At 54.2% G+C, this 69,690-nt stretch overlaps 1 protein-coding gene across 3 annotated transcripts; it reads right to left on the bottom strand.

Annotated features, from left to right (window-relative positions):
• Nucleotides 1–16,735: 16,735 nt before the first annotated feature.
• NFAM1 (NFAT activating protein with ITAM motif 1) lies at nt 16,736–68,422 on the bottom strand. Of its 3 annotated transcripts, none has more exons than XM_033233749.1 (6): nt 68,216–68,371; nt 46,563–46,892; nt 44,585–44,697; nt 32,638–32,736; nt 21,075–21,164; nt 16,736–18,982 (listed from the first exon to the last, which is right to left on the bottom strand). In XM_033233749.1, exons 1-6 carry the CDS (start codon nt 68,337–68,339, stop codon nt 18,923–18,925), a joined length of 816 nt encoding a protein of 271 aa, XP_033089640.1. In that variant the 5' UTR covers nt 68,340–68,371; the 3' UTR covers nt 16,736–18,922. The 3 variants fall into 3 exon arrangements, with proteins under 3 accessions (XP_033089640.1, XP_033089642.1, XP_033089641.1); XM_033233751.1 differs by lacking the exon at nt 68,216–68,371 and adding an exon at nt 51,512–51,535; XM_033233750.1 differs by lacking the exon at nt 32,638–32,736 and having other exon boundaries at nt 68,216–68,422.
• Between the last annotated feature and the right edge of the window lie 1,268 nt (nt 68,423–69,690).

The following is a 69,690-nucleotide window of genomic DNA, read 5'->3' as shown; positions in this document are numbered from 1 at the left end:
CTCAGGGAACAGGACTAGCGCCTGCCCTGGGCCTCCCCTGGCAGGTCTACTCTCCTTGCAGCCGGCCAGCCTTGGCATTGCGGTGGCCAGGCTGTGCCAGGCCTCTCTATTCACGAGGCCTGCTGGTTTCTTTTACTTTGTTTCTGTGAACGGCAAATGGGGTGTGGAGCCCAGGACTCGGGCCAGGGAAGAGGAAAGAAAAGTTTCTGCCATCTGGATGCCTGACCTGGCTGAGCCGCTCCTGTTTTTCTGGGGAAATCCTACCCATCTTTTATTCGTTCTGCCTCCCATCCATCCAGAAGACATTTGGGTCCTGCCTTCATGGCACTTACAATCAATAGAGGGAGCTAAACATTGACCAATCAATGGCATAAAAGTGTCCATGGAGGGGGTGGTCCCATGCTATGAGAGTCCATCATAGTGGAATCATCAAGTCAGGGAGGTCAGGGAAGGCTTCCAGGAGGAGGTGACATTGGTGCTGGGGCCCAAAGGATGAGGAGTGTTAATTGTTCTGACTCACTGTCATCCTTGCAGAGTCCCTCTCTGATATCGTCCTAAGGTCGCCTCCCCTCCCCATACCCTGGTCCCCTTCTTGACTTTCTGTTGTTCATCTATGTCCCTGCCTTTGTCTGGAAGCCCTATGAGGGCAGAGGCCAGGCCTGTCTTAGTCACTGCTGAATTGTGCGTGCCTAGCACTTAGTAGGTGTGCCGGACCACCTGTGGTGGTCTACACTGCCTATTTGTGACTATTTGTTGATCAAAAGAATAAACAACATGTGCAAAAGGCCCTGTAGTGGGAGAAATCCCAGGACAGGAGGATGTGGGAGTAGGAACAGGGCCAAAGGGACAGAAGGTGATGGGAGATGAAGCTGAGCCTCCCCAAGAACCTCCCTAGAAATGCGGGTATCTCCTCCAGCCAAGGGAAAACCTTCTGCCCTTGTCCTGTGGCAGATTCTGTGGCAGGCTGTCTTCCTTCCCCTAGAGGAGAGAGTGTGGCATAAATACGCTGCCCCACCCGAAGCGCTCCAGGCACAGCACCCCTGGGCACAAAGCAGGTGGGCACTAGCACCCTCTGCCCAGTACTCTCTGCCACCAGCTTCCCTCCTGCGTTCATTCTCTCACCCAGTACTGCGGGGTCACCTGGAGCCACAGAGAGGCAGTGGGATTCGCCCCCAGCAGATCCAAGGGTCTCAATCCAGGGCTTCCCTGCATCCCAGCCCCAGGTCTCACCTGCACTACCCCCATGGCTAGCACCCTTTCTCCTCACTGAGGCGGAGGTAGAAGGAGAAGAGGAGTCAGGACAAATGGGGTTTGAGTCCCCCGGTCTTATTACCAGCGTGGGACGGGTGCCAAATTGGCCTCTCCGCCCCTCAGCTTCCTCACAAGTGAGGTGGAGACTCCTCAGGCTTCCCCGGGGCCAGGGACAGAGTGAGTGCTTGGTAATCCCGTCTAAAAGACTCAAAATGAGCCCCCTCTGGTCTCGCTCTGTCGCCCCAAATCCCTCTCCCGCTTCAGCTGCAGCTTCTGCAGCTCCCGAGGAAGGGGGCACCCGAATTCCAGCCGCTGAGGCTGGAGTTTGGAGTTCGCCCAAGGAGCTTCTGCCCTGGGGGGCGACTGAGACCCGACAGGTGGGTCCCGTCCCCGCCCCAGATGTGCGCCTCGCCCCTCGGAGGCGCGGCTCCGCCTACGCCCAGACCCATCCTCCCAGCCAGCCCGCTCAGCGCGCTCTGGCAAACTTTCCGCGTCCAGAACCCGCCCGCGTCTACACCTGCTCGCGGTTCAACCGCAAGCGCACGTCTACAAGGTCTCACCTGCCCCTGGGTTGCTGGAGGGTGCCTCGGTCACGGGTCCGCGTCTCCACAGGCTCAGCAGCTGCGAGTCCCCGGGACTGCCGACCTCAGCCTTGGGGATCCGTCTTGACCACCCCCAGATTCGGAGGCGCCCCGGCCGGACCACCTGTGCTGGTCTACACCTCCTCGGCAACCCCGGGTCACCGGAGATGCTTCGGCTCGAGGGCCCCACCTGCACCACCCATGGCTCTCGAGACCCTTCAGAGCGCGGACCCGGCCGAGAACCCGCGGAGCCGCTGCGCGTGGCCGGTGCCCGCGGTCGCCCCCCGGTCCCGTCCGCGGCGAAACTGCCGGGGCTGCTTACCTGGCCCGCGCCCTCACGCTCCGGTCCGGGCTGCGCCGCCGCCTCTCTCACACATTTTGCGATATCGTCGATCGCGAAAGAAAATGTTATAAATCCTCCTGCGGCCACGTGGCTGTCCCTCACCCGCTTCTCCCTTTCCCTGGCCCTCAGGACAAAACGGCCCCGCGGCCGGCCGCTGGCCACGGGGCTCCAGGCGGGCGACTCTGGCCGCGGCGGGGCGTGGTCTGGGGCGGGGAGGGCGGGGCGTGGTCGGGGCAGGGGCGGGGCGCGCCAGTTCCGGCCGCCCTCCCCGGGGAAATCGGGCCTGAGACTAGGGCTCCTGTTCCAGCTCTTGATTGGTCGGTCGGCCAGCAATACTGACGTCTGATTGGCTGAGACAAAGAAGGGACTAAGGCCGTGGGGATGGGGGGTTGTGGATTTCATTCTCTGCCTTTTCGCTCTGGCGGCGGCCGCTGCTCTTTCGGACCTTTCTGAACTCTGCGGCCTTTTCCTCTCTGCTTCCGTGCTCCCTATCATAACGCTACCTGCATTTCCTTGTCCTTCTCTACCAAACAGTACCTGGAGATAGGGACATGGGGTTTGTGCTGCTCACCACTGTCTCCCCAGGGCCTGGCACACAGTACGGGCTCAAAATGCGTTAGTGGAATGAATTAGTGGAAAACATGCATACAGGTGTTTAGAGCTATCTTTAATGTTGGCAACATCCCTACGAGATGATATTACTATTCTCTCCCATCCCTACAAGATGATATTACTATTCCCTCCCAAGGATGAGGAAACCGAGGAATGAATGGCTGAACTGATGCTGGGACATGCTTACATCGCTGGATCTCAGATCCTCTACACAGCAATGCCCTGTGCAGTGTCAGAGCTCAGTTTCCCGTTTATCAAGTGTTGTATTAGAGCACAAGATAGGTTAGAAGATGGATTATTACTGCCAGGCCCTGTGGCTCACGCCTATAATCCCAGCACTTGGGGAGGCCAGGGCGGGAGGAGCACTTGCGCCCAGGGGTTCGAGACCAGCCTGGGCAACATGGCGAAACCCTGTCTCTACAAAAAACAATTGAAATGTTTTCTGGGCGTGGTGGTGTGCACCTGTAGTCCCAGCTACTTGGCAGGCTGAGGTGGGAGGATCACTTGAGCCCAAGAGTTGGAGGCTGCAGTGTTATGATTGTACCACTTGCACTCCAGCCTGAGTGACAGAAAAAAAAAAAAAAATCTCTACTAAAAATACAAAAATTAGCCGGTCATGTTGGTGGGCGCCTGTAGTCCCAGCTACTCGGGAGGCTGAGGCAGGAGAATGGCGTGAACCTGGGAGGCGGAGCTTGCAGTGAGCTGAGTTGGTGCCACTGAACTCCAGCCTGGGCGAGAGAGCGAGACTCCCATCTCAAAAAAAAAAAAAAAAAAAAAAAAAGTTGTTATTTCGGCATGCCACGGTGGCTCACGCCTGTAATCCCAGCACTTTGGGAAGCCGAAGTGGGTGGATGACCTGAGGTCAGGAGTTCGAGACTAGCTCGGCCAACATGGTGAAACCCCATCTCTACTAAAAAATACAAAAATTAACTGAGCATGCTGGTGGGCACCTGTAATCTCAGCTACTCAAGAGGCTGGGGCAGGAGAATCACTTGAACCCAGGAGGCAGAGGTTGTAGTGAGCTGAGATCATGCCACTGGCACTCCAGCCTGGGCAACAAGAGCGAAACTGTCTCAAAAAAAAAAAGTGTCATTTCCATGAACATGCTTGAGCATGCTATACCCAACACTGTGCTTGGCAGTATGAATGACACAGCCTCTGCTTCCATGTTAAATTCCTGGTAACCTGCTGGGCTCTTTCCCTTCCTGGGAATCCACCCCCTGACCCCCCACTGCACCCCTATCACAGGGGAAGTTGGAAGCACTCTGCTCAACCCAGGCTGCATTGCCCACTCTTGACAGTTTGGGACATTTGGGGTGGATTTTCCTGTGGAAGGATCTTGAAGCAGACTGACTTGCCAGCTGCTGTTCTCTGACGGGAAGGGGGTCCTTGAGATGGCCCCCCAATAAGGTCCTTTTGATTGAGAGATGATGTATGAAATGGGATGGGGGAGAGGGCTTCCTCTGACAAAGGAAGGTGTAGAAGCTTCTCCTGGAGTTGGGCAGGGAAGGGTTAATCAACTAGGAAAATGCTGTCTGAGAGCCTGTCTCCCATAGGCAGCCAGATTGAGGCATGAAGAGGAGGAGCTGGCTTGATGGTGTGGTGAATGAGTTCTCCCTGCATCTGTCTTTACATGGCCTTCTTACAGGGACATCAGTCATTAGATTTAGGCCCCATCCTAATCCAGTATGACCTCATCTTAAGATGATTACATCTGTAAAGACCCTATTTCCCAATCAGGTTGCATTCACAGGTATCGGCGGTCAGGACTTCAACATATCTTTCTGGGGACACAATTCAACAAGGCTCAGTGAAGAAAGAACATTTTGATTAGAAGGGAACAGCAAGAGCAGAGGCCCCAGGGCTGCCCGAGGTGGATGCCCCTGTCCCTGCCCACTGTTCTCTTGGGATTCCACAGATCCTGGTGCCTGGCAGCTGTGGAAACAGAGATGGGAGGCAGCTGACCCTCGGGACATCAGGCCTTCTCAGCCAACCCTGCCCAGCCTGGTGCCAGAGGAGGGCCCCTGCTCCCTCTTCCTCCCTGGTCCTCACTCCCACCCACATCGCAAGATGGACAAGGACAATAAAAGCTGTTTCATAAGCAGCTGGTGATTAATTGCCAAGTTAATTAAAGAGGCAGTAATTGCAGTCTGATTTCAGAGGAAGGAGTGATGTCTTCGACAGGGGTGGGTGGTCAGCTTAGGTCTCCCTGACAAGGCAGAACCAGAAGACAGAAAGGATTTGAAAAGCCAGGAAGGAAAAACAGGCACACTTATTTTTTATTTATTTTTTAAATGGTGTCTCGCTCTGTCTCTCAGGCTGGAGTGTAGTGGTGGCTCAATCTTGGCCCACTGCAACCTCCACTTCCTAGGTTCAAGTGATTCTCCTGCCTCAGCCTCCCAAGTAGCTGGGACTACAGGTGCATGCCACCACATGCCACCAATTTTTTTTTTGTTTTGATGGAGTCTCACTCTGTTGCCAGGCTGGAGTGCAGTGGCACGATCTCTGCTCACTGCAACCTCTGCCTCCTGGGTTCAAGCAATTCTCCTGCCCCAGCCTCCCTAGTAGCTGGGACTACAGGCGTGCACCACCACACCCAGCTACTTTTTGTATTTTTAGTAGAAACAGGGTTTCACCATGTTGGCCAGGCTGGTCTCGTGCTCCTGACCCCAGGTGATCCTCCTGCCTTGGCCTCCCAAAGTGCTGGGACCACAGGCATGAGCCACTGCATCCATCCAAAGCACCCTCTTTCTACAGGTACAACTGTTGGCTGGGCGCAGTGGCTCACGCCTGTAATCCCAGCACTCTTGGCGGCCGAGGCGGGTGGATCACCTGAGCTCAGGAGTTCGAGACCAGCCTGGCCAACATGGTGAAACCCTGTCTCTACTAAAAATACAAAAATTATCCAGGTATGGTGGCATGCATCTGTAGTCCCAGCTGCGTGAGAGGCTGAGGCAAGAGAATCGCTTGAACCTGGGAGGCGGCGGTTGCAGTGAGCCAAGATCGCACCATTGCACTCCAGTCTGGGCGACAGAGGAAGACTCCATCTCAAAAAAAAAAAAAAAAAAAGGGAGTGCTTCAATCATAGCTGCAATATTTCATTTGACAGAGTCAGATGGGGGACTTAGATGCTTAAGCTTATCTTTGTACTTTTCTATGTCTTTGAAATATTTCATTAACATCCACGCACATACAAAAATGGCAGGGGAGAGGTTAAGTGTTTCTAAATTCTAGTTTGGGATTTATAAATGGTTTCAAATACCAGTGTGCCTTACTTTACACAATGGAGAGGGTCTTAAAATTCTGTGTAAATTGAATCTCGTTGGCCCACCCAGTACATCTTAACACCACTGATGCTCTAGCTTCGTTTCTGATTGATTTTCCCTGGCAGAGGTACCAAATTCTTTGCTTTAAGTGTCAGGCTCTCTCTGTCAAGTAGTTAATGACCTATAAAGCACTTAAAACGTACTGGAGGAGATGCGATTTGGAGGCACCCTGCAGTGTATCCTCTCTTATTGTCGGTAATCACCCCTCATTTATTTGCTCTTATTGGTTTGGAATTTGCTATCAGGTTTTCCTAAAGCTGAGCCCACCAAGAATGGTCCAATTCTATGCGGGCCTAGATGGGTGCCTGGATTGGAACCTAGGGGCAGTGGGCAGCCAGTGTGGCCTCTTTCCTTACGAGCCCTTCGGCTTGGGTGCCCTGGTCATCTCTTGGCCACACATTCAGCGGCTCTGCCACTTGCCAGCTGAGTGACCTTGAGCATTCAGTGACCCCCTCCAAGCCTCGCTTTCCTCCTCCACACTGCCCCAGAGCTGGTGCCTGCCCCTGGGCAACTGGAAAATGATTCCAGCCTGGTGAGATCAGTGCTGAGAGTCGGAGAAGAGGCCCAAGGTCAGGGTGAGCACGGAGGTCATGACCGAGGCAAGCTCCAGGGTCAGAGGTCATAGGAAGCATCCCCAACGAGCACCAAATAGGGTGGGCCACTGACCGGGGGGCAGGAGAGCCTCTCAGAGAGGGGTCCAGCCTGGGAGGCAGAATAGGCTCTTCTAGGGGGAAAGTGTCTTCAGTTTCTTTCTTTCTTTCTTTCTTTTTTTCCTTGAGATGGAGTCTTGCTCTGTCGCCCAGGCTGGAGTGCAGTGGCATGATCTTGGCTCATTGCAACCGCCATCTCCCAGGTTCAAGCAATTCTCCTGCCTCAGCCTCCTGAGTAGCTGGAACTACAGGCATGCACCACCACACCCAGCTAATTTTTGTATTTTTAGTAGAGAAAGGTTTCGTCATGTTGGCCAGGCTCGTCTCAAACTCCTGATCTCAGGTGATCCACCTGCCCTCAGCCTCCCAAAGTGCTGGGATTACAGGTGTAAGCCACCACACCTGGCCTGTGTCTTCATTTTCTATGGCTGCTGTAACTAATCACCACAAACCTGGTGACTTAAAACAATACATGTTAGCCCTATTGAGAAGCCGGGAGAAAAAAGAAAGAAAAAAATTTTATTTTAAAAACCCACAACACAACACACAATTTATTTTCTTACAGTTCTCAAGACCAGAAATTCAGGATCAGTTTCAACAGGCAGAAACCAGGGTGTTCACAGGGCCATATTCCCTCCAGAGGCTTTGAGGAGTATCTGTTTCCCTGCCCTCTCCTGCCTCTGGGGCTCCATTCCCCGGCTGTGGCGTCTTCAAAACCAGTGGCGTAGCATCTTCAGACCTCTTTCTCTGCTTCCATCATCACACCACCTTCTGCCTTTGGTCTGTAATCTCCCTCTGCACCCCTCTTATAAGGGCATTTGTGATTGTAATGATCCAGGATAATCTCCTCATCTCCAGATCCTTAATCACATCTGCAGCACCTTTGCAATATAAGGTAACATTCACAGGTTCCAGGGATTAGGATGTGGACATCTTGGCGAGCGTGGGATTCTTCAGCCTACCACAGAAGGCCACCAACCAAAGTGGTTCAGATCATGGATTCTGAAGCCACTGCTGGGGTCTGAATCTCAACTGCACCATCTGCCAGCTAGGTGACCTTGGGCGAGTTGTTATAGCTCTCTGAGGCTCAGTTTCCTCACCTGCGAAATGGGATCAGTGCCTACTTACCACCACAGATAAAAACTCAATAGGCATTTAACTGTCAGACAGGTAGAGGGAGTTTCATGTGCCAGAGCCTGGACCTTGAAAGAGGCCCCAGCAGGGCCCTCTGTAGGAGGAAGGGAGGAAGGGCAGGAAGGGGGACGGGCAGGGCAGGTGGAGGAAGAAGCTGAACCATGTCCCAGGGAAGTGTGTGTGTGCTCTGTCCTAAGGGTAATGAACAGGGGACAACTGAAGGTGTTTAAGTAGAGCAAATTTTTTTTGGTTTATTTTTGGTTTGTGTTATTGAAATGTAATTCACATATTATAAAATTTACCCTTTTAAAGTGTACACTTCGATGAATTTTAGCATATTCTCGAGGCTGTCTAACCATCACTGCTGTTGCATTCCAGAACATTTCCATTACCTCATGAAAAATCCCCATACTCATTAGCAGTTTTTTGGGTTTTTTGTTTGTTTTTTTGAGACGGAGTCTTGCTCTGTCGCCCAGGCTGGAGTGCAGTGGCCGATCTCTGCTCACTGCAAGCCCCGCCTCCCGGGTTCACACCATTCTCCTGCCTCAGCCTCCCGAGTAGCTGGGACGACAGGGACCTGCCACCCGCGCCCGGCTAATGTTTTGTATTTTTAGTAGCAATGGGGTTTCACCGTGGTCTCGATCTCCTGACCTTGTGATCCACCCACCTCAGCCTCCCAAAGTGCTGGGATTACAGGCACGAGCCACTGCGCCGGTCCCTGCCCGGCTAATTTTTTGTATTTTTAGTAGAGACGGAGTTTCACTGTGTTAGCCAGGATGGTCTCTATCTCCTGACCTCATGATCCGCCCACCTTGGCCTCCCAAAGTGTTGGGATTACAGGCGTGAGCCACCGTGCCCGGCCAGCAGTTTTTTTTTTTTTCTAGACGGAGTCTCACTCTGTCGCCCAGAATGGAGAGCAGTGGCACCGTGTCGGCTCACTGCAACCTCAGTCTCCTGGATTCAAGCAATTCTCCTGCCTCAGCCTCCTGAGTAGCTGGGATTACAGGCGCCCACCACCACGCCCAGCTAAGTTTTATATTTGTAGTAGAGATAGGGTTTCACCATGTTGGCCAGGCTGGTCTCAAACTCCTGACCTCTGGTGATCCACCCACCTCGGCCTCCCAAAGTGCTAGGATTACGGGCGAGAGCCATTGTGCCTGGCCGTCTGGCTAATCTGTATTTTTAGTAGAGATAGGGTTTCACTGTGTTGGCCAGGCGTGGGCCACTGCGCCTGGCCCTCATTAGCAGTTCTAAAGCTCTCTGCAATCTTGAACTCCAGGCTTGAACCCAGGAAGAAGGCAGGGGTGTCTTGAGCACCACAATGACCATCTATATTTCTGGAACTGGTCACTTGGCTGTGGGTCCTACCCTTATCCCTAAGACTCAGCTGCACAGACTTGTCCCAATGGGTCGGGAAGGACAGCAGCTCGCCTGGCTCCACGCCCGTCACATGACATGCCAGGGTTCCCCACCCGTAAGGGGCAGGAGATTGTGGGGCTGCTGGAGGAAGCTGCGAGGGCATTTGAGGCTGAGTGCTGGCTAAGCAGCAATGGCTCATGCCGGTAATCCCAGAACTTGGGAGGCCAAGGTGGCAGGATCGCCTGAGCTCAGGTGTTTGCAAACAGCCTGGGCAACATGGCAAAACCCAGTCTTTATGAAAAATACAAAAAATTAGCCAGATGTGATGGTGTGCACCTGTATCCCAGCTACTCGGGAGACTGAGGCAGAGGACCACTTGAGCCCAGGAGGTTGAGGCTGCAGTGAGCTGTAATCGCACCACCGCACTCCAGCCCAGATGACAGTGAGATCCTGTCTCAAAAAACAAACAAACAGGCCGGGCGCGGTGGCTCAAGCCTGTAATCCCAGCACTTTGGGAGGCCGAGACGGGCGGATCACGAGGTCAGGAGATCGAGACCATCCTGGCTAACACGGTGAAACCCCGTCTCTACTAAAAATACAAAAAATTAGCCGGGCGAGGTGGCGGGCGCCTGTAGTCCCAGCTACTCGGGAGGCTGAGGCAGGAGAATGGCGTGAACCCGGGAGGCGGAGCTTGCAGTGAGCTGAGATCCGGCCACTGCACTCCAGCTTGGGTGACAGAGCAAGACTCCGTCTCAAAAAAAAAAAAAAAAAAAAAAAAACAAACAAACAAAAAACGACCAAAAAAAACATTAAAAATTATTTTTGGAAAACCATCCAATCAGTTAGAGAAAGAGAAAAAAGGAGCTTCCCCAGTGCTCCCCACACACCTCTGTCATCCACCCCTGGCCCGGCTCAGTTCTGCTGGGTACTTGGGGGAGTCCCAGGCCCCGAATGGTGAGAGCCATGTGGCCTAGCCTAGAGGCAGCTGCGGCAGGAGGGAGGCCATCTGGTGAGGCAAGAGGTAGCGGTCAGGACATTGCTGAGTCCGCTGAGGCATCCCCTGGCAGGCACAAGGGCTTCTGGGATCAATTAGCAGAACCACCCTAACAGGGCTCATGGCCCCTGACGCAGGCACGTGTCCTCGGAGCCTCTTGACAGCCTTGGCAGCCAGGAATCCAAGGGAGATGGGGGAGGGGAATGCTGGCCTTTCCCCTGTGCCTGGCCTCGCCTCCAACAGCTCAGCACAGAGCCTCCCCAGCTCTCCCCATTAGGCAGAGGCTGTTGGCCTTCCAGAGCCTGCACTTTTCATTGCCTTGCTTCTCCTGGTGGTGTGGGTGCAGCAACAGTCTGTCTCAATTTTCACATACGTAAAATGGGTCACATACTAATTAAAGATCACTTCCTGGAAATCAAAAAGAAAAATTCTCCCTTTTCACTAAGAACAGGTGTTGAATCACCAGGGAAGGAAAAGACTCCTTTATGTTTTGAACAAACAGCTCCTAAGCCCCTACTGTGAGTCAGGCAAAGACAAAGAGAGACCAATGAGGTGTTTGCCATGCTTGGGAAACTCGGGAATTCTGGGGGGAGATGGATGTGTGTGAATTGATTCAGTTTGAAGAGGTCAAAGAAATAAGAGGATCGAGTAAACTGCTTGGTGTGGGAGGGGGCTTTAAGGAAGACTTCAGGGTGGAGGTAGCATTTTTTTTTTTTTTTTTTTTTTTTTTTTTTTTTTTGAGACGGAGTCTCGCTCTGTCGCCCAGGCTGGAGTGCAGTGGCCGGATCTCAGCTCACGGCAAGCTCCGCCTCCCGGGTTCACGCCATTCTCCTGCCTCAGCCTCCCAAGTAGCTGGGACTACAGGCGCCCGCTACCTCGCCGGGCTAGTTTTTGTATTTTTTTTAGTAGAGACGGGGTTTCACCGTGTTAGCCAGGATGGTCTCGATCTCCTGACCTCGTGATCCGCCCGTCTCGGCCTCCCAAAGTGCTGGGATTACAGGCTTGAGCCACCGCGCCCGGCAGCATTTTTATTTTTATTTTTTGAGACTGAGTCTTACCCTGTGGCTGATATCGTGGTGTGTGCCACCACACCCGGCTAATTTTTGTATTTTTAGTAGAGATGGGGTTTTGCCATGTTGGCTAGGCTGGTCTCAAACTCCTGACCTCAGGTGATCCACCTGCCTTGGCCTCCCAAAGTGGTGGGATTGTAGGCGTGAACCACTGTGCCTGGTTGGAGGTAGCATTTGAGCAGGAATTCCTCAGGCAAATAATAGGGTTCAGGGCCTCAGGGCAGGGAGAATGGTAGGAGCCCAGGCTCAGAAGTGGGGAGCTCAGCATCTTGGGGAACAGCAGACATGGATGGAAGCATGAATGGAGCTGGGGTGACTTTGGGCCAGCAGGAGTCAGTCAGAAATGAGCTAGTAGACTCCATGAAGATAGGACTGTCCATTACTTATTCCAGCCACAGCACTGGGCATGACACATAGTTGGAGCAACAAATGTTGTTTAAAAAAATGAAGGGATGGCCAGCATGGTGGCTCACACCTATAATCCCAGCAATTTGGGAGGCTGAGGCAGGCGAATCACTTGAGGTCAGGAGTTTGAGACCATCCTGGCCAACGTGGTGAAACCCTGTCTATGCTAAAAATACAAAAAATTAGCCAGGCGTGGTGGCACACACCTGTGATCCCAGCTACTTGGGAAGCTGTGGAGCCGAGGCAGGAGAATTGCTTGAACCTGGGAGGCAGAGGTTGCAGTGAGAGGCAGAGGTTGCAATGAGCCAAGATTGTGCCACTGCACTCCAGCCTGTGTGATAGGAGAGAAACCCTGTCTCAAAAAAAAAAAAAAAAAGCTGAGAGTGGTAGCTCACACCTGTAATCCCAGCATTTTGGGAGGCCAAGGTAGGTGGATCTCTTGAAGTCAGGAGTTTGAGACCAGCCTGGCCAATATGGTGAAACTCCATCTCTACTAAAAATACACAAAAAATTAGCTGGGTGTGGTGGCATGTGCCTGTAGTCCTAGCTACTCCAGAGGCTGGGGCAGAAGAACTGCTTGAACCCAGGAGGTGGAGATTGCAGTGTGCCTAGATCATACCACTGAACTCCAGCTGGGCCTCACAGACAGACTCCATCTCAAAAAAAAAAAAAAAAAAAAAAAAAAAAACGAGTGAAGGAGTGGTAAGAACCCTGAATGTGAGATGAAGGGGTTGAGCCCTGATCCTGTGGACAGTGGAAACCACTGTGAAGTTTGGTATAGGGTGTAAGGTAGGGGTCATGTAGAGGTTTGGCTCTCCCAGCACCAATTATTGAAAAGACTGTTACCCATTGAATGATGACGCCACCTTTGTTGGAAAGAATTGACCATTACCATAAGGTATGGCCGGCTTTTGAGAGAGGAATGATGTGGTCAGATATGTGCTATATAAAGATCAGGTGAGCCTTGTTTGGACTGGGAATGGCTAGGAGGAGGAGGGGTTGGAGGGAGGCTCTTATGGGTGGACTTGATGGCAGTGGGACAGAAGGGGCATCTGAGAAGAGACATCCCTGGATCAGCCCATGGCAGGGAGCAAGGTACAGGGCTATGTCCCAAGCCAAGGCCAGGATCTGGCCCACTTGGGCCTGTGGAGCTCACTGGGGGATGGAGATGGGGCAGGCAAGGGAGAGACAGAGAAAATGCCCCCACTCCTCAGCCCCTCAAGGTCCTCACAGTGGTAAAATAAAACCCACTCCAGATACAGCCATTTGCAAAGTCAGTTTTCAGGTAATGAGAGGATTGTAAAGGCAAAACAATGCCAATTACAGCAGCATTATCCGGGATTATAAAGCTTCTAAGAGGCGGCTCACACCTCCAGGCATGCTGTGCCTGGGAATTTCCAGGGTAGACTTGGAATCAGAGCATCCAGGCTGCCAGGATCCAGGCCTCAGAGCGGGTGTGGGCTGCCGGGGAGGCCCAATCCCTGGGGCTCTATGGACCTGCCTCCATTTCCCCAAGGAGATAGAATACCGGGAGGCAGGAGGACCCCCCAACGTACACACACACACACACACACGCACACACACAATTCTGCGAAATTGGATATGAGGAATGTGAGGCTGCCAGTGCAACTCTGAAGGAAGTCTGTCCTTCCATGGGCTTCCCTAGTCCTGGGGCCACCACATCCCTCCATGACTCTTTCTGCCTCCTCCATCACCTCCCCCATCCGGCCTCGGGGACAGCAGGACTGCACACACACCAAAGCAGCCCAGCATTGCTTCTCCTGGGCTGTGTGACCTGCAGCCAGTCAGCTTTTCTCTGAGTGGTAGCTTCTGCTTCAGTAAAATGGAGAGATCACCCCCGCCCACCATCACAGACTTATTTTCAGGATTAAATGAAATATTCTAGACAAAGAGTCTGAGGAATAGAAACCAGCCCAACCTCAGCGCCTGGCGATTTGGTGGTGACTGTTAGAACAGTGAACTTCTACACACTGGGCCCAGGAATCCCTCCTCATTTCCCATAGAGAAAGTTTTGCAGACGTGTGTGTGCACAAGGATATTCCCTGCAGCCCCTTATGTGAGGTTGAAAAAATCATAAACAACTGAAAAGGCCTTCGATAGGGGCGTGATTAAATTACGATCCATCTGTCCTGCAGGATCCTTTGCTGTAATTGGAGTCTGGCAGCTCCTGCGTGCTGTCTCCGGCAGATCCCACCACGTGGGGCTGCATCAGCAAAGCAAGTGCAAACAACACCTACAGAATGAATCCGTCGCTGCTGTTCGGAAGCCCACACGGCACTCCAGATTTTACATGTTCACAGGTAGGCACCTAGATGCCATAAAAGCAGCGACGAAGAAAACACTCCCAAATGACCCAATCGGTTACTGCTGGGGAGGGGATGGGTATGGAGGCTGGGAGGTGGCAGGTGCATCAGAGGGAGTTTCACTTTGCCGTAGTTTTAATGTTTCACTGCAACATATGCCTCTGTCACCCACATATGTCACCTCCAGACACACACAAAACACACGCGAACACCAAGTGCAGAGAGTCTGGCTTGACCCTTCTCAGTCAAGGCTGAGGCCATCATTCTGACCACAGGTCAGGGAAGGGAGACTGGGGAAGCCCCTCAGGTGGACAAATGACATCCCCTAGCATTGCGAGGAACAGAGTGACGCCACTCAGCCTGGCTGGACTGAGCCAACGGCCCACCTCTCCTGCAGAAGCTGTCTGCCAAGAAAACTATTGAGCTACATAAAAATCCATCCCTGAAATCCCAGAGGCATCTTTAGAATGGAGCATGGCCTTTAAATTAGAATGTGCTTTAAAAAAAAAAAAGAAGAAGAAGAAGAAAAAGGAAAAGCAGGTTTTGCCCGTAACTTGAGTTCTTTGAGTTCAGGTTTGTGAGAGTGGGTGGCAAGAGCACTGCCTACCCTGGCCGAGGCCACCAGGCTCAGGTCCTGCAATATTGGCTGAAAGGGAACCCCAGCCCCACTGGGTTTAGCGTAGCACTGGCACATGTTCCCATGGAAACTCTGCTGCCAGAATCCTCTGGAAATGTTTGCTGAGGAGGGGCCACCGCTTACCACACCCACTTCAAGTTCTGAACTGGTGGTAGAGGCTGGGCACAGACTGACCTCCAGAAGAAGTCCATGGGCCCTCTGCTAGGGTGGCACCAGACTTCCCTGGTCCTACAGGACAGCCAGTGGCCTTCTAGCTTGGTTCTGGGCCTCTGCCTGCAAACACACATGGCAAGGAGGGCTTCAGCAGGCTCGCAGAACAGAGTGGCAAGGCCCCTGCTCCCAGAGGCTGGTTTCCCAGGATGATTTTCTCAAGCAAGTGCTGATGGAGCAGAAGCCACGTGGTGGGGGCAGGGCAGGGGGTGTTGGAGGCTGAAACCCACTAAAGGGGTCAATTTCCTAGAGGCGGCAGGGAAGCCTAGGGGGGCCAGACATGGCTGAGATGTTTCTGCAGAGGGGAGGTTGGGAAGACCTAGGAAGGCAGGGCAGGCTGGGCCCAGAGAGATGGCGGGAAATCCCACTAGGCCAGGGGCCAGTGGGCGAAGGGAAGCATCAGCTGAGAGCCAGAGACATGGCTGCCCTGCCGGAAGGGGAAGGGGCCTGCAGGGCTGCCTGGGGCTTCCCTTCCCCGCCCTAACCCCAGTCCCCACCGAGGACTGCTCACATCCAACGGTCCTGGAAGGTCCACAGCTCCCCTTCACCTGGGCCTCACCGACTCCACTCAAGCCACCCCTGCCCTTAGCTTTTCCCCTCCAGGCCCATTCACTCAGCTCCTGCTAAGCCAGCACCCTCCTCCCCTCACTTCTCTGCTTAACTTGCCCCCACCCCCAGCTCTGGGCAGCCCTGGCCTGTCCACCTGATCATGCTACCCCGTAGGCACTCCTTAAAGGCATGGCTGCAGAGAGCCCAGGGACCCAGCTCCCAGGGAGGCCTGCCTCTCACTTAGACCCCTCTGTACTGCCCCAGCAGCCTATATCTTCTGAGGGATGAATCTTGAAGGAAATGCACACCCACTGAGCTTCTGCCTGAGCCAGGGAGTCCCCATCTGTCCTTTCTGAGACACTGAGTGGCGTTTTTGTTTATTTGTTTTTTGCTTTGGACAGAGCATGCTCTGTCACCCAGGCTGGTGTGCAGTGGTGCCACCTTGGCTCACTGCAACCTCTGCCTCCCAGGTTTAAGCGATTCTCCTGCCTTAGCCTCCCGAGTAGCTGGGACTACAGGTGCATGCCACCACACCAGGCCAATTTTTGTATTTTATAGTAGAGATGGGGTTTCGCCACGTTGGCCAGGCTGGTCTCGAACTCCTGGCCTGAAGTGATCCACCCGCCTCGGCCTCCCAAAGTGCTGGGATTACAGGCATGAGCCACCAAGCCCGGCCTAAGCTGTCTTAACTGTCACTGCAAACTGAGGCTTAGGTGGCCAGTGACTCGCCCAAATCCACAAGTCCACAAGTCCACCTGTGAGAGGTGGAGCAGGGATTCAAGGGAGGCCCTGGGGCCACCCAGCCTGCGTGGCTCTCAAAAGCAATTTTCTTCTCTTCCCTCCTCCACCCATTCATAGCGGAAAGCAAGCCTGTACCCCAGGAGCTTCCATGCATGCCCTCTCGGTTCTTCCTCCTCCCGCCTGCCCCATGCACCTCCCACTCTGAAGTTCCCTGCCACCCCTCACCCTGCCCCAGCTTGTCTCTGCAGGCTCTCAGTCCTGGGGCTGGGAGCTGGGGAACAGGTGCTCAGTCCTCTTTGTCGCCCACAGAAATCTCAGAACATTCTTACCCCATCCTCCCTTGGGTCAAAGCCCTTTAGGGTCCCGTCCTTCCACGCTGTGCCCTCCTCCTCCTCCTCCTCCTCCTCCTAGCCTCTCTCCTTGCTCACTGAAGACTTCAGCACCCACTGCCTCCCAGCCTTGCACTGAACCAAGCACAGACGACCACCACGCTGGCAATGTCTATGTCCACCAGAGGGGTGATGAGTCAGCCCCAAGAACCTCCTAGGCCACAGGAAGAAGTTGGAATTTTATTCCAAGTGAGGTAAAAACCATGCAAGGTATGGAGCAGGGGAGGGCCAAAGCCAGGTGTGGGTTTAATCGGGATCTGTCGGGGTCAGGGCAGCCACAGGGAGGCCGTGTTTGTGATGCCGGGGCCAGGGCACGGTGGTAAAGTTCAACCCAGGCTCCCCTCCCTACCCCTGAAAAAGACTGGAAAATGCTGAGTCCTAGCCAGAGGATCCAGGGTCCAGAAGCTGAGGTCAGAGAGGCCCAGGAGGTGGGGGAGGCAGGCCCAGTGAGGTGGCGCTCTCCTGGTCTTGCTGGCTTCAGTATTCCCGGGGAACTCACTGCATCCTGAGCGGCATTGTCCCCCATTACTCTGACCCTTGCCCCTGCCTCAGGCTGGTGGAGCCAGGAGCCTGGGAGACCCCTGTGCACACCTGGCAGCTTCACCTCCCCAAACAGGCCTGGAGTTCATTCAAATCCAGCCTCTGGGAGCAGGGGCCTTGCCACTCGGTTATGTGAGCCTGCAAAAGCCCTCCTTGCCGTGTGTGCTTGCAGGTGGGGGCCCAGAACCAAGCTGGGAGGTCACTGACTGTCCTGTGGGACCAGAGAAGTCTGGTGCCACCCTAGCAGGCCCAGGGACTTCTTCTGGGCCAGTCTGTGCCCAGCCTCTACCACCAGCTTTCCCTTCTCTGCAGGGAGGGGCGTGACCTGCAGAACCAAAGGTGCGTCTGTGAGCCAGCAGCCCAGTGCTGCTTGGGGGCAGGGCCAGGGCCTGTGCCTTGGGTACCCCACCCTCCCTGGGCACATTTGGGGTTGGGGCAGCCCACACAGTGGGATGGGAGGATTGACCTGCCCATTTCACAAATGAGCAAAGGTGGGAGAACTCAGGGAGATATGGGGGAGCGGAGGGAGGAAGCAGAGCCTAACAGCCCGGGACCACCCAGACCCCAGCCACTGCTTGCCTGTGGATGCGTTTCTGGCCACAGTGCAGGGCTGCTGTGAGGAGGAAGTGAGGGTGATATGGGCACTCAGAACAGCAGAAATGGCTCAGGGCCAGGCACTAGGGAGCCACTGTCACCATGGGGCCGGAGCTTCTGCCTCAGAGGGACCTTCTGGCTGCCCTTGAGGGTCCCAGCACCAAACCCCACAGTTGGACCACTTGGGACCTCAATCCACAGGGGGCCAGAGCTGGGGCCTATGGCAGATAAAGACAGAGCAGGAGGACTGGATGAAGCCACAGGTGGTGGGCACAGGATAGGCCAGACAGAAGGGACTTTGGGGGACTGCACGTTGGGTAGAAGGAGGGACAGCTGAGGTCCTGCAGTGGGGCAGGCCTGGAGCAGAGGGTGACCAAGGAGATGACACAGTGCGCATACAGGGCCAGACCAATGGGAGTGGGGACCCTTGCGGGAGGGGGAACTTCAGGCCATTCATTCAGCTCCTGTTTAGCCAGCACCCTGCTCCCTTCATCCATCCCTCTGCCCTCATCCCAAACATGCCATAATCTCCTTCCTCACCGGCTTGTACCCAAGCCCTCTCTGCCCCCAGCCTGCTGACCACCTCTCAGCCATGTCCTGGGCCTCCAGATCTGTCCCTGATCCCAGTCTTGCCTCTGTGGGGTCCATCATCCTTGTCTGTCCCCCAGACCTCCCACGCCAGCCCCTGCTCCCACCCTGCCTGGCTGCCTCGTGCCTCTGGCCCAGCTGGGCAGGTAGGGGTTTGCATAGCTGCTCCCCAGCTCCTCCACACCTCAGCTCCCCACACAGCGCTGCTAAGGGTCCCTTGCAGGGACCTCCCTCAGCTCAGAGGCTGCCCTGCTGGCTGGGGTGCCAGCTCTCTGGTGCCAAGAGAGCATGCTGCTCTGTAAGCGTGAGCAGTGAGCAGGGCTCTGGGCAAGAGTGGCATCCAGGAAAGCCCTTGAAGACTGAGGGGCACTTTGCTGGTTGGGCCAGGGAAGAAGGGTCTGCCTGGCAGAAGGAACAGCCTGGGCAAAGGCCGCAAGATGTGAAAGCCTTGGCGGCTGGGGCATAGAATGGGGGCAGTGGGGCATGCCAAGGCGGGAAGGGCCTTGAATGTGAGATGATGGGGTACCCCTGGCGGCCTTACTCCCAACTCAGGTCAAGTCCTTTGGTGGCAGGGGCTGCCCTGTCCTCTGACCCAGAGCAAGCTCTAAGGGCAGTGGAGCCCATCCTAGAGATTTTCGTAGACCAGGTCAAGTTCGCCATCATCTTTGAAGCTATGCAGTCTCTCCTGGATAGAAAAGAAGAAAGGGAGGGAGGGAGAGAAAGAGAGAGAATGACCATTAGGTAGGAAAAGAATGCACTTGCACTAATTTAGTTTTAGCCAGAGGGCAACAGATTACTTCCTGTGTAGCTTTGATGGGGGGCCTGCCCTCTGTCTCCAAACCCACCTCCCCAGCCTCTTCCCCCACCACGCTTCCCACCCCTGCTCACTGCCCTCCATCCACATGGGTCTGCCCTTCCAGCCTCAGAGCTTCCCCCACAGCTCTGCCCTCTGCCTTCTGCCCTCTGTGTGGGATGCACCTCCTCCCAAAGACACATCTGTTCCATGACTGCCTCCTACTCATCCTGCCTGCAGGCTCATCGCAGGGTCCGAGGGACCCCCTCCCTCCCTGTCCTGGCTGGTCCCTCCCAGAAGACCACCCCTCACAACAGGGCTACAAATGCCTCTGTGTGTCCATGGGGTCAGTGACCTGTTCCTGCAGACTATGGCTCCCAGAGTGCAGGGACATGCCTAGTTCTCCTGTCCAGCACCCCGGGGCCTGGCACAGGGTGGGCACTGCCTGAGATGGCCCAGGTATCCCTGGAGATCCCAGGGTCGGGGAAGCCCTGCTCTCACTCAGGGTCTAGTTGACGGCTGAGTATAGAAAGGGCTTTGAGAATAGGCGATTTAACAAACAGTGCCGGCCTGGGCCGGAGAAGGCCAAGTGCCAGCCGCCCACACCCCCTGATGGATGCTCCAAGAGGCCTGTGGGCTCCTGTTCTGGCTGAACAACACCTCACACTTCACAGTGCTGAAAGCCCTGGTGCAGATGTTATTCAGCTTGGAACACGTTTGAATTCAGGGGCAGTTGGTATTGCAGGAAATCATTGCTCATCCACTTTACAGATGAGCAAACAGGTTTAAGAGAGAAAGTATGTGCCTGGTGTGGTGGGCCCGTTAATCCCACCTTTAATCCCAGCACTTTGGAAGCCTGAGGCAGGTGAATCACAAGGTCAGGAGTTCGAGACCAGCCTGGCCAACACGGTGAACCCCTGTCTGTACTAAAAACACAAAAAATTATCTGGGTATAGTGCTGGGCACCTGTAATCCCAGCTACTCGGGGGGCTAAGGCAGGAGACTTGCTTGAACCCGAGAAGCAGAGGTTGCAGTTAGCTGAGATCCCGCCACTGCCCTCCGGCCTGGGTGACAGAGCAAGACTCTGTCTCAAAACAAAAAAAAAAGAGAGAGAGAGAAAATATGATTGGATAATATGCCTGAGGCCCTATCATGACAATCACAGAGCCCTGACCAGGCCAGCCCAGCTTCTCCTAGCTCACACTCTAACTCCAGACTCTAGCCAACACCAACCTGGGGGCAGCTGGCAGCCTAACACCCCTGTCTGATTGGCCAGTGTGGACACTGTGCCCACTGGTAGTTACAATAGCTCACAGTGCATGGGCACAGCTTCCAGGCAGCTCTCTCAGTACAACATTCTACCCTCGGCCGGGCGCGGTGGCTCAAGCCTGTAATCCCAGCACTTTGGGAGGCCGAGACGGGCGGATCACGAGGTCAGGAGATCGAGACCATCCTGGCTAACACGGTGAAACCCCATCTCTACTAAAAATACAAAAACGAGCCGGGCGAGGTGGCGGGCGCCTGTAGTCCCAGCTACTCGGGAGGCTGAGGCAGGAGAATGGCGTAAACCCGGGAGGCGGAGCTTGCAGTGAGCTGAGATCTGGCCACTGCACTCCAGTCCGGGCGACAGAGCGAGACTCCGCCTCAAAAAAAAAAAAACAAACAAACAAACAAAAAAACATTCTACCCTCACTGAACATCTATGAGGTAGGTACTGTTAGGTTGCTCAGTCTGCACACAAGGAGATTCAGACACAGAGAAGTCAGACATCTCGACTAGGGCTGCACAGTGGCTAAGGGACAGAGCAGGAACTCAGGCCCACCAGTCCTCCTAACCAGCAGGCCAGCTGCCACCCAGAGAGGGCTGGGATTCCATAGCAGGTGGCTCACTTCCATGTCCCATTTGCCCCCCGCCCCCACTTCACCAGTGACGGGAGGGTCAGATGGAGTGAGAAGCCAGGCGTGGGGTCCCAGCACCTGCGTACCTGGGAGAGGGGGCTCTGCTTGGCGGTGGGTGGGCGGCCATCCTCACTCTTGATGCAGGCATAGACCTCGGTCTCGCGGCGCTGCAGAGCCTGCAGGAGACGGGGTGCCAAGATCAGGGGCAAGTGTGCAGAGGGGCAGTCCCCAGCCCCAGCAGCCAGCCCCCTGCCTGTTACACACCCCACCGTGGGACCCCAGGCGAGGGCAAAGCCCAGCCACATCTTTTCACCTGCCACCCCCTTTCCCAGAATCACCTTCCCCTTCCCTGCCTGTACAGGTTCTCAGCCACCTCCCTAACCCCCCTTAAGGTCCTCCAGTAAAGCCTTGTGTTCCACCTGGAGGGTTCTATCCAGGCTTCCACCTGGCTGGCAAGAGGAAGGGCCAGGCCTCCTCCTGCTGTCCCTAGGGTCTTAAGGGCCTTGCAGCCAGCAGCCTCCTGCATAACTGTGGCCACTGCTCCAACAGGACGCCCCCATGACCTCTGCCTTTACCCCCCTGTTCAAAGCCCCAGCCCCTGTGAGGGTCCTCCCACCCGCCCGCACCCTCCAGTTATCCCCAACCCTCACCCTAGCCTGTATTCAAGGATAACCCAGGCACCCACTGGGGTCACACTCCCTGGCCATCGAGCGTGTGCCCTGCTGGGGGATTCCAGAGTCCAGTTCTGGTTCTCAGCACACCCCTCATCCCCCTTGCCTGTCAATTTCCTTTCATGTCCCTCAGCCACACCTCCCGGGCCACCTGGGCTGCCATCATCACCCATATGCGCCTCCCTGGAGGTGTTAAGCTCCTGCCACCCACTCTCTGACCACAGGCCCCCCAAAGCCCAAGCCTCCTCCCAGGAAGCCCGGGTGAGTGTCGAGCTCAGCTGGGCTTGGAGGCCCTGCCCCTGGCCTCATGGCTCCTGCACTGGGTCATGTCAGAGTCCTACTCCCATCAGCATCTCACCAGACTGGCAACCCCTTGAGGGCAGGGACTATGCCTAGTCTATCTCTAGGTTTCTGATTATACAGCTGTGCCTGGCACAAAGGGAGCAGCACCAGATGAACTACGGTGAGGGGGCTTCCCCATCACTCGGTTGTGTCCTAGGCCCACTCACTCTTGGCCCAGCTAAGAGAGGCCTAGCCAGAGACCTCAAGATGGTAGAAAGAACCGGGACTTTAAAGTTAGACAAGAGTAGGTTCGAATCTCGGCTCTGACTTCTGACAGTCTTAACCTCTCCATGCCTCAATTTCCACGTCTGTAAGATGGGAATAATCACATCTATTTTGCAGGTTCAATGCATGATTAAATGAGATATTGTGCACAAAGGGCCACGCACATAGTCAGGGAAGTAGTACGTGCTTAATAAGCTGCTGTTGAATGGTCAAGAGAGGCACGATGCCTGCCCACCTCCCCTCTCTGGGATCACAAACCGGTCCCTCCCTCAGAACCTGTTGGGCTTCAGAGCAGAGCTCACCAACAGCCTAAGCAAGAGCAGAAGCTTTTCCTTTCTGAGTGTACGTGTCATATGGATGCCGGCTGGTTGCCAAGGAGGCGGTTTCCCTGGCAACAGGCAAGCAGGGGTTGCTGAGGCAGGCTGGAGAGACAGGTGGTGCTCAGAGGCAGGAGGAGGGCGGGAGGCGGGAGGGAAGGAGGGAGGGAGGCAGGCGCCAAGAGGCAGCTGGGCATGAAAATCCAAGTAATAAACCATTTGGCGCTTGGGAGACCCTCACTTCAAGGGCATCAGACACGGGGATGGTGGGGCGGACCTGGGGATGAGTTCAAGGGGTCTCTGAGCCAGAAACAGGCTGGGTCTGGGGAGAGGGGCTTCCAACCTGCTTCCTTGTAGGAAAGGGACCAGGGCTGCCCCAGGAAGAAGCCTCATTTCCAGTGGAGAGAAACTTCCAAGGCCTGCCCTGCCTTGTACAGCCTTCGTGCCTGCCCGGAGCACCAGCCACGGCCTGGCACCCAGGATGGGAACTGTGGTCCTGTGCTCCCAACCCTCCACCCACTCAGGCCCAGACCCCTTCGAGGTCTCACAGATCTGACAGTCTCTCTGAGCTGGATGATTCTGGTCACAGAGAGAAGGGAGGGGAGCACCCTCCTTGCCCATGTCTCGGCAGGGGAGCAGATCTGGGGTTCCCTCTCCCTCCTGTCCAGCTCAGCCGGGCTGCCCAGAACATATGAGCCCAGAGAGGGCAGGCGATGCAGGACCAGAGAAGACTAGCCTGCCCTGGGACGCTGCAGGCCCCCAGCCCACACAGTGGGGCAGTCGGGGAATAGGCAAGTGGACGGTGCTGCAGCGGGCAGGGCAGGAGCAGCTGCGGGGCCGAGGGCAAGGGAGGCTGTGGAGGTGGCCACCAATTAGCAGCTGCTGAGTGAGGCCTTTGACAAGTCCTGACTGCTGGAGTGCATTTATATGCAGGGTATGACCTGCATCACCAGACTGTGAAATGCAGGGTGCAGCCTTGGCAACAGGACACCCTTTGAGCCCCTGAACCATCCCCTCCTGGCCCTCCCTTAGGTATATCTGCTGGGAGATTGCACAGGCCTTGGAGTGGGCCACTTGTGGGGCTGGGGCTGGGCTGGGCTGGGCTGGGGGTTGGGGGCTAGAAGCTGGGCTGGGCTGGGCTGGGTGTTGGGGCCTGGGGGCTGGGCTGGGCTGTGGCTGGGCTGGGTGTTGGGGCCTGGGAGCTGGGCTGGGCTGGGCTAGGTTGGGTGTGGGGGCTGGGGGCTGGGCTGGGCTGTGGCTGTTTGTATGGGATCCAGGCCCTCCAGGCCCTTTGCCTCCTGCTGCCCAGTGGGCAATGGTGCCGACCCCAGTGGCCATCCAAATGGCAGAGGCGTGAAGTCAATGCCGAGGCCTTCCTCCGAGCAGGCTGAGGCTAGAGCTGAAGTTAGCGTCCCTGGACCTAGACCTAGTCTGAGAGTCCTGGACATTGGGGGTGATGGGTGAGATCTGGGGGTGTTGTTCGGGAAGGAGCACACTCCATGGAGAAGCAATTCAGCTCTAGACCAGGCACTGACAATGGGGAGCCCCTAAAGGCCTTCCTCACCAGGCATCAGAGTCGTGTGTCAGAAAGGTCCCTCCGGGGGCAGCTCGGAGCAGGAACAGGAGCAGGAGGGACTGGAGGCTGACAGCAAGATCAAGGATGCTGGGCCAGGCTGGGCTGGGACAGAGTCACCAGGCGGGTGGGGGGTCTGAGTACTGCTGCTGAAGGAGGATACAGATCACATCCTGATGCCTCACATTTGCTACTGTCTCCCCTTCCCTGTGCTGGACCCTGTGGAGCCCCGGACACCGTGGGAGGTAAGAACAGGCTTCTGCCCATCATATAAGAGGTGACCCCTGAGCACCTACTGTGTGCTGGGCGCCAGGAGGCTCCAGATTGACAATAATCACAGTAAAAGGTGGCCATGAAGGTACTGGAGAGACTCAGAGGAGGAAGATAGGGAGGTTGGGATGGGACAGGAAAGAGGGGAGGTTGCAATTTTGAAAGGGAAGTCAGGAAAAGGCTGCACCGAAAGGTCCCATTAGGGCAGAAAGCTGAAAGAACAAGGGAGCGGGCCGGGCGTGGTGGCTCACGCCTGTAATCCCCAGCACTTTGGGAGGCTGAGGAGGGCAGATCACCTGAGGTCAGGAGTTCGAGACCAGCCCGGCCAACATGGTGAAACCCCGTCTTTACTAAAAATACAAAAATTGGCTGGGTGTGGTGGTGGACGCCTGTAGTCCCAGCTACTTGGGAGGCTGAGGCAGGAGAATCGCTTGAACCCAGGAGGTGGAGGTTGCAGTGAGCCAAGATTGTGCCACTGCACTCCAGCCTGGGCAACAGAGCAAGACTCTGTCTCAAAATAAATAAATAAATAAATAAATGAAATAAATAAATAAATAAATAATGTTTTTCATGAGGTCTCACTATGTGGCCCAGCTGGTCTTGAACTCCTGGGTTCAAGTGCTCTTTCTACCACAACCTCCCGATTAGCTGGGATTATAGGTGCATACCACCACATCTGGTCCTTACTGATTTTTTTGGTCTGTTTTCTCAATTTTTAACAGAAGTTAGTTAAAATCTGCCAGTATGATTGTGGATTTGTCTATTTCTCCTTTTAATTATGTCAGTTCTTGCTTTTTATTCATGTGGAAGAGTACTCATGGCATATTATGACATGGAAAAAAAAAAAGCTGTACTACTTCAATTTGTTTTTTTTTTTTTTTTTTTTTTTTTTTTTTTTGAGGCAGAGTCTCGCTCTGTCGCCCAGGCTGGAGTGCAGTGGCGCGATCTCGGCTCACTGCAAGCTCCGCCTCCCGGGTCACACCATTCTCCTGCCTCAGCCTCCTGAGTAGCTGGGACTACAGGCGCCCGCCACCGCGCCCGGCTAATTTTTTGTATTTTTGGTAGAGACGGGGTTTCACCATGGTCTCGATCTCCTGACCTTGTGATCCGCCCGCCTCGGCCTCCCAAAGTGCTGGGATTACAGGCTTGAGCCACCGCGCCCGGCCTTCAATTTGTTTTTTAAAAAACTTGACCTATTCTTTGGGAGGCCGAGGTGGGCGAATCTCACCTGAGGTCACGAGTTCAACCTGGCCAATATGACGAAACCCCGTCTCTACTAAAAATACAAAAATTGGCTGGGTGTGGTGGTGGACGCCTGTAGTCCCAGCTACTTGGGAGGCTGAGGCAGGAGAATCGCTTGAACCCAGGAGGTGGAGGTTGCAGTGAGCCAAGATTGTGCCACTGCACTCCAGCCTGGGCAACAGAGCAAGACTCTGTCTCAAAATAAATAAATAAATAAATAAATGAAATAAATAAATAAATAAATAATGTTTTTCATGAGGTCTCACTATGTGGCCCAGCTGGTCTTGAACTCCTGGGTTCAAGTGCTCTTTCTACCACAACCTCCCGATTAGCTGGGATTATAGGTGCATACCACCACATCTGGTCCTTACTGATTTTTTTGGTCTGTTTTCTCAATTTTAACAGAAGTTAGTTAAAATCTGCCAGTATGATTGTGGATTTGTCTATTCTCCTTTTAATTATGTCAGTTCTTGCTTTTTATTCATGTGGAAGAGTACTCATGGCATATTATGACATGGAAAAAAAAAAAGCTGTACTACTTCAATTTGTTTTTTTTTTTTTTTTTTTTTTTTTTTTTTTGAGGCAGAGTCTCGCTCTGTCGCCCAGGCTGGAGTGCAGTGGCGCGATCTCGGCTCACTGCAAGCTCCGCCTCCCGGGTTCACACCATTCTCCTGCCTCAGCCTCCTGAGTAGCTGGGACTACAGGCGCCCGCCACCGCGCCCGGCTAATTTTTTGTATTTTTGGTAGAGACGGGGTTTCACCATGGTCTCGATCTCCTGACCTTGTGATCCGCCGCCTCGGCCTCCCAAAGTGCTGGGATTACAGGCTTGAGCCACCGCGCCCGGCCTTCAATTTGTTTTTTAAAAAACTTGACCTATTCTTTGGGAGGCCGAGGTGGGCGAATCTCACCTGAGGTCACGAGTTCAACCTGGCCAATATGACGAAACCCCGTCTCTACTAAAAATACAAAAATTAGCCAGGCGTGGGGGTGCACGCCTGCAGTATCAGCTACTTGGGAGCCTGAGGCAGGAGAATCACTTGAACCCGGCAGACAGAAGTTCAGTGAGCCGAGATCATGCCACTGCACTTCAGCCTGGGTGACAGAGCGAGACTCTGTCTCAAAATAAATAAAAATAAATAAAATGAATTTAAAAATAAAAGAAAAGGCCGGGCGCGGTGGCTCAAGCCTGTAATCCCAGCACTTTGGGAGGCCGAGATGGGTGGATCACAAGGTCAGGAGATCGAGACCAACCTGGCTAACACCGTGAAACCCCGTCTCTACTAAAAAATACAAAAAACTAGCCAGGCGAGGTGGCGGGCGCCTGTAGTCCCAGCTACTCAGGAGGCTGAGGCAAGAGAATGGCGTAAACCCGGGAGGCGGAGCTTGCAGTGAGCTGAGATCCGGCCACTGCACTCCAGCCTGGGCGATAGAGCGAGACTCCGTCTCAAAAAAATAAATAAATAAAATAAATAAATAAATAAAAGAAAAAACTTGACATATTAAAAGCATGAATTCGGGGTGGGTCAGACAGACCCACCAAAACCCCCATCTGAGCCTTGTCCTTTTGCTTACTGGGTCTGCTACTTACACTTTCTGAGTCTTAGTTCCATAATCTGCAAAATAGGGTGAACAGTACAATACTGGCTTACAGCTTGCAAACATGCTATGATTTCTTCCATCCGAAATTCCCTGAGCCCGCATCCCCCTCCAGCTCCCTGCCCTTTCTCCACAGCACCTTAGAACAGAGTTCCTCCAGCGTTGACAGGGCCCTCTCACCTTCAGCCCCTCTCCCTCTCCTTTCTGTTTCTCTCTATAGGCTTGCAGCCCTCCTCTTCGCCAGAACCTTCCTTCTCAGGGTCACCATTGACTCCACATTGTTAAACCAGTGGATGGTTCTCGGCCCTCACCTTCCCTGATGAATCAGCAGCATCGACACCCTTGAGCTTTCCCTCCTCCTCAACACACTTTCTTCACTTCCTTCCAGAACATTCCACACTCTCCTGATCCTCCCCTGCCTCACCACCACACCTCCTCAGTCCCTTTCATTTGTTCCTCTTCCAGAACCAGTGGAACCCTGAACTGTAAAGATTGGAGTAAAGGCCGGACGCGGTGGCTCAAGCCTGTAATCCCAGCACTTTGGGAGGCCGTGACGGGCGGATCACGAGGTCAGGAGATGGAGCCCATCCTGGCCTACACGGTGAAACCCCGTCTCTACTAAATATACAAAAAATTAGCCGGGCAAGGTGGCGGGCGCCTGTAGTCCCAGCTACTCTGGAGGCTGAGGCAGGAGAATGGTGTAAACCCAGGAGGCGGAGCTTGCAGTGAGCTGAGATCCGGCCACTGCACTCCAGCCTGGGCGACAGAGCCAGACTCCGTCTCAAAAAAAAAAAAAAAAATTGGAGTAAAGGTTGGAGCCCATCTTGGGACCCTTTTTCTTCTTCACTCCCTTCGCTGGGTGATCTCATTTAGCCACAAGGTTCTGAAGACCATCTATATCCTGACAACTCCCAAGTTTATATTTCCAGCCCAGACATCTCCTCTGAACACCAGAGTCAACCCCACTTGAATATCTAAACAGCATCTCTCTCAAACCAAACTCAGATTTTTTTTTTTTTTTTTTTTTTTTTTAAGACAGAGTCTCGCTCTTGTCGCCCAGGCTAGAGTGCAAAGGCACGATCTCAGCTCACTGCAACCTCTGCCTTCCAGGTTCAAGTGATTCTCTTGCCTCAGCCTCCTGAGTAGCTGGGATTACAGGTGCGCGCTACCACGCCTGGCTAGTTTTTGTATTTTTAGTAGAGATGGGGTTTCAACATGTTGGCCAGGCTAATCTTGAACTCCTGACCTCAAAAGATCTGCCCGCCTCAGCTTCCCAAAGTGCTAGGATTACAGGCCTGAGCCACTGCACCCAGCCAAAAAAAAAAGTTTAATTAGTAAGGATCAATTATTAATCCTTAATGAATGAGAGTGCTCATTCAACAGTTTTGAACGTCTAATTATATTATGGCTATGTGGTGTTTTTTATTTTTACCTAATTCCACGGTGATCAGAGAGTACATTCTGTGTGGCTTTTAATCCTTTTGAATTTTTTGAGACTTGCTTTATGGCTCAGTTTATATTCTGTGTGCACTTGAAAATAACATGTACCATGCCTGGTTGAATGAGTATTCTATATATGTGAATTAGTTCAAGTTTGTTGATCATGTTGATAAAATATTCCATATCCTTATTTTTATTTATGTATTTATTTTTTGAGACAGAGTTTCGCTCTTGTTGTCCAGGCTGGAGTGCAGTGGCGCGATCTTGCTTCATCACAACCTCCGCCTCCCGGGTTCAAGCATTATCCTGCCTCAACCTCCCGAGTAGCTGGGATTAAAGGCATGCGCCACCATGCCCAGCTAATTATTTTGTATTTTTAGTAGAGATGGGGCTTCTCCATGTTGGTCAGGCTGGTCTTGAACTCCCGACCTCAGGTGATCCACCCTCCTTGGCCTCCCAAAGTGCTGGGATTACAGGCGTGAGCCACTGCGCTCGGCCTTCCATATCCTTATTAATTTAAAATAATTTTTTAATGGGGTCTTGCTATGTTGCCAAGACTGGTCTCAAACTCCTGGGCTCAAGCAATCCTCCCACCTCAGCCTCCCGGGTAGCTGGGATTATAGGTGTGTGCCACCACATCACATTAAGCAAATCACATTTAAGTAACCAGTGAGGCAAAGAAGAATTCTCAATGGAAATTTTAAACTGAAAGATGATGAAAATATGACATCAAAATTTGTGGGATGCAGCTAAAGCCCTATTAAAGGGAAATTCATGCTGTAAGTGCAGAAATTAGAAAAGAAGAAAGATAGGACATTATTTAAGTATCCGCCCAAAGAAGGAAGAATATATTTACAAAAAACCTTCCCCGGAGACTGGCAAACAAGACAAGGATGCCTGCTATCATCACCTCTATTCACCATGGTTATATCAGAGACCTCAGGCAGTGCAATAAAGTGAAAAAAAAAATAAGGTATCAGGATTGGGCCGGGTGCGGTGACTCATGCCCGTAATCCCAGCACTTTGAGAGGTGGGAGGATCACTTGAGCCCAGGAACTCAAAACCATCCAGGGCAATATAGTGAGACATCTTCTCTACGAAAAATTTATAAATTAGCCGAGTGCGGTGTCTTACACCCATAGTCCCAGCCACCTGGGAGGCTGAGGTGGGAAGATCACTGGAGCCCGGGAGGTGGAGGTTGCAGTAAGCCGAGATCACACCACTGCGCTCCAGCCTGAGTGACAGAGAAAGACCCTGTCTCAAAAAATAAATAAATAAATAAAACAGGCCAGGCGTGATGTCTCACGCCTGTAATGCCAGCAGTTTGGGAAGCCAAGGTGGGTGGCTCGAACACCTGAAGTCAGGAGTTCGAGACCAGTCTGGCCAACATGGCGAAACCCCATCTCTACTAAAAATACAAAAAATTTAGCTGGGTATGGTGGTGGTCACCTGTAATCCCAGCTACTCAGGAGGCTGAGGCAGGAGAATCACTTGAACAGGGGAGACAGAGGTTACAGTGAGCTGAGATTGCACCATTGCACTCCAGCCTGGGCAACAAGAGCAAGACTCTGTCTAAAAAAATAATAATAATAAATAAAAATAATAATAAAATAAAATAATGAGGATCGGAAAGGTAAAAGTAAAACTTGCATTATTCATAGATGACATGACTAGGTTCGTAGAAAATCCAAAGGATGGCTCACGCCTGTAATCCCAGCAAAGGCGGGTGGATCACAAGGTCAGGAGATCGAGACCATCCTGGCTAACATGGTGAAACCCTGTCTCTACTAAAAATACAAAAAAAATTAGCCAGGCATGGTGGCTGAAGACTGTAGTCTCAGCTACTTGGGAGGCTGAGGCAGGAGATTGGTGTGAACCCGGGAGGCAGAGCTTGCAGTGAACCGAGATGATGCCACTGTACTCCAGCCTGGGCGATGCAGCGAGACTCTGCCTCAAAAAAAAGAAAAAAAGAAAGAAAGAAAGAAAGAAAATAAAAGTAAAGAAAGTGAAAATGGGGACAACACCTTTACCCTAAAACCTTATCAAGAGGATTGATAAAATATAACAGGTGTAAAGTCCTGCCATGATCCCTGGCACATAGTAGGCACACAACAATGGCTCTTGATATCATCATCATTGTTGTGACTGTCACTCTTCTCCGCCCAGGCCCAATCTCAGCTGGTAGACCCTTATGTCAAGGGCTTAGCAAAGTTCTATGACCTCTACTCTCCAAGCTGCCTTGCAACCCTGCAGGCAGTTAGGTCTCTTCACCTCACTCCAGAGAAGTCGGCCTGAGTCCTAGAGACTTTGAAACCCAGGCAAAAAAGAAGCTCTGCTCAAAAGAGCTCTTCCATTAAAAATAATCTCACAGAAGGATATTTATTCGTGTGGAAAGATGTTCATGAGATGTTCATGAAAAAAATAGCTGCATTACTCCAATTAAAAAAGAAGTATGTGTGAATGTGTCTGGGTTTCTTTGTATGTATTTATAGAAAAAATACTGGAAAATATATTAGTCAATGTTCCTAGTATTTATCCTGGAAGAAGATGGGATTAGGATGCTGGTTATTTTCTATATATATATATATAATATATATATATATATCTCACATATGTGTATGTTGGGGGAGAGGGAAAGTGAGAGTGAGAGGGAGAGAGAGAAATATTTTCATCTAACAGTTGACACCAGAATCCCTGGTAGGGAAAATATCACTGTGAGATGCTGGGAGACAGGAGAGAGTATGAGGAAGTCTCCGGCCGCATGCAAAGCCGTGGCTGACGGAAACTCCCCGGGACGGGGAAGCTGAAAGCCCTTTGAGAACCGTCACATTTCACTTGGGACTGTTGGCACTGCCCCACAGGGACATTTCCTTGGCCTCGCTGCCACCTGCCCCATCCTCAGCAGACAAGGCCATATCCTGGACGTCCTCTGTGTGGCATTTTGTGGCGTTATTAGAGTGAGTCGATGTTGTGGGAACAGAAATGGCAGCACGTACGAGCAGAATCCAAGTGCCACCACAACCAGGGAGCGTGCACCTGGGGAGCGTGCACCTGGGGAGCGTGCACCTGGGGACCGTGCACCTGGGGAACCTGCAGGGCCCCAGAAGGGCTGTGTGCCTTCCAGGCGTGGAGTGGGAAGCCCACCTGGTGGTGCCAGATCTCACGGGATGGGGACCCCAGCTGGCACTGGGTGGCATTTGTTCTTCACTTGCTCTACTTGGAGCATATGTTGCGTGTGGAGTTGAAAGGAACATAGCAAAAAGAGTGTTCCCAGCCCTCCCAGGCCCCAGCCACTGGGCAGAGGGCTGCATGCTGGCTGGTTGGCCGGGCTGGGACGGCCTGGCCTCCTCAGCCCCTACGCTGCACCTACCGTCCACTTCCTGAAGATGCACCCACATCTCCCGGAAGATTGTTTTGGAAAATGCCTATGACACAGCAGAAAGTGGAACAAACAGGGTCCCAACGCATGCCTCTGCTGTGACTGTGACCATGTAAGACAATGTCTGCATGTGCTAGGAGGGGAGGGAGAGCAAATAATTAAAAATCACTGATGTGTTAAGGGCGTGGGATGGTGCCTGACCTCTTCCTCTTTTTGTGATTTTTTGTTGTTTGTGCAATAAAAACAGGAGGAAGTGGTAATGGCTGTTTGGTCAGATGAAGGAGTTTCCTTCATTCCTCACCAACCTGTGCCCTCACTACCCCTTGTCCCAGAATGAGGGGCTGTGCCAAGGAGGGGAACAGGGTATGGGGGGCACCTGACATTCGTATGCCTTCCAGGGGCCGCACATGTCATCTCTTTTCAGCTTCATAGAAATTCCATGAGGTGAGAATTGTCCCCGTTTTACAGATGAGGAACTTGAGGCTAGGAGAGGTCACACAGCTGGTACAAGACTGAGCCAGACAGACCCTGGTACAAGACAGACCCTGCCTCAGGCCTGAGAGAAGTGGAGGGAGCGGGGCGCCGGGACTCACTGTGTAGACGGATTCTGAAGGAGGCTGCTTGGGGCTGCTGGCAGATCTTGGATCTGGGCACTTCCTGGTGGGGTCCATCCCTGGACCCCGCATCTGCTTCTGTAGGGAGAAAGGAGTCAGGGCCAGGGAAGAGTGGCTCTCATCTTCCTCCTCTCACAGATCCCACCAGGGGAAAGGATGGCAGATTGTCACGAGGTCACACAGAGATTCGTCACTCAGTCCCTCCCACTCACCCTCAACATGGCAAATGCCTACAAGACCTGCATCAGGCCATTCCTGCACCTGGAGACACAGGAAATGGAAAAGGCCCACACGAGGTGTCCCTGAACAGAGCACCTGGCTGGTAGGGACACAAGCTACTGGGCCCAGTGCCAGTAGGGCAGGGCCCCAGGGACCGAGCCAGCAGCTGTGGGTGGGCCCCTAGTGGCGCCAGCCAGGTCCCGTGTCCAGTCCTGCTCTGCTGTCACTGGCTCTGGCCTTGAGAGAGCCACTTCCCTTCTCTGGGCCTTGGTTTCTTTTTTAATTAATTTATTATTATTATTATTATTATTACTATTTTGAGATGGAGTCTTGCTCTGTCACCCAGGCTGGAGTGCAATGGTGTGCTCAGCTCACTACAACCTCCACTTCCTGGGTTCAAGCAATTCTCCTGCTTCAGCCTCCCCAGTACCTGGAAATATAGGCGCGTGCCACCATGCCTGGCTAATTTTGTATTTTTAGTAGAGATGGGGTTTCACCATGTTGCCCAGGATGGTCTCGATCTCTTGACCTTGTGATCTGCCCACCTTGGCCTCCCAAAGTGCTGGGATTACAGGTGTGAGCCACCGCGCCCGGCCATGGGTCTTGGTTTCTTCAGCAATAACCCTCCTTTGTGAGATTGTTGCAAAGATACAAGGAGGGCACAGGGAGTCGGTGCCTGGTGCTTAGGAGGTGGTACTTACAAGGCCCTTGGTCAACCAACACACGCTTGATAGCACTGGCAAGCCAGGCAGTGTGAGGAGGTAGGCACCGTCCCTACCCTCCTGGAGTTTAGGGACCAGTGAAAAGATGGAGGATGAACCAGTAGTTTTGCCAAAACCTGGTATGTGGGTTGACCGCCAGGCACAGAGCCTCTGGCACATGAGGAGGAAACCAATGCCCCACTGGGCAGAAGCGATATTGAAGGTGAAATCCCAAGGGCAAGAAGTTCATTTAGCAAGAGAGGGAGGAGGGAGCCCCAGGTAGAGGGAACAGCATGTGCCAAGGCCTGGAGGTCTCGAGGCACTTGGAGAAGATCAGCATAGGCTGAGCGCAGTGGCTCATGCCTATAATCCCAGCACTTTGGGACTCGGAGGCTGAGTCGGGTGGATCACCTGAGATGAGGAGTTTGAGACCAGCCTGGCCAATATGGCAAAACCCCATCTCTACTAAAAATATAAACTTTAGCCAGATGTGGTGGTGTGCGCCTGTAATCCCAGCTACTCAGGAGGGTGAGGCAGGAGAATCGCTTGAACCCAGGGGGCAGAGGTTGCAGTGAGTCGAGATCACACCATTGCACTCCAGCCTGGGTGACAGAGCGAGATCCCGTCTCAAAAAAAACAAAAACAAAAACAAACAAACAAAAAAACCCAAAAAAAGAACAGAGAGAGAGAGAGAGAGATCAGTGTGTGACCGGAGAGGGAACCCTGCCTGGAAGGTGCAGGCATGGCGTGGCAATGCAGTCTGTGTGAAGAGCATAGGAAACATCTGAGGACTGGAAGTGGGAACGCCAGGGTCAGAACTGTGCTGGAGAAAGCTCCCGCTGGTCACAGTAGAGGCTGGGTTGGGCCTGCTGGGAAGATGAAGGCTGGGAGAGTCAGGAGGTGGTACAGGCGGCCCTCCAGAGGCAGAGGGAGATGGCCTGGACATCCCCCCTCATTGCAGGCACCACACTGCCACTGTTGACAGTAGAGCCACAACTGCCTCATCTCAGGGCAGAAGCTAATTAAAAACCCTGGCCTCCTGCCAAACCCCAGCCCATTTACTGCGGGATTAGCTGTTGAGAGCTACTTAACTGGCAGGCAGAAGCCGGCACCATCCCCAGTCACAGCTCATAATGGCTCAGAGGATGGAACCAGGTAGGGCTCTCAACACCTGACCTGCCTTCTCTCACACGCCCTCCGCAAACCACAGGTGAATCTTTCCACCCTCTCTGTTCTGTACGTGAGGGCGTGAAGGCTGAGACAGGGCAGGTGACTTGCTGAGGCCCCGCAACCAGGAAGTGGCAGAGGCAAGATTTGATTTGAATCCAGATCTGTGTTTCACCAAGATATTGACGAGACAGGAGCTGGAGTTTTCACTGCTCTGCTTAGTTAGAACGTGTAAGCCTCACAGACACAGAGAAGTGCTGGCGTCTGTGTAGCACTTGAAAGTTTACGAAGTCTGCTGGGACTTGTCCTTATTTTCATTTAATTCTCATAACAGCCAGAGGAGGTGGACATGGAATGGCCCGTTTAATAGACAGGGGGCCAGGTGCGGTGGTTCACGTCTGTAATCCCAGCACTTTGGGAAGCCAAGGTGGGCGGATCACTTGAGGTCAGGAGTTTGAGACCAGCCTGGCCAACATAGTGAAACCCCATCCCTACTAAAAATACAAAAATTAGCCATGTATGGTGGTGAGCGCCTGTAATCAATCCCAGCTACTCAGGAGGCTGAGGCAAGAGAATTGCTTAAACCTCAAGTGGAGGTAGAGGTTGCAGTTAGCTGAGATTGCGCCACTGCACTCCAGCCTGGGCAAAAACAGTGAGACTCCATCTCCAAAACCAAACAAAACAAAAACAAAAACAGAAGGGGGAAGTTGAGGCTTGTCCAGCTGGTAAAAGGCTGTTCTTGGATCAAACCCAGATATGTGTGCTCAAATTCAGGGCTGCCTCCCCTGCACCACCTGCTTCTTGAGGGCACCGTCACAGTCAGAGGCTGTGGTCCACCCCAGTGCACCTCGGCGCCTCCTCTTGTCCAGGCAGCTGGGGACCTAGTGTTTGTCTCCTCGCTGAGCCGGCCGGCCTGGACACCGCCAGGGCTGAGGATGTGAGCTCATGGACAGTGGCCCTCCCGGGAGGCTGACCTGGGCTCAGATCTTTGGACCTGCTGGAGCTCAGGTAGCTGTTGGTGTCTCTCCCTGGCCCTCCTACGTGCTGGACCTGGGCTGGGCATGGAGGACCCCCTGGTAAGCAAGACCCACGCCTGGCCTCGAGGCTCTGTTAGTGAGACTGATGGGGTTGTCAGAGAAGTGAGTTCCACTGCGAGGTCCCAGGAAGGAGCCCCAAGTCTGCAGGGGACTGAAGCAGACGTCTCAGGGCCATCTTGTGCTGTCTTCTGAAGACACGGGAGGAATTTCAAAGTTCTCCCGGTCCGAGAAAGTGTCTTATGCCTTGCGAACAGCTCGGGGGCAGGAGTGTCACAGACGCACAGAAGAATGGACAGTTAGACAGAAAGGAGGAGATGAGCCACAGGCCGGCGCGGGTGGGGCCATGAAAGGCCAAATGCCATGGTGTTTACCCGGAGGGCATTGTGGGCCACCAGGGCAGGAAAGTGGCCACAGTTACATTGTATAAACCTCCCTCCGCTGCCACAGATGCGGGGTGGACTGCAGGTTGGGGCTGGCAAGTGGAGGAGGCAGGATCTCCAGGAGAGAGGCCTTCTGGGGGTGCTGGGGAGGCTGGGCCAGGGCAAGGGGTCCAGTGGAGCAGAGAGGGAGCTTCTTTTTTTTTTTTTTTTTTTTGACGGAGTCTCGCTCTGTCACCCAGGCTGGAGTGCAGCGGCACGATCTCGGCTCACTGCAAGCTCCGCCTTCTGGGTTCACGCCATTCTCCTGCCTAAGCCTCCCGACTAGCTGGGACCACAGGTGCCCACCACCTCGCCCGGCTAATTTTTTTGTATTTTCGGTAGAGACGGGTTTTCACCGTGTGTTAGCCAGGATGGTAAGGGAGCCTTCTTGAAAACTCACGTTGTACTACGTGTGAGTCGTAGGGGATGGGGCTGCTTTGCTCCCTGCCCATCCCTGGCCATCCCTGCCCACCAAGCGCTCTGTCCTCGGGGCCAACATTTGCCCTTTCAACTGTGATTTTCAGATGAATCTCTAGCGTGGGTTCTCACACTGTGCCCAGCTCTCTGTGGCCCAAGTCTCCCCTCCCTGCTAGATGGTGGTGGGACAGGGAGTCACCAGGCCTGGGCTGAGATCCAGCTCTGCACACCAGGGGTGCTGCCATTAGCAGCTCAGGAAGCCTGTTGGGCCTCAGTTTCCTCCTCTGTAAAATGGGAGCGATAATGTGGCTTTGCCACCTCACACCCTGGCCACTTCTGCCTTATCTTCCAGGTCCTCGCGTGCATTTATCCTGTCATTCCTTTCACAAGCACGCCCTGCATGCCAGGCTCCCCCAGGCGCTGGGGACACTAAGTCCCCCCCACTGCAGGGGCTGTGCTTTGGCAGGACAGACAGCATAAAGACAGAAGCCAGCGTGTAACAGAAGCCAGGGCGTGACAGCAGAGACCCATATTGCAGGAGAGGGTGATGGAGCCCTGAGCGTGAGACGCCTTGGAAGCCCCAGAGAAGGGGCTGGCTCTGGGACAGATTGAGTGCAGGGCTTGCTGAGGGACGGATGTGGGGAGACGGAAGAGCCTAGCACAACTCCAAGGCTTGGGCCTGGGCATCTGGAGCACATGTGCTGGGACGCAGAGGACTTGGGGACTGAGGAGCACTGCTCTGGACGCATGAGGTGGTGGTGCCCTCAGGCTCTCATGTGGGGCTGTGGACCGTGGTCTGGAGCTTTGGGAGGGATCTGAGCAGCAGCATCGGTGGACGGGGACTGCCGCCCGCAGAGCAGAGCTTTCACCGCAGGAGCACAGAGAGCGGAAGGGCTCGGAGGAAGGGGCCCGGGATGTGCCAGAATTTAGATGTCACCAAGAAGGGGGTGACCCAGCAAAGCTGCCCATGGGGTGGGACAGAACCAGGAGGGCATGGCATACTGGAACCAAGAGGAGGAGTGTGCTGTGAGGTGGGAGGCCTGCTGTGTCCGACGCCATGAGAGGTTGAGGATGGGGACGGGCCAGCTGCCAGGGGCGCCTGCTCTGGGAAGACCACTTTGACCCCTCAAGCCAGGCAGGAGCCCCCAAACCTGCTCTCACGGCAGAAATCATGGTGACCGCTGCCTTCTCGAGAAAGAGACCTCTCCTGGTACTCAAAGCGCCTCAGACCCACACACCCCTCTGTGCCTTCTACGGCCCCATGACACAGCTCCTCTGTTTGGCATCCCCATTGGGGAAACTGAAGCCCAGGGCACCCAGCCCCAGCTTGCAGAAATTGGTAAGTGGTAGAACTGCAACTGAACAAAGGCCTGAGTCTGTGCTTTTAAGCCCTGCTGATTTCTGCTTCCTTTCTGCCAGAATAGGTCATGACAGTATAACAGCTGATCTCCCTAGCCGACTGAGAGTTTAGCTTGCTGTGTTCCCAGCCTCTGTACAGGGCCTGACACATAGTAGGTACTCAGCTAACATCAATTTAAGGAATGAATGAATGAATTTTTTGTTTGTTTGAGACAGAGTCTCGCTCTGTCGCCCAGGCTGGATTGCAATGGTGCAATCTCGGCTCATTGCAACCTCCGCCTCTCAGACTCAAGTGATTCTTGTGCCTCAGTCTCCTGAGTAGCTGGGATTATAGACATGCGCTACTGCACCCAGCTAATTTTTGTATTTTTAGTAGAGTTAGGGGTTTGCCATGCTGGTCAGGCTGGTCTTGAACTCCCGACTTCAGGCAATCAGCCCACCTGGGCCTCCCAAACTGCTGGGATTACAGACATGAGCCACCGCGCCCAGCCTGAATGAATGCATTTAATGATAGGTGTGAAAGGGCACTATAAATGGTAAGCCTTCAGCAGATGCTTATTGAGGGTCTATGTGGGGGGCCCTGTGCTAGAGGCTGGGGCTTGGGTAGGTAACAGGCTGAGAGGTACCTGGCCTCATAGAGCTGGCCTTGAGGAAGAAATGGAGTAAGCTCAGGGGACCTGCAGATGATAAGGGCAGAGGCAAGGGAGGTGTCAGGGAAGATACCATGGGGTCAGGGAGGGCCTCTCTGAGCTGGGGACATGGGAGCTGGGTCCAGAAAGCAAAGGAGGAGATCTCTGGGAGGCCTCCCAGGTACTGGAACACAGAGAACAAGGAGGGCCTGGGAGGCCTCTGCTGTTGAAGGGCCTGCCGGGAAGGGCTGACTGTGCCACCTGCGGGTCATCCCTTCCTGGGCTCCACCCCCATCCCTCCCACCCCAGCCCCTCCGGGCAGACTTGATGCATCTTCAGTTCTTGCCACCTTCCAGCTCTCAGCTTCCGGGGGGGTGTGAGCTCCATGCCCTTCCTGCCTGGCCTTTGCAGAATTCAGGTGCAGGCACTGCCCCTGGGAGGCAATGCCATTCTTCTAGACTCACCCCAGTGGGTTCGCACACTCTGCTCTTTGTCCTCACTGTCCCCAAAGCTGCCAGCTGCGGTTTGGGTCCACCCTCTGCCACTTCTGGTTGGTAGTCTCCAGCTTCAATTCATTTATCCACCACCGCAGGTGCTCCTGGGCCCTCTGTGCTTGGAGGGAACCTCTTTCTCCTGGACTGTCTCCATACCCCATCCTGCCACTGTCATCGGGGCATCAACAGTGAACCTGGGGCTTCCAGGGCTGCTTTAGCAATGCAAACACAGCAGCTGCTCTGGCCTCCGGGTTCTCTTTCCCTACCAGCCCAGGCTCTCACATCAGCTGTCCTCCCCAGGTACAGAGGGTGTGTGGGCAGCAGAAAGCTTCTACTGTGTGTCAGGCACCCAACTGGTGCCTCAGAAGTGCTCTCCTGCAGACCACCTGAGGCCACGAGTTTGAGAACCGCCTGGCCAACATGGTGAAACCCTGTCTCTACTAAAAATACAAAATTAGCCGAGCGTGGTGTCGCACGTCTGTAATCCTAGCTACCTGGGAGGCTGAGGCAGAAGAATCACTTGAATCTGAGAGACAGAGGTTGCAGTGAGTTGAGATTGCACCATCGTACTCCAGCCTAGGCAAAGTGAAACTCCATTTCAAAAAAAAACGTGGAATCTCCTTCCACGTTCACTTGGTGCTGGGTCTATCCTTATACCCATTTCTAGAGGAAGAAACTGAGGCTCAGAGAGGGTCCAAACTTGACAAGAGGACTTGCTTTCACCCTGTTGGCACTTAGCCTAGTGATGGCACACACGAGACACTTTGCAGACATTTCTGGAAGCACAGGCAGGGTGGTGAGAGGAGGAGGAGGAAGAGGAAGGCAGGAGTCACTGAGGCCATCCTGGATGGGAGGGAACTGGGACCAGAACTCAAGGCCAGGGCTCTGAGCTTTGCTCCCTCCTTTACTGATACTGTGATCCAGTCCCTATGGTCCGGTCCCATCTTTGTAGGGCAGGAGCTGGAGTTGCTCAGCAAGTGGGGGGCTCAGGGTTAAGATCTCACTTGGCCCCACTCTGCCCCTTGCCCACTGTGCTTCGTGTACACAGAGGGCACTTGTGCGGGTCACTCCTGTAAGCCTGGGTGGGGGTCTGCAGGCGGTGGGGAGTCCCTCATCACCTGTGCCTGAAGCCCAGTTTCTGTGTCCACGCCCCAGCTCCTCCCCTGGCCTCGTTTTGAGTGCCTGGGGGCTGCTCAGTAGTGAATAAATCGAGAGATACCCTACTTGCTATCATCATGGGAAAAGCAGAAGGAGGGAGGGAGGGAATATATTGAGGGCGAGAGTCAGGGGTGTGCAAGAAAGGCCCAGGCTGGGCACATGGCAGTTGCACACACGTGCTGACTTGGGGAGGGAGGCGGCCTGAAGCCGGCGGGTCTCCATCCTAACCTTGGGGAAGCTGAAGGAAGTGTTTCCCACCCGTCTTGAGTCCTCCCGGCTCAGCTCGTCCCTCTGGCTGGGCTGGAGTCAAGGCCAAGCACAGAGCCCTCCTGGACTTCACAGTGGCACCCAGGGCCCGTGGCTCACTTCACCCTGAAGCTCCTCAACAGGACAACGTCAGAGTAGGAACATTCATGCCAGTGTCAGACCCACAGGAAGGAGAGGAGCCAGCTTCACGGCTGAGACCCTGACTTAGACACCGGCTCACGGAAGGCAGGAAATGCAGCCTCCAGGGCTCCTGGGGGTGAAAGGGGCCAAGCTCATGCTCTTTTAGCATCTCAGAGCCTTCTTGGAAAAGCAATGACACCCCCAGCCTTAAGACAAGGATGGGAAACTAAGGCCTGCCACTTGCTCTGGCTCAGTCACGCTCTGACCTTCAGCTTCCTCACCTGCTCTTCCAGTCCACAGCTCACCTGACACCTGCCCAGCAGGCCCAGATCCAAACACCCCCAGGCTCAGGCCTTCTCCTGGAGGGAACAGAACAAACCGTTCCTAGAGTCCCTCTGGGTCCGCTTCTAGCCTTTCACCCGCTTTGCTCACCACTTCCCTGATGCCACCCTGGCCCCGGCTCCTGTCACCTCTGCCTGGACTTTGCAGTAGCTCCTCACCGGGTGTCCCTCACGCAGACAGAGGGTCCATCAGAATCTAGGTCTGATCCCACCCCCTCCCTTGTCTCACATAGAGTAAGGGCTAAAGTCCTTTCAATGCCCCCTACCTCGGTGCATCTCCTTCCACTTCCTATCCCTTTACGTTCTGTGAGCTCAGGCTACACCAGCCACATGGGCCCCCCCTGCGGCTCCTGGGACATCCCATGCCTGCTCCTGCCTCAGAGCACCTGCACCCACTGTTCTCCCGCTGGACAAGCCCAGCCCTGATGTGCAACTGCCTCCTTCATTCTAGGTACTTCTCCATTCCCGTACTGACCCCCTTCATATTGCTGAGTTTCCCCCAACACTTATCGCATCTGAGATATACGACCTACTCACCGGGTGGTTCATCGTCTGTCTCGCCTCAACAGGAATATCAATTTAATGAAAACAGATTTCCTTTCTTTTATTTTTCCTTTTTTTTTTTTTTTTAAGACAGAGTCTCACTCTGTCACCCAGGCTAGAGTGCAGTGGTATGATCTCAGCTCACCGCAAGCTCTGCCTCCCAGGTTCAGGCAATTATCTTGCCTCAGGCTTCTAAGTAAGTGGGACTACAAGCGCATGACCACCACACCTGGCTAATTTTTTTTATTTTTAGTAGAGACGGGGTTTCACTGTGTTAGCCAGGATGGTCTCGATCTCCTGACCTTGTGATCTGCCTGCCTCGCCCTCCCAAAGTGCTGGGATTAGAGATATGAGCCACCGCACCCAGCCCTTCCTTTTGTTTTTTTAAGATGGAGTCTTGCTCTGTCGCCCAGGGGCTAGAGTGCACTGGTGCTATCTGAACTCACTGCAATCTCTGCCTCCTGGGTTCAAGCTGTTCTCCTGCCTCAGTCTCCCGAGTAGCTGGGATGACAGGCACGCACCACGATGCCCAGCTAATTTTTATATTTTCAGTAGAGACGGGGTTTTGCTATGTTGGCCAAGCTAGTCTTGAACTCCTGGCCTCAGGTGATCCACCTGCCTCGGCCTCCCAAAGTGCTGGGATTACAGGCATGAGCCACCGCACCTAGCCCCCTTCCTTCTTCCCTCCCTCCCTCCCTCCTTCCTTCCTTCCCTCCCTCCCTCCCTCCCTTCCCTCCTTCCTTCCCTCCTCCCTCCCTTCCCTCCTTCCTTCCTTCCCTCCCTCCCTCCCTTCCCTCCTTCCTTCCTTCCTTCCTTCCTTCCTTCCTTCCTTCCTTCCTTCCCTTCCTCCCTCCCTCCCTTCCTTCCCTCCTTCCTTCTTTTTTTCTTTCTTTTTTTTGAGACAGAGTCTCGCTCTGTTGCCCAGGCTGGAGTACACTGACGTGATCTCAGTTCACTGCAACCTCCGCCTCCCGAGTTCAAGCCATTCTCCCACTTCAGCCTCCCAAGTAGCTGGGATTACAGGTGCCCACCACCACGCCTGGCTAATGTTTTTGTATTTTTAGTAGAGACAGGGTTTCACCACGTGAGTCAGGCTGGTCTCCAACTCCTGACCTCAGGTGAACCACCCACCTTGACCTCCCAAAGTGCTGGGGTTACAGGCGTGAGCCACCACATCCACCTGGCCTCTTTCTTTATTGAGAGAGTCTCCTTCTGTCGCTCAGGCTGGAGTGCAGTGTTGTGATCACAGCTCATTGCAGTTTCGACCTCCTGGGCTCAAGTGATCCCTCCACCTCAGCCTTCCAAGTAGCCAGGACCACAGGTGCACGCCACCATACCTGGCTAATTTTTAAAAATGTTTTGTAGAGATGGGGTCTATGTTACCCACGCTGATATTGAACTCTTAAGCTCAGGAAATCCTTCTGGCTCAGTCTTCTACAGTGCTGGAATTACAGGTGTGAGCCACCATACCTGGCAGACAGAGATTTCTCTTTTTTTTTTTTTTTTTTTTTTTTGAGACTTAGTCTTGCTCTGTCACCCAGGCTCAAGTGCAGTACAGTAATCTCACTACAACCTCTGCCTACCAGGTTCAAGCAATTCTCCTGCCTCCACCTCTGAGATTACAGGCACCTGCCAACACACCCAGCTAATTTTTGTATTTTTAGTAGAGACGGGACTTTGCCATGCTGGCCAGGCTGGTCTCGAACTCCTGACCTCAAGTGATCCGCCCACCTTGGCCTCCAAAGTGCTGAGATTACAGGCATGAGCCACCGCGCTCGGCCTCAGACAGACATTTCTTGATTTCAGTTTGGTCATTGCTGTATCCCTGGTGCCTAGAACAGGGCTTGGAATGTTGTAGGTATTCAGTGTTTGTTGAATGAATGAACACATAAACTCCAGTAGAAGAGAGCTCTTCTCTGGGTGTGGGTAGGGTCTCGGCCTTTGGATGCAGGGGCTGAGCCTTTTTTGACCCAGGGAAACCCTGGTGATGGTGCCAGTGCTCTCCCCTCACACCCAGGGCTGTCGCTGACTCAGCTGCCCCTAGGCTTGGCCCCGAAGGTCCCCAGAGGGTGGAGCAGTAGCCTGAGCTGCTAACAGCAGCCTCTGAGGAGCCCTGACCCATCACCTTTGCACCCTGAGCCTGGGAGAACCTGGTACCCGCTGGGCACTGCATCCTTTCACTTAGCAGGTTGCCTGAGCACCACCATGTGCTGGGCATGGAGCCCCTGAACAAGACTGCCTCGGCCTCTGGCCTCCTGGCACTTGCTGCCAGGCAGGGAAGGTGGGCCGGCATCGAACAGGAATCCATAGGGCTAGGAGATGATGAACATGAGGGGATCCCCAGCAGAGAGGCTCTCTCCCCAGGCAGGTGCCACCCACAGTGTGAGCAGGAACTGTCCAGGTGAGGAGACGGACCAAGCCGCCCCATCCTGCACTCTAGCACTGACTGCTGTACACTTAACTATGCGACCCTGGGCAAATCACAACGTCTCTGAGCCTGACCTTCCAGAGCTGTGAAATGGGGAAAAACCTCCTCATGGAACTATGGTGGAGGGTGTGTGGGAGGGCATGTGGGAGGGTTGCCGGAGGCTGTGCGGGAGGGCATGTGGGAGGGTGTGTGGGAGGGTGAGTGGGAGAGCACCTGTGCGAGGGGCTACTGGTAGCCCCTTCATCCCTTCCAGCTTGTTGGGATCAAGAAAACCTGAGCAGGGATTCCTAATCTGCCAAGCTAGAAATGGTAGGCAGGAGGGCCTGCGGCCTTTCCCAAGTTCTCAGAGGGACCCAGGACTGGGGAAAGCCTGCAGAGCCCTGGCTTCTTGCAACGAGATCAAAAGGCGCCCCGCGGCAGCACAGGGAACGGCACAAGAGGGGTGCCCCCAGCCCCGGTACAAGGGGCCATGAGGGCCACCTGTTACAGATGTGGATGTGCTCTCACCAGGACCCACCAAACGCCCTGCAGAGGGCAGGCAGGCAGCCCACCTGCCCCCGGGAAGCACCCCCAGTCCGTGGTGTGTCGGGTGGAGGGGCTGCGTGGCTGTGAGCATTGATCCCGTACCTTCTTCCAGAGTAGCAGGGCCGTGCCCACAACACTCAGGACACTCAGGAGGCTGGTGAAGCCAAAGAGCAGGCACTTCTGGGGGCTCTGTGGGGGCTCTCGGTACCCTGCGTCTAGGAGAAAGGGCAAGGGAGCAGAGGGGTCAGTGACCCAGGAGAAAGCGGGGCACACACACATGATGTTCTCCCTCACTCAGGACCCTGTTTTCAATGCTCCCCCGCCGACACACTCCACACCCCACTAGGCCCCCTGGGAGCCAGGCCTCAGGACTTCATTGTCACCCTCACTCCTTTTCATGTTCACTGCCTTGATTCTCTGTAAGGACAGGAACCACCACATTTGCTCTTCTGGTGCCCCTGCCCCAGTGACCTGGTTCCCCTGAAGGCTGCTTGTAGGGTCCTGAGCAAGATGTCTCTCCTCTCAGGGCCTCTTGTTTTCCCTGTGGGAGGTGGTGATAATATGGGTGGATGTGGCTAGGGCTGAAGGAGGCGGGTTTATACTGGGACTGACAGGGGGCTGCACCCAGGCTAGGTGAGGCCCAGACCTCCCCCACCACCAAGCCATCCCCCGGTCCCTCCTGCTGGCATTCATTTCTCCTTCCCCTCACCCCATCCATCCATCCATCTGGCTGGCAAAAACACACGGAGTGCCAACCACGTGCCAGGCACATGAGCATGATTTCGCCAACACTGCCTATCGTCAGCCACCAGCCCACATGGGCACCATCTCCTTCAACCTCATCCAAGTCCTTGGAAGGCAGAGGATCATCACGAAGACCAGGCCCAAGATCACACTGGGCAAGCAGCAGGACAGAGGTTCAAACCCAGGTCTATGGAATTCCGAAGCCCCCAGCTCCTTCTACGGGATTGCAGAGGTAGGTCAGAGAATCAGGGCTTTGGCGATGGGCTCACTCAAAACTTTTGGGATCATCACTCCTTTGAGAATGTGATGAAACCTGGCTGGGTGTGGTGGCTCACGCCTGTAATTCCAACACTTTTGGAGGCCGAGGTGGGCGGATCACTTGAGGTCAGGAGTTCGAGACCAGCCTGGCCAACATGGCGAAACCCTGTCTCTACTAAAAACACAAAAATTAGCCAGATGTGGTGGTGCACACCTGTAATCCCAGGTACTTGGGAGGCCGAGGCATGAGAATCGCTTGAACCCGGGAGGCAGAGATTGCAGTGAGCCAATATTGCACCACTGCATTTCAGCCTGGGCAACTCCGTCCCAAAAAAAAAAAAAAAAAAAAAACAGAGAGAATGTGATGAAAACTAAAAATCTGCCCTGGAAAGGTGTATTATGCATTAGCCAAGTGCTCACATAAACGAGGCCCCCACAAATACATACATGCACATACTGAGTTCTGTAGAAGTTCCCCCACCATGATGCCCATGGCACACTGAGATCAAGGGTCCAAGTGAGCTCTTTCAGGTCACCTGCCGGTGGCGTTTAGGGGCAGATGTGCATGCCAGGCCCTGCCCTTTCCACACCCAGGTGGGGCCCTGGCACAGCCACAGGCCACAGCTCCCTGAAGTGGCTCTGCCTGCTTTGCCAATGCTGGCAGACAAGGCAAACCATTCTCTATTTCCCTTTTTTTTTTTTTTTTTTGAGACGGAGTTTTGCTCTTGTCACCCAGGCTGGAGTGCAATGGTGCAATCTAGGCTCACTGCAACTTCCCATGCCAGGTTCAAGCGATTCTCATGCTTCAGCCTCCTGAGTAGCTGGGATTACAGGTGCCCGCCACCACACCCAGCTAATTTTTGTGTTTTTAGTAGAGACGGGGTTTCACCATGTTGGCCAGGCTGGTCTCGAACTCCTGACTTCAGGTGGTCCACCTGCCTCGGCCTCCCAAAGTGCTGGGATTACAGGTGTGAGCCACCACGCCTGGCCCCATTCTCTATTTCCGATCTGGAGTCCCAAACTGCCGGTTGAAACCTCTAGGTCCTTTGCCTCAGGAGAGCCACAGAGGAAGCCTCACCTCTGACCAGGATGAAGGTGCCACTGCCACTCACCGTGGCGTGTGGCCAGTGGACAGAGCAGTAGTAGGTGCCAGTGGCTGACGCACCCGGCAACACAAGGATGACCTGGCAGTCCAGGGTGTGGGTCTGGTTCTCTGTGCCCAGTACAGGGTGGCAGTAGGTCGGCTTCTCAGGGCTCCTCTGTCCCTGGAGATCTTCATGAAAGTAGTTGACTGTGAAAACCTTGAATTGGGGGGTGTACGGGTAGGTGATCCTGCAGCTGAAGGAGACAGCTGTGTTGGCCAGGGAGGCCATGATGGGCAGGCCAGTGTGGGTTACTGACTGTCCTCCTGGAGGGGAAGCAAAGGGAGAGAGCGACAGGTCACTTGAGGCTGCCTCAGTCCCACCCACTTGCCTGTTAAGTGGGTGGCTCACGCCTGTAATTCCAACACTTTGGGAGGCTGAGGCAGGCGGATCCCCTGAGGTCAGGAGTTCTAGACTAGCCTGGCCAACATGGTGAACCCCATCTCTACTAAAAATACAAAAATTAGCCGGGCTAATTTTTTTACGCCCATAATCCCAAAACTTTGGGAGGCTGGGGTGGGCTGATCACCTGAGGTCAGGAGTTCGAGATCAGCCTGGCCAACATGGCAAAACCCGTCTCTATTAAAAATACAAAGATTAGCCAGGCTTGGTAGTGTATGCCTGTAATCCCAGCTACTCGGAAGACTGAGGCAGGATAATTGGTTGAACCTGGGAGGCCAAGGTTGCAGTGAGCAGAGATCGTGCCCCTGCACTCCAGCCTGGGCAACAAGAGCAAGAGTTGGCCGGGCGCAGTGGCTCAAGCCTGTAATCCCAGCACTTTGGGAGGCCGAGATGGGTGGATCACGAGGTCAGGAGATCGAGACCATCCTGGCTAACACGGTGAAACCCCGCCTCTACTAAAAAATACAAAAAACTAGCCGGGCGAGATGGCGGGCACCTGTAGTCCCAGCTACTCGGGAGGCTGAGGCAGGAGAATGGCGTAAACCCAGGAGGCGGAGCTTGCAGTGAGCCGAGATCGCACCACTGCACTCCAGCCTGGCGACAGAGCGAGACTCTGTCTCAAAAAAAAAAAAAAAAAAAACAAGAGCAAGAGTCCGTCTAAAAAAAAAAAAAAAGACAAGTCTCTTGCCTCCTGTGCACTTACCTCTGCAGGTGCAGCCCTTGCCTCTCCTGCACTTGCTGTGTGCCGGAGTTGTGCCAAGCATATTACACACACCACTCTACCTCTCCTAATACACCCCGAGGCAAAGTGAGAGCCCCTGTTTTATAAAGAGGAAGAGTCTGAGGGTCAGGGAGTTGAAGCACTTAGCCCTGGATCCCTCAGCAGGTAGAGAGTAGAGCTACAATCCCATCCAGGGCTGGGGGACACCAGAGCCTGCACTCCCAACCCCTCTTCTTCCCAAATGTCAAGAGGCCACCTGGGATCCAAGCACAGGCCTGAGAAGAGAGAAAGCTGGTGATGGATGAGAAATAAAGAAGGAGGCAGGAAAACAAAATAAAGAAACCCAAGCGTTTCCTGGTGGTAGACAGAGAGGGAGGCAGGTCTGCCCACAGTTCTCCCTGTGCCAAAGTAAGGAGGCAAGCAGGCGGTGGGAGACACAAACCTCTCCTGGACTCTGGGTTTGGAGAGGATTTGTCAGCTTTTTATATAGTATAACAGGCAACATCCTAACAACGGTTTTTCCAACAACACAGAGGTGCTCCACGTGGGGCCATTTCGGCTGTGATCATGATGTCAATGACTATGACAAAGCCAATTTTGCAGGAGCCACCCCTCCCCCCACTCATCAGAGGCACCTCAGAAAACAGTTTGAAAATGCCCAAAGTAGCAGCCCTGCCTGGTGGGCCTCTAACCCCTGTTGCAGGCGTCTGAGATGCTGTTTGGATCCTGGGCTGGGGGCAGCAGCCATCCCCTGCCCCAGACTTCAGCTGCGTAGGCCCCTGGGTTTTAGCGCTCCTGGGTTCTCCAGGCCCCTCCTTCTCCAGCAGCTGAGCAGCAGACAGTTCTAAATTGAGGTCGGCAGCCAGCAGCCAAGAACATGCAGGCCGGGTTGTTAATCCGGAGAAGATCATGTGTTTGAGATGCTCAGAGGAGCCGCAAGATTTATTTTGTTGGGGAAAGTGAGGCGTGGACTCTGCCTGTGGTGTGGAGCTGGAGTGAGGCCAGGCTGATCTCTTCCCAGGTCTCCAGTTCAGCTGTGAGCCACAGCTCTGGGAAGGGGGTCCCAAAGGGAGGCCAGCCTTCTGGAAGATGCAGGAACAGAGATGGAGTTGGCCCTGAGCTTCAGTTAATCCCTCAAAACTCCGGCTGCGTTCATATTTTGAGCTTCCCGTTGAGCCACGAAAGAGACACCCCTAGGCTGGGCGGGGTGGCTCATGCCTGTAATCCCAGCACTTTGAGAGGCCGAGGTGGGTGGATTGCTTGAGGCCAGGAGTTCGAGACCAGCCTGGCTAACATGGTGAAACCCCGCCTCTAGTAAAAATACAAAAAAAACAAAAACAAAAACAAAAACATCGAGAGCTGCGGTGGCTCAGGCCTGTTGTCCTGTTGCATAAGGAGGCAAGGCCAGGCACTCGAGACCAGCCTGGACAACACAGAAAGCCCTCATTTGTATAACAACAACAACAACAACAAAAATTTGGCCAGGCCTGGTGGCTCATGCCCATAATCCCACCACTTTGGGAAGCCTAGGTGGGCAGATCTCTTGAGGTCAGGAGTTTGAGACCAGCCTGGCCAACGTGGCAAAACCCCGTCTCTACTAAAAATACAAAAACTGGGCTGGGCGCGGTGGCTCATGCCTGTAATCCCAGCACTTTGGGAGGCCGAGGCAGGCAGATCACGAGGTCAGGAGATCGAGACCATCCTGGCTAACATGGTGAAACCCTTTCTCTACTAAAAAATAAAATAAATCAAAAAAAACTAGCCGGGCGAGGTGGTGAGCGCCTGTAGTCTCAGCTACTCGGGAGGCTGAGGCAGGAGAATGGCGTGAACCCGGGAGGCGGAGCTTGCAGTGAGCTGAGATCCAGCCACTGCACTCCAGTCTGGGCAACAGAGGGAGACTCCGTCTCAAAAAAAAAAAAAATACAAAAACTAGCCAGGTGTAGTGGTGGGCACCTGTAATCCCAGCTACTCGGGACGCTGAGGCGGGAAAATCGCTTGAACCTGAACCTGGGAGGTGGAGGTTGCAGTGAGCCAAGATTGCGCCACTGCACTCCAGCCTGAGTGACAGAGCAAGACTCCAACTCAAAAAAAAAAAAAAAAAAAGAGACACTCCCTCCCTCAAAGAACTAAAGTCACTGACAGTTCCAGGAAATCGACTCACACGTCTGGCAGTCACAGTGGGTTCGACTTGTAATTGATATAACGAGGCTCACTTGTGAAATGTCATTCCAGGGAGCTGGCACCCAGGCCCCCTCCAGGGCTTCCCTCTGGTGGATGGAGCAGGAGGGATTTTACCCTGGGCTTTGTAACTCTGGACTCTACTGCAGGATTGCTGCTGTTTAATGATAACATTACATTAGTTTTGTCAAAAAACTAAGAGCCTTGCTTCAGGGCAGGGACTTATCCGAGATGTGGCAGGGGGTAGACGTATAGAGGTGGGGGCCGTTATATCGTCCCCCAGGGTCCCAGGTGGGCTGGGGATGGTGGCACATGCCTGTAATCCCAGCTACTCAGGAACCAAAGCAGAAGGACCTCTTGAGGCCGGGAGATCAAGGCCAACCTGGGCATCAATATATTTTTTATTAAAAAAATTTGTTTTAGAGACAAGAGGGGTAGGGTGAACCACAAATGGCATCACCACTGACCCTGCCCAGCAGTCCCGCACAGCACTCACAGGCCACTGCCCGCTCTGTGCACCTACCCTGTGGCCCTCCTCGACCTGTGACCTCCATCTCCTCACCCGGGGCCTCCTGCTCCTCCTCACAGGGTATCTAAGAGGCCACTCCCGGGGGAGGACACAGACACTGTCAGCACCACGAAACCTTCCTGTTTGTCCTGGGCAGGAAGACTTCAGATCAACTGTCTTTAAAAATTCTCCCTGTCTGAGGTATCCTAGAAAATGATGAACTCTGCTACTGCAATTAAGCCGATCTTTACAATTCCAGGGAAATCTATAAAAACAGACATCCATTGTTCTATGTTCTTTTGGGATTCGTTTCTTTAAGGTCACTGGGTTAGGCTCATGACAGTGCATGGCTCTGACTCAGGTCTGCCACAGCGAGGAGAGGCTTTGAAGCAAGAACCTCAGACCTCTGATGAAACTGCTGTCTCCAAAAGTAAAGAGAGGAAGCCGTGTCTCATGAGCTCAGTCAATAACAACAGCCAGTCTGGAGATATCAGGTCAAAAAACCCGGGGGAGTAGAGGAGGGCTGCAGTTGCAGCCAAGGCCTCGGGTTCTGGCCTGCGGATATAGCTCACCACCTCCCCTGTACCTTCCTTTCAATGGGGCATCAGCACCCCAGAGCTGGATCCCTGCCGCTGCCCAGCTCCCACCCCATCTCCTGGAGCCTCCCAGAGGCCCCTTCGCGGGTGCAGGCGGTAGAGGTCCAGGCCCTAGTTGGCTGCTGACTAGAAGCGGCCCCCTGTGAAGCCACAGTGCTCATAGGTTTCACGGTCAGTTCCAAGTCCACAAATTCTTTTCAGCTGTCATCTTTTTGTGCCTCCCACAAACATTGAAGGGGTACTGGTTAGGTCACAGGCCCTGCCCCAGACCAGGAGGGGCTCCTGTCCTGGCAACATCCCCAGTCCAACAGGGAAGGAGCTGAAGGAGCCTGGGGCAGAAGGGCTGGTATGGGGAGCATTGAGTTTGCCTGGGATGCGGGTGGGGTGCAGGGTTGGTGGCCCGGGAGTCTAGAGGGCGTTCATGACCTGAAAGCAGGAGCCCACAGACAGAAGGAAAAGATAAAGTACGGAAGTCGTAACCTGGCTTGGTGTGACACAGGTCCTATGTCAATTAAACACCATGACGATCCTATGAGGCAACTATTGCAACCGCATTCTGTAGCGGGTCTAGCTGGGAGTGGTGGCGCACACCTGTAGTTCCAGCTACTCAGGAAGTCAAAGCAGGAGGATCGCTTGAGCCCAGGAGTTTGAGACCAGCCTGAGAACATAGTGAAACCCCATCTCAAAACCAAAACCAAAAAACCAGAGGACCTTAGAGGCCCAAAGCCACAGAGTTCATGAGTGGTGGGGCCAGGCTTTGGACCCCAGGTGGTCTGGCTGTGTTGAGGAAGAAGAGCCAGCACCCAGGCTGGGAAGCTGCCATCAGATATGGCAGGGGGTGCTCATGGTGGCACTGGGCACAGTAGCCATCAGATGCTAACAAGAGGTTTGGCAGAACCCTACTGGGCATCACAAATTTTCACCACCAGATGGCCAACAAGGGGCCACTTGGCTCCAAGATCACATGGAGACCACAGGGGTCAGAGAGGGTGGGTGTAGAGGGGGCTGGGAAGAGCTGCAGGGCATCCGGCCTGCCCTGGGGGTGCCTGCTCCTCACCCCAGGTTGAGAGGGGCTTTAGTGGGACCCTGGCTGAGCTGGAGCAGTATCCTCTGAGTGAGGGCACTAAGCCGCTGTCTATCTCATGCCAGGGCGTGGTGTGCCTGCATCATGGTTTGTCCCTTTGCTGGCAAAGGCAGTGTATCCCCATGGGATAACATGGATCGGGGCAGTGAGCTGGCTGAGTGTCCTCCTAGACCGGCTCATGCAGCTGCCTAGAGGGGTCCACGGCCTGGCGAGGAAGACCAGGGTGGATACCAGACTCCTGGGGGCTGAGGAGTGAGAGTCACAGAATTCCACTTAGCACTCCCCTACTTCTGTGGGGCCCTCAAGGGACTCCACGCCAACACTGCAAGCACCCAGAGCCCAGGGCCAGCCTCCCCGGCACCTGACAAGGCAGGTCTTTTCTGCCTCCACCCAGGTTGCCTGGTGGGGACGGATGAGGAGGGGGTCTGGGTGGGAAAGAGCAGAGGGACCTCGCCCCTCACCCTCACACAGGCACCAGGTGGCCCGGGGAACCACGTCAGCCTTAGAGTTTGAAGTTTTGTCTGTTACACAGGGTTAGAGATGTGAAGAACTGGGACGCATTTGTGACTTTCGGTGACCATAGAACTCTGACTTAGAGTGACCAGAGGAGCTGAGTTTTGCTGGGAGAAATCCCCCGACACCAGGAGGTCTGGAGGGCCCAGGAGCCGCTCCCAGCTGCTTTTCTGGTCATTCTCCAGGTCCCATGGGATCTGGGGCAGGCAGAGCTGGAACAGGTCCTGGGGCGCAGGGAGGAAACGTCTGAAGGAGCCCCAGGTGTTTTCTGTGCAGGGAATGGATTTGATCTCTTCCATTTAGAGAATTTAGGAGGATTTGAGATTCACCCGCTGGAGAGCAAGGCCTGGAGGTGGCTGCAAGGAGCACCCCTGAGGCTCAGGGAGGGCAGAGTTGGGGCAGACGGCACGGAGGGGTGGGTGAAGACCTGAACTCTGCACCTGGCCTGCCCTGCCAGGAGGGAAGTCTGCAGGGGCAGGGAGGGTTTGGCCCAGGGGGAGTTTCCTGAACAGGAGCATCTTGAGCCTGGTGAATGTGGACAGGATGGTGCAGGGAGAGGGGAGAGGGCACCTATACTGAGGACCATGGGGGAGGAAGGGTCAAGCAGGAGGGCAGCAAGGCTATCAGGGGCAGGGTTGCCACAGGTTGTGTCTGGGAGGGCCCCGCCCTCGGGCTTGGCTGTTTGTTTTGAGTCTTTAGCTCCTCTCCTGTGCCTCCCCACCCCTACACAACTGCAAGCACAGATATCTCATCTGGGCAGCGCCGCGGATCCCTGCTCAGTCTGCCCACCCCACTTTATAGGAGACTGTGTTTTCGGGGGTGACACACCCTCCATCCCTCACTTCTCTGCAGCTCCAGGGAAGTCCCTCCCACACTGTGAGGAAGTCTTGGGCCTGGCCAGAAATAGGGGCGATGAGCGGGGGCGTTTGGGAAAAGCCCAAGTTCTGGAGGCAACAGGCCTGGATGTGGCTCCTGGCTCTGCCACTTCAAGGCTGTGCAACTTGGGAAGGTGGCTTTACTTCTGTGACCTCAGCATCTCCCCCACAACACAGGGAGAGCAACGATGCCAACCTTAAGGGGTTCTGGTGGGATTAATTGGGATCTGGGACCCAGCTACTTGCCAAGGGCCAGGCTGCCTTTCCCCAGGGGACAAGAATGAGGCAGGGAGTCCTCCTTGGGGATCTACAAAGGCAAATCCCAGCTGGGTGTGGCGGCTCATGCCTATTAACCCCAGCACTTTGGGAGGCCGAGGCAGGCGGATCACATGAGGTCAGAAGTTCAAGACCAGCTTGGCCAACATGGTAAAACCCCATCTCTACTAAAAATACAAAAAATTATCCGAGTGTCGTGGCACAGGCCTATAGTCTCAGATACTTGGGAGAGTAAGGCAGGAGAATTGCTTGAACCTAGGAGGCAGAGGTTGCAGAGAGCCGAGATCGCACTGCTGCAGTCCAGCGTGGGTGACAAGAGCTATCTCTGTTTAAAAAAAAAAAAAAAAAAGGCAATGCCAGCCCTACTCTTCTGCCTGGTTAAATGACATGCCCTCAGCACAGGGCACATAGGCCCTGATGGTCCAGGCGCAGGAGGACCTCCAGGGGCCTGTCTCTGACCCAGACTTGGGCACCATCCCTGTCCCGGGCGCTGACCTGGCCTGGCTGAAGCCCCCTTGTGTGCAGGGCTGGGGGCACAAACAACCCTCTGCCTTCAGCCTCCAGCTGCTCTTCTCCCCCCTTGTTAGGAAAGAGTTTGTCAACCACTCGCAGGTGCCTGAGTCCTTCCTTTTCTGGTTCTTCTTATGAATCTGTGGCTGCTCGAACTTGGGGTTTAAGAGGTGGGTGGAGTTGCTATCCTCCTGCACCTGGCGCAGGGACCCCATGCTGAGTGAGTCCCTGGTGGGGTGTGCCCCCATGCGTTTGTGTGGCTGCCTGGCAGCTTTCCTGTGGATCACTGATGTTCAGGATCAGACCTGCCCACCACCAGCACAATGCCCCCATCCTTCCACCTCAACAGCTCCCATCCAGTCACTTCTCCTACCCAACCAGGGCTGTCTCTGTGGCTCTGAGCCCCCAGCGATCCAGAAACTCATCCTGCTCCTGCCCTGCCTGAACCAGCAGGGGCTCCCTGCTGGAGGAGACCCAGGAAGGAGTCTGAAATCAATTTACAGGGTCAAGACAAGCAATTAAAAAAAAAAAGAACATGAAGCATTTCATGCGTAGTAAGGGCACTGTTGGTGACCTTCTGGTTTCAGTTATATTCATACAATTGGGTTCAGACAGGGTCACGCTAAAACACGCATCTCTTAACTTTGGGCCACTGCTAAAAAAATGGAAAGTCCCTGGGCTGGTGGATCCAGTTCTTGCCTCCCAGGACCTGCACAGCCCCGATCAGCTGCTCTCTGGCCCTCACTCGCCCACTCCCGCGTAGACGTCAGCCTGCCACAGTCTGGCACCTTCACCGTGCTGTTCCGGCTGCGTGGAATGTCCTACCCATTCCTTCCTTTCCTGGGCTTGGGGGTTGCCCTCTCTGTCTCCAGGATGTGCTCACTTCCTCCCTGAGCCACTCCTGTGTGTCTGGCTGCCCCGCCCAGCACAGACCCTCAGGCATCACTGTACAGCCATGTGATCAGAAGAGCCAGTGTCTCCTGGGTTTGGTGTCGCCTTTTGCAGATAACAAAACTGAGGCTCAGAAAAAGGAAGAGGTTTGCCCAAATAGTGGTGGTAGACATGGGATTTTAAACTGGGTCCCTTTGAGTCTGTAACCCCAGTCTTTTTTTTTTTTTGAGGTGGAATTTTGCTCTTGTTGCCCAGGCTGGAGTGCAATGACACAATCTAGGAGTGTGTAGCTAGGATTACAGGCATGTGCCACCTCACCTGGCTAATTTTGTAATTTTAGTAGAGGTGGGGTTTCACCATGTTGGCCAGGCTAGTCTCGAACTCCTGACCTTGGGTGATCTCTTGAGCTCAGGACTAAGACCAGCCTGGGGAATATAGCGAGACCCCATCTCTACTAAATAAATAAACAAATTAGCCAGGCATGATGGCATGCCTGTAGTCCTAGCTACTCAGGAGGCTGAGGCAGGAGGATCACTTGAGCCTGGGAGTTCGAAGCTGCAATGAGTTATGATCATGCCACTGCACTCCAGCCTGAGTGACAGAGAGAGACCCTGTCTCAGAAAGCAAACAGGCCAGGTGCAGTGGGTCACGCCTATAATCCCAGCACTTTGAAAGGCCAAGGCAGGTGGATCACCAGCAGTCAGGAGTTCAAGACCAGCCTGGCCAACATGGTGAAATACTGTCTCTACTAAAAATACAAAAATTAGCCGGGTGTGGTGGCAGGCGCCTGTGATCCCAGGTACTCGGGAGGCTGAGGCAAGAGAATCGCTTGAACCTGGAAGGCAGAGGTTGCAGTGAGCTGAGATCGAGCCACTGCACTCCAGCCTGTGTGACAGAGTGAGACTCCGTCACAAACAAACAAACAAACCCCTTAAAGCAAGCAAGAGAAAACATTCTCAAAGGAAAGAAATATGCTTCTTTAAAGGGAGTCAAAAATTCAGAGACTGTTTCCTTAAATTTGGGTCATCTAATAGGTAGACAGGGCCAGTAACGTGTAGGGGCCTGGGGACAATGGTAGTCAGAAATGGCCCTGCAGCACTGGGGGACTGTTATTGTCACCTCAGCTCAAGCAGAGCCTGTGGCTCCCAAAACAGAAGTGACCCACAAGCCCTCTACAGGCTGGCCCTGTGACAAGGCCAGTGCTACAAAGGGCCAGATGGCATCCCTGTTCCGCAGCAGGGGTGGACGTTTTAGGAAAGGAATGCACTGTGGAAAACATGGTACGCTCTTATTGAAAATGCTCCCATGGGCCAGGCGCAGTGGCTCATGCCTGTAATCCCAGCACTTTGGGAAGGTGAGGCGAGTGGATCTCCTGAGGTCAGGAGTTTGAGACCAGCCTGGCCAACATGGCGAAACCCCGTCTCTACTAAAAATACAAAAATTAGCCAGGCGTGGTGGTGGGCGCCTGTAATCCCAGCCACTTGGAAGGCTGAGGCAGGAGAATCGCGTGAACCTGGGAGGCGGAGGTTGCGGTGAGCCGAGATCGTACCATTGCACTCCAGCCTGGGCAACAAGAGTGAAACTGTGTCTCAAAAAAAAAAAAAAAAAAAAGAGAAAGAAAGAAAGGAAAGAAAGAAAGAAAGAAAGAAAGAAAGAAGAAAGAAAGAAGGAAAAGAGAAAGAAAAAGAGAAGAAAATGCTTCCATGGCTTCCTCTCACCCCCAGAATCTGCCACCCACAATCTCCCCCATCCCTCACACTCTGCTCCAGCTGCTGAGGCTTCTCTCACCACCAAGTCATGGGCCAGGGCTTTGGTCCCGGCTCCCCGCTGCATGGAACTCAATCCCGTCTATGGCATCAAGCGCGCATTGTCAGCCAAGGGCGTGAGGGCCCAGACAACGCTGATCAAAGGTATCCATCCCGAGTTAGGTCGATTTTAAAGGAAAACACTTTGATTCCCCAGCTACAGAAGAAAGCAGTTCCCACGGTCTTTATTTTAGGCGTGGGGTTTGCCCTCCAATTTAATTCTGGCATCTCTCAGAGCTGTGCCTTTTTAAAGGCCCATCTGAAAGGCTGTGATCGGGGCTGTTGGTTTTATCACAGAGCCCCAGCCATGTGCCTGAGCACGAATCCCAGGATGCTACAGATGAGTGGGCAGGCAGGACACAGGCATCAAATGCAAAGGCGTGTGGCCAAGTGGCTGGCAAGGGAGGGACATTTCGCAGGCCTTGGAAGGCAACCTTTGAACAGAGACTATTTTGGAGCTTTTAGCACCGTTGCCTTTGGAATGGCGCCATCGGACAGACTGTCACATCTTTCAACACCTCCAAATTACAAAGATGCATCAAGATGTGGCCATTTCCACAGCCCGTCCACGGCTCATTTTCATGCCTCTGGACCCCTGAACCAGGGTGTACGGTGGCCGCTTGGGGACACAAACCAAGTGCAGAACGTCCAAGGTTTGAATCGGGAATAAGCCTCACAAGGGTCAGTTAGTGTCTTTATAGCAGTTGCCTCCTTTTTGCCTGTGTTGAAAGTCAAGGCCAGGTGCAGGTGCTCAAGCCTGTAATCCCAGCACTTTGGGAAGCTGAGGTGGATGGATCATCTGAGGTCAGTAGTTCGAGACCAGCCTGGCCAACATGGCGAAACCCCGTCTCTACTAAAAATACAAAAATTAGCCGGGCATGGTGGCGGGTGCCTGTAGCCCCAGCTACTTGGGAGGCTGGGCAGGAGAATTGCTTGAACTCAGGAGGTGGAAGGTGAGCTGAGACCGTGCCACTGCACTGCAGCCTGGGTGACAGAGCAAGACTGTGTCTCAAAACAAAAACAAACAAAAAAAGAAGGTCAAGTCGCTCCAACTTTGGAGCTCATTTGAGCGTGGTCTCCGTCATCAAGGGACTCAGCCTCTCCTTTTACAGCCACCTCTTTACCCTCAAAGGGGCATCAGGATGGTGTGGAAGGTGGCAATAGGGCCAAAGGGTGAGGTTGGGGTCTGCTTCTTGTCTCTGAATTGGAGTGGGCAATATGAAGTGAGAGGAACAGGCCAGGTGCGGTGGCTCACACCTATAATCCTAGCACTTTGGGAGGCTGAGGTGGGTGGATCACGAGGTCAGGAGTTCAAGACCAGCGTGGCCAAGATGGTGAAACCCCGTCTCTACTAAAAATACAAAAATTAGCCGGGCATGGTGGCGGGTGCCTGTAGCCCAGCTACTTGGGAGGCTGGGCAGGAGAATTGCTTGAACTCAGGAGGTGGAAGGTGAGCTGAGACCGTGCCACTGCACTGCAGCCTGGGTGACAGAGCAAGACTGTGTCTCAAAACAAAAACAAACAAAAAAAGAAGGTCAAGTCGCTCCAACTTTGGAGCTCATTTGAGCGTGGTCTCCGTCATCAAGGGACTCAGCCTCTCCTTTTACAGCCACCTCTTTACCCTCAAAGGGGCATCAGGATGGTGTGGAAGGTGGCAATAGGGCCAAAGGGTGAGGTTGGGGTCTGCTTCTTGTCTCTGAATTGGAGTGGGCAATATGAAGTGAGAGGAACAGGCCAGGTGCGGTGGCTCACACCTATAATCCTAGCACTTTGGGAGGCTGAGGTGGGTGGATCACGAGGTCAGGAGTTCAAGACCAGCGTGGCCAAGATGGTGAAACCCCGTCGCTACTAAAAATACAAAAATTATCTAGGCGCGGTGGTAGGTGCCTGTAATCCTAGCTACTTGGGAGACTGAGGCATGAGAATCACTTGAACCCATGAGGCAGAGATTGCAGTGAGCCAAGATCACGCCACTGCATTCCAGGCCAGGTGACAGAATAAGACTCCATCTCAAAAAAAAAAAAAAAAAAGGAAATGAAGTGAGGGGAACAGATCCCCCAGAGTGCCTCCTTCAGCAGGGAGTGTGTGTTCACCCAAATCTCAACAAGGAGGGCCAGGCCCTGCCACAAGGAAGGAGCTGACAGATGAGACAGAAAGAGGTGGGAGAAAGGAAAGACCCTGGGCTGCAGGGGTCCAGAGAAGGGGCCCCAGCTCAGCCTGGGAGGGGCAAAGCGTTCCTGGGAAGGCAACTCTTGGAGTGTGGGTCATTATTTGTTTTTTAAATTAGAATTCTTTAGGTACCCCTACCACCTCCCAGTAACAAAGTGAAACCACGTTCACTGTAGAAATTCTAGAAATGCCAAGCACTTTGGGAGGCCAAGGTGGGAGGATTACTTGAGCTCAGGAATTCAAGGCCAGCCCGGGTGACATTGCAAGACCCCGTTTCTGAAATAAATAAATAAATAAAATTAGCTGGGCAAGGTGGCAGTGCCTGCAGTTCCAGTTACTCTGGAAGTTGAGGTGGGAGGATCACTTGAGCCTAGGAGTTTGGGGCTGCAGTGAGCCATGACTGCACACCACTTTGGTCCAGCCTGTGTGACAGTGTGAAATCCATCCCTCTTTTCTTTCTTTTTTTTTTTTTTTGAGATGGAGTCTTACCTTTTTGCCCAAGCTGGAGTGCAGTGGCATGATCTCAGCTCACTGTAATCTCTGCCTCCCAGGTTCAAGTGATTCTCCTGCCTCAGCCTCCTGGGTTGCTGGGATGATAGGCGTGTGCCACCACACCCAGCTAGTTTTTGTATTTTTAGTAGAGGCAGGGTTTCACCATGTTGGCCAGGCTGGTCTCAAACTCCTGACCTCAGGACTTCACCATGTTGGCCAGGCTGGTCTCAAACTCCTGATCTCTGAGGCAGTGATCTGCCTGCCTTGGCCTTTCAAAGTGCTGGGATTACAGGTGTGAGCCACCGCACTGGCTAGGACCCCATCTCTTAAAAAAACAAACAAACATACGAACAGGCGCAGTGGCTCATGCCTGTAATCCCAGCACTTTGGGAGGCTGAGGCGGGCGGATCACGAGGTCAGGAGATCGAGACCATCCTGGCTAACACAGTGAAACCCCATCTCTACTAAAACTATAAAAAATTAGCCGGGCGTGGTGGCGGGCGCCTGTAGTCCCAACTGCTCGGGAGGCTGAGGCAGGAGAATGGCGTGAACCCGGGAGGCAGAGCTTGCAGTGAGCTGAGACTGTGCCACTGCACTCCAGCCTAGGGGACAGAGCGAGACTCCATTTCAAAAAATAAACAAACAAAAACAAACAAAAAAAACAAACAACAAAAAAAGAAATTCTCGAAATGAGAGCAAAATCTCGGCCAGGCGTGGTGGCTCAAGCCTGTAATCCCAGCACTTCGGGAGGCCGAGACGGGCGGATCACGAGGTCAGGAGATCGAGAGCATCCTGGCTAACATAGTGAAACCCCGTCTCTACTAGAAAATACAAAAAAAAACTAGCCGGGCGTGGTGGCGGCGCCTGTAGTCGCAGCTACTCGGGAGGCTGAGGCAGAAGAATGGCGTGAACCCGGGAGGCGGAGCTTGCAGTGAGCTGAGATCCGGCCACTGCACTCCAGCCTGGGCGACAGAGGGAGACTCCGTCTCAAAAAAAAAAAAAAAAAAAAAAAAAAGAAATGACAGCAAAATCTCAAGAAGCAAGCTGAACTTGTTCAGCTGAACGGTTCTGCCACCTGACCTCACAGCTGTGAAAATCTTGCCATCTTTCTTCCCATCCCTTTACAAAGCTGAACTTGGAAAGCAGAGAAGAGCAGGAGGCAGACAGTTGGGGGAGGGGTGTGGAGAGAGGTTTTAAGTGCAAGAAAGTTCTCGGGTGAAGCTTCTCAAATTCTTGAAATGGGCACTGTGCCTTGGTGGAGTTGGAAGGAAGGATTTGTGTCTGGGAGGAGGGTACAAGGTGATACCTTAGAGGTAGGGAGCAGCTTGAACACTGCCTGGAAACCTAGTGGAGCCTCTGAGGGCTTTTAAATTGGGAAGTGACATGATCATGTTTCTTTCTTTCTTTCTTATTTATTTATTTTCTGAGATGGAGTCTTGCTCTGTCGCCCCGGCTGAAGTGCAGTGGTGCAATCCCGGCTCACAGCAAACTCCACCTCCCAGGTTCAAACAATTCTCCTGCCTCAGCCTCCCCAGTAGCTGGGATTACAGGTGTGTGCCACCATGCCTGGCTAATTTTTTGTGTTCTTGGTAAAGAAGGGGTTTTACCATGTTGGCCAGGCTGGTCTCGAACTCCTGACCTCAGGTGATCCACCCACCTCGGCCTCCCAAAGTGCTGGTATTACAGGTGTGAACCACCATGCCTGCCCATATTTGCATTTTAGAACAAGGACAAGAGAAATACTAGAATTCCAGTCTCCCTCAGTCTTTGAAACCCTGCCTCGTATTAGTGATTCCTTCTGTGGGATCTGTTGCACTCTCGCCCTCCGCCTCCTTTTAAAATATGTATGCTTCTGGCTGTCAACACACTGACTCCTTCCCCTGGTCAACTTGGCTAGCTCACTTTTATCCTGACTTCTCTTAAATCTCTACCTCCCACAAGATCCCTCACCCTCCGGGCACACAACCTCTCCAGGCCTCCGTCTTCCCCTCTATCCTCCCCTCCCTCCCCTTCTACTTCCTCCACCCTGCCAGCTCCCTCCTTCCCTCCCTGTCTGCCTCCTCCTGCCCGCTATGGGATGCTTTCAGTTGGCTGGCTCTGCTGCCACCAAGGAGGTTAGCAAAGATGCTGGAGGGTCCTGAGGCTTCTGGCCTTGACCATGACCCTGCAGACCCTCTCTCTTTGACCTTCCCTCCTCTTCCCCTCCACCCCCAGGCTTCCTGAGCCTGCATACTCTCTCTGCACTGTCCCTGGCTTTTGTCACACAGCCTGCCTCTTAAAGTTGGATGCTTGCTCCTTGGCTCTGCCCACAGCCTCACGTGCCTCAGGCGAACTCAGTCATGCCCCACATGCCTCTAAGTGCCTGTGTGCCCAGGACCACACCGGTGAACACCTTGGGGAAGAGGGAAGGGGCCAGAGGGGGTACTACAGAAGAGACTATGAGTTTGACCTTGACAGACAGTTTGGATATCACCAGGTGGGCAAATGAGAGGATACCCTCCAGGCACAGGGAGCAGTGTAGAAGCAAAGGTTCAGGGGAGAGGGTGTGGCTGGCTTCTTCAGGGGACAGGGAGTCCTCTGCCTCCAGCCAGCCTCAAAGGTGGGAGTGGCCATAAGGAGTGGGCGCCCAGGAAGAAGGGGTGGCCCAGGGCTGAGGAGGGTCTTATCTGAATGCACCAGGGTTAGAGGCCTGCTGATGGCAGTGGGGCTGTTTGCAGTTATGCTCTGTGGACCCCTGGCCCACTAGCAGCAAGCACAGATCTGGCCCAGGCCCTGCCCTTCCTCCACCTCAGCACCTGCAGTGGGGTGCGTGGCGAGCAGAAACAGCCAGGGTCAGCATTCTGCCTCTTCTGGGCACCCTGCACAGCCCCCAAGCCCTAGAATGAAGCCCCCAAGTGTAACCACTCATCAAATAGACCCTCAGCAGCCAAGCACATCCAAGTCCCCGCCAAGACTCTGCAGCCCCTCCTCTGTGCCTGGCCTAGTGCTGGACGCGGCCTCAGAGAACCAGCTTGGGCGGGGCCTGGCCCTCCAGGAGCTCTGTTTTGGCAAAGGCGCCCTCAGGGCTCTGGCCTGAGTGTGTCCAGGGACAGTGAATCACCCCTGCCTGCGGGAGAACTGGGGAGGCCATGGTGACCCCTTGGCCTGTGAGGACCTGAGTCTCGGAGTGCAGAGGAGTAGGCAGGGCTGGTGGCTGGGCCCAGAGGAGCCTAGTGGGCAGGACACCCACGACCCATGACCAAAGGTGAGCACTGAGTCCCCTCTCTCGCTGTGCCCTCGAGCCCTGTCCCCAGGGCCAAAGCCTCAAAGACCCTCCCTGAGGGGTCCCAGGTGCCAGGCCCTGAGGCCATCATGGTGCTGGATGTGCCTTCCTGTTGTGTCTGGGAGGATGCTGAGCACCCAGGCAGGGGGGCTCGTGGAGGTTCAGCATGCTCCGGAGACTTGGCCAAAGGCTCCCAGGACCCAAATCCAGGCTGCTCAGACCTCACCGGGAGCCCAGGCGCCCCGCCTGCCAATTTCATGTTCATATCCCTCTCCTCCCTCTCACCAGGCTCACCCCGCCCCTTTCTCTGGCTTCAGCCCCATCTGGGTCCTGTTGCCCATGTCCCCACTAGGGTACGGCTTTGCTTAGATCCACGAGGAGCAAGCAGAGGGTCAGATCCTGCCTCCAGGTCCACATTTCCCCAGGATGCCTGTGTCCTCTCTACCATTCACTATACAGGGGGTCTCATTACCCTACCAACGCTAGAGAGGAGCCAGGGCTCAGGGAGGGCAGAGGGAGGACAGAGGACGACTACCCAGTCCTTCCATCTCCTCCCCCAGGCGTCCCTCCTGTGGCATCACGTCTCCACCCTGCTCAGGGCTTAATTCATCCTTGATTGTCACCATTTCCTGAGCATCCGCTGGGTGCCGGCCCCGTGCTGGGAGTCGAGGATTAGAAGCCACATGAGTCTGCACAATCCCTTTTGATTTTTTCAACCACTTACAAATATAAAAAACCATTCATAACTCACAGGCCATACAAAAGGCAGTGGGCTGGGTTTAGCCCACCGGCCGTGGTTTCAACTCTTGCTCTATCTATAGCAACAAAAACAAACTTCAGCCATAACGTGGACTGGATCTACCTTAAAAAACATAATGCTTAATGAAAGAAGCGGGTCACAGGAGAAGACACATAGTATCCTTCAACTATACAAAGTTCACAAACAGGCCAAGCTAGTCCATATGGTTTAGGGATGCATACTAATGATAAAACTACAAAGAAATGCCAGGAAGTGATCTCCTGACAAGCTGGGATGGTGGTACCTTTGGTGGGACGAGGAGAGTAGAAGGGGCTCTGAGGCACTGGGATGTTCTCATTCTTGACCTGGTGGGAGTCACACAGGATTTTGTTTTCTAGTGCTTACCACGCAACGCTGCGTTTTTCTGTGTGATAGTTCACGATGACAGAGGAGACAGCAGTGAGACAGGACCCGCCGGGAGTGTGCCCGGATCCCAACCTGAGGGACATCTGTGATCCACCAACCACAGTCTGCATCCCACTGCTGTGTCAGACTTCCCTGTGGTCAAGCTGAGCATCTCCCGGCCCTCCCGGCCCTCCCTTTTAGGCTCTCAGCCCTCATTCCCTCAGCCACCTCCCGCTCTGTCCCCACTGCCCTGCCTCTCCCTGCCCGCCTCTGCCTGTGCCTCGAAAGCCCTTTATTGGGATTAGACAAAGATGAAAAACAGAAGCTCCTCCTGACAGAGGTCTGGAGCGGCGGGAAGGGAGGCAGGAGGCCTCAGCCTGAAGCAGGCAGGCGCTCCTGAACATCTTTTTTTTATTATTATTATTACTTTTTTGAGACAGAGTCCTGCTCTGTCACCCAGGCTGGAGTTCAGTGGCACGATCTCAGCTCAACGCAACCTCTGCCTCCCGGGTTCAAGCGATTTTCCTGCCTCAGCCTCCTGAGTAGCTGGGATTACAGGCGCCCGCCACCTGGATCCAGAAGACACCTGTCTGGTAACTCCCGCCGAGGCTCATGGTCCCACCAGGCTGAGAGTGGGGCCTATGGCTTGTTCACCTCTGGGTCCCTCTGGTGCCTAGAACCGGTCCTTCTCAATGGATATTTGAGAAATAAATACAGCCCAGGGTTCTGCAAAGGCCACAAAGAGAGAGGGGACTGACATTTGCAGAAGACACTAAGGTGCAGAGAGCTTCAGTAATTGCCCGAGGTCACACAGCCGTCACCAGAAGGCGGCAGGCCTGAAACTCAGGTCTGTCCAGCCCCAAAGTCCTTGGGGAGGACTGAGGCCCATGGAAGCTGAGTTGCAGCTGTTCCTGGAAAAGCCAAGCCTCCAACAATTCCCCTCTTGGGGAGACCACCAGTGGCTGCCTTTGAGAAAAGCAGGCTTTGCAGAGGTGTCAAGAAGCCAGAGGGCAGGCCCAAGTCCCGGCTCAAGTGGGAGGAGGAGGATGGCTGGGAGCAGGAGTGGGCACCCAGGATGAGCTGGAGGCCGTGGGCTCGCCAACTGCACCTCAAGTTTCCATGGCTCTGGCGAGGCTGGCAGGCGGCTGATTCTCACTGAGCACTAATGACATGCTGGGCACTCAGTCCTCAGGATGTGCTATGAGGCAGGCAGTGTTATCACATCCATTTAACAGAGGAGAGAGTTGAGGCACAGCGATAGAAGTAATCTGCCCAGGATGCCTGGACAAGTAGCAGAGCTCAGATTCAAACTGGGCCAGGCATGGGGGCTCATGCCTGTAATCCCAGCACTTTGGGAGGCCAAGGTGGGTGGATCACCTGAGGTCAGGAGTTCGAGACCAGCCTGGCCAACGCGGTGAAAACCTGACTCTACTAAGAATACAGAAATTAGCCAGGCATGGTGGTGGGTGCCTGCAATCCCAGCTACTGGGGAGGCTGAGGCAGGAGAATCGCTTGAACCTGGGAAGTGGAGGTTGCAGTGAGCCAAGATGGTGCCACAGCACTCCAGCTTGGGCAACAGGCGAGACTCCATCTCAAAAAAAAAAAAAAACATTCGAACTGAAGATAAATGCCCCTGGCCTGTACTCATAAGCCAGCACCCTATCGCAAGTTCAGGGATACGGTGTAGAATCAGGGATGCTGGCCTTCAGTGACACCCCTTTGGATGCAGCTGAGGGATGCAAGCTGGGTTGGTATTGACAGGTGGCAGAGCTGGTTGCACCAGGCTGATGGTTAAGGCTGATGGTTATGGTCAGGGGAGGTTTGGAAGATGTAGGAGAGGCAAGATTCCTTCCAGCAAACCCTCAAAGCTCTGAGACCAGAAAGCAGGGGTGTGACATGGAGTGACAGATAGATGAAGGGGGATGCACGGGGTAGGACAAAGAGCGGGTTGGGGGTCCGGCGCAGTGGCTCACGCCTGTAATCCCGGCACTTTAGGAGGCCAAGGTGGGTGGATCACCTAAGGTCAGGAATTTGAGACCAGCCTGGGCAACACTGTGAGTCTCTATCTCTAAAAACAATTAAAAAAAATAGCTGGGTGTGGTGGCACATGCCTGTAGTTCTAGTTACTTGGGAGGCTGAGGTGGGAGGATCATCTGAGTGAGGGAGGCAGAGATTGTAATGAGCTGAGATTGCACCACTGCACTCCAGCCTGGGGGACAGAGCGAGATCCTGTCTCAAAAAAATAACAGGACGGGCACAGTGGCTCACGCCTATAATCCCAGAACTTTGGGAGGCTGAGGCGGATGGATCACCTGAGGTCAGGAGTTCAAGACCAGCCTGGCCAACATGGCAAAACCCTGTCTCTACTAAAAATACAAAAATTAGCTGGGCATGGTGGTGCATGCCTGTAATCCCAGCTACTTCGGAGGCTGAGGTAGCAGAATTGCTTGAACCCAGGAGGGGGAGGTTGCAGTGAACCAAGATGGCGCCACTGCACTCCAGCCTGGGTGACAAGAGTGAAACTCTGTCTCAAAAAAAAAAAGCGTGGGTGGGGGTCTGTCTGCTGCTCCAAGGGACTCTAGGACACTATAAGGGTGTTTTCACCTCTTGTGAAAGAGCAGTTTCTCTTTTATGTAATGTTTGTTGCAACACCGGGTAGGAGGAGATGGCCCTGGGAATCTGTTTTTGTTTGTAGTTGAGATTGTTACAAAAGAGCTTTTCCTCAGTAACACCCCGCAAAGCCTCTTTTACTGCTTGGTTATCAGGGTGTGCTGGGTGTCTTTTGGGAAGGAGGACCCACACAAAGGGAAAGGATGGGAATTGGGGGGAAATTAAGAATGGCCGTGAGTTGAGACACACTGACACTAACAGGCTGCGTTTCCGGGGTCTGGCTGTGTTTGCACCAACTGTCTGGGGTGTTGGGGGAGGCATGCACAGAATTAAAGGAGATGGTGTCCTAGGACTCTGGGCTCCAGCCTGGGGAGGTACACACAGGTCAGCCTTTGCCTCCCCAGGGTAAGTTTCGGTGAAGAACATTCTTTGCAAGTAAGAGGAGCCTCTGAGCCTACTGGCCGAGGGGCCCAGCTCGGGGCTGAGGCTGGCCTCTACTTACCGGCTAGGCCTTGAGCAAATGAACTGGCTTCCCTGGGCCTCCTTTTCCCTGTCCTTAAAATGGTGCAGGTGAGAACAATAGGGACCTCAAGGGGTGCTGTGAGGGTGGCCAGTGTGCCCTGCTAAGGGCTCCATAAAGCCTAATTCGTGGTAATGAGAGGGGGTGCAGCAGGACGGGGTGGGGGAAGCCCCTGGAAGCCTCATAAGCTCTAAGAGAATAGAAAGGAAGGCACCCTGTCTCCACAGTGGAGGCCACCCTTTGGCCAGAGGGAGGGCTGGCTGCTGCCCGGTCAAGTAGGAGCAGAGAGAATCTGGCAGAACTCACTGAGCCCTGGTGCTGGCAGCCCTGGAACGGGACCCTCCTGGGCCTTCCCTGGCCTAATGAACTGACCCTGAGGCCACCTACCCCACAGCCTGGCTCGGATCCTGGCCACCCAGCTTCCGAGAGAGCCTGGGACCAGGAAAGGAGCGCCGCTGGCCTGGAAAGATACACTTGCATCCTAAAACACTTGGCCTCTGGTTGTATTTTAGGAACTGGGAGGTGCGACCCTTTCTGGTGACTGACAGTTTTGTGCCTCTGGGCGCAGCGCCCTGTGGTTGGCCCTGGTATCCCCCCCCACCGGCCAATGCCAGCAACAACCCAGAGAGTAGCCCCGCCACTTGCCAGTTTCAACGCAGGCTCCACCGCAGCAGCCACGTGAGGTTCCTTGGGTGGGGAGCTGTCCCTCCCCACTGCCCTGCCCCCAACCCCAGCCATACAGCGCCCACCCTCCTTGTTTAAGGGCCAGGAGGCCAGACTGCTGGGGGGAAGCTGTGACAGCAGTGAGGGGGAGAGTGCTGTCCCTCTCCCCTTCAAAAGCCACCTTGGCAAGGTATTAGCTAAACATCTTCTCGGTCCCAGAAGGCTTCCCCTGTGAAGTCTGCAGCGTTCAAACGACAACCAGCAAATCCCCAGAGACAGGTCCCTGGGAATTAGCTGTGCCGGGCGGGATGAAAGCCGCTCTGATGTTCTGGAGCGAGAGAGTAGAGAGAAGGAGGAGGACAGACACTACCTGCCAGTCGTAGGGTCCCGGGCAGCAGCAGCAGCAGGCCAAGGAGGAGCCGGGGGGCTGCAGGGGGCCCAGGAGGGCGTGGGGGGTCCGGCAGGGCCCGCCACCTCGGAGGCTGGCTCTCCATCTGGGGGCCTGCTTGTCCGCGGCAACTCTTTAGCTCACAGGAGGGGACAGCGGGTGCTGACAGCTTCCCCTTTGCTTTCCCCACAAAGCTCCTCCCTGGCAGCCCCTGACCTTCCGCTCAGAAGCAAGGCTGGAACAGCCCGGCTGAGTGGCCGCCCGATGAAGAACCTAGCACTGAGACTGGTCCAGGCCACACGGCCAGAAGAAGAGCTGGAGATGGGGACCCAAGCCTCCCCAGTCCAACTCCTGGTGGGCTTCACCCCATCTCGGCCCCTTTCCAGCGGGGGCCCCGTCCAGCGGACACTGGTAACCGTGCAGAGGGGTCACAGGATTTCCATGAGGAACTTCAGGCCTTGGTTTAGCCTCTCACTTCTGAAACACTTTTAAAACGACCACAAGCATGTTCACACAAACTTCTCCAAAATATTCCGAGAATCCCTTCATAATGTGTTTACCAAAGAGTAGGTTTTTGGGTGGGGAGCGGTAGGGAGGCTGGGGTGAAGGGCAGGAGCCTCATGTTCCCAGCCCTAGAGAGGGCCAAACACCCAGGGTGGGTGAAAGGCAGGCTGCCCATCATTCACCCAGCGAGAGCCTCTGTGGGTCCCCTGCAGAGGCCCAGGGGATGCCTCCTCTCGGGTCCATCTCTAGCGTCAGCTCCTCCCTGTGGCTTCCCTAAAGCTTAGTTCACTCAGCCTCCCACCTGTGAGACCCTCGAACTGTTTGCCCATTGGCTGCAAGTCACAGCCCCTGCTCTCACTTCTAGCAGCATCAGCCTGGGACAGGAATTGTTTGCTGCCGGGACCCCCTTCCCCAGCCGACTGGGAGCCTCTCACCCTTGACACCCACACGTCTGCCTGCATGTCTGGAGTGGCAAAGGAAAGGGGCTGGGGTGTGGTGATGGCTGGTGGAGCTGGAGGCACCTGGTACGTGGAGGACGCAGGCGGGAAGGTGGCTGCGTTTCAGCATGTGCTGAGCGCTTACCTCCCTCCTCTGCAGGTTTCCCTTCACTCATCAGATAAATATGATGATCCCAATTGTACAAAAGAGAAGACCTCCGCCCCAGGAGGCAAAACAACTTGCCCAGGATCAGGGCAGGTCCATGGGGTGAACATTTGAGCTGCCAGTGGTGTGATGTCCGAGCCTCCTCCCACTCCTCTGCTGCTTGCTCAGGTGTGTCTGGCTGCAGCCCCCAGTGACGGCATCGTGAGGTCCATTTCAGTTCTTTGCACACACGCTTTTCCCTGGGCTGCTCCAAACATGGACAATGAAAGCCAAAAGACATTTCCAGCAATGCCATGATCACTGGGAGGCTGGCAAGAGCAGCGGCCGCCCACTGGGGGAGGAAGACATAT

The sequence above is a fragment of the Trachypithecus francoisi genome, unplaced genomic scaffold (genome assembly GCF_009764315.1).
Source record: "Trachypithecus francoisi isolate TF-2019V2 unplaced genomic scaffold, Tfra_2.0 Lachesis_group14, whole genome shotgun sequence".
NCBI classification, from domain to species: Eukaryota; Metazoa; Chordata; class Mammalia; order Primates; family Cercopithecidae; genus Trachypithecus; species Trachypithecus francoisi.
The sequence above is the reverse complement of the archived record's forward strand: the minus strand, read 5'-3'. Positions and strand labels throughout refer to the sequence as shown.

What these genes read in the sequence shown, in the direction of transcription:
- NFAM1 (XM_033233749.1), bottom strand. Translation starts at nt 68,339, where the DNA reads ATGGAGAGCCAGCCTCCGAGGTGGCGGGCCCTGCCGGACCCCCCACGC. An exon ending in CACCTTCATCCTGGTCAGAG is followed by an intron (nt 44,698 to 46,562) that starts GTGAGGCTTCCT and finishes CCTTTCTCCTAG; the next exon opens with ACGCAGGGTACCGAGAGCCC. An exon ending in CCCTGCTACTCTGGAAGAAG is followed by an intron (nt 32,737 to 44,584) that starts GTACGGGATCAA and finishes TTCTCCCTACAG; the next exon opens with AAGCAGATGCGGGGTCCAGG.